The following is a 72,089-nucleotide window of genomic DNA, read 5'->3' on the forward strand; positions in this document are numbered from 1 at the left end:
CATAACTCCCTGCTCCGATGTCGGATTGACGAACGGTTTGTTGCGTTCGAAACTAGACTCGATGAACTTCATCTTAGGCCTTTGAAACACCTTAAAACTCCTCATATACTCGGAGATATACCCCTCCATATTTGACCCAAAATTCTGTCCAGAATTCTGCCAACTTTGTTTTTTTTCAAATTTTCGACAAACTTATTTTCTTCGCTTTGCTTGGTCCCGGAATCTTCTAAAACTCTTCATACATGATATTTATCATTAACCATACTTGATAATGGTCATGTCCTTTGGTTTCAAGGTTGTCTTTCCCAGTTACGACTTACGAGATCGTAATTCATCCTTTACTTTATTGTTACAAACTTCCCATGGCTTGTACCTTCCAAAACATCATGGAACGTCTCCGATACTCCATTAATATGGTGAAGTACGTGGCATGCTCATGCTCTGAGAATGCGAGGTGTAACAATTGTGAGAGGGGAGGGGAGGGTTTTTGAGTTTTTTAAGGAGGGAGTTGTATTTTTTTATGTTTGGAATGAGTGGGAAATAAGAGTATCGGCCTTTTAATTGTCTTTTCAAAATATCAGAGTAACCCGACCCGTGCGGTACTCCTGCCACACGAGGGTACAGCGGAAGGCTAGTTTTTTTACTAAAATAGAAAATTCGCGCGGCACCTCAGCCACGCATGGTGCCGCACTCATAGCCAGTTCCAGTTTAGCAATTGTTCTCATGAGCCATCAATGTGTCGTTGGGGTGGCGCCACAATGTTACCTGGACGTTTATCGACCTTTTTTAACTCGTTTGGTGTTCCTGCTCCTTTTCAAGTCCTGCAACACGAACAAACATGACATATAACAGCAAAAAAGGCCAGTTGCCTCCCAACAAGCGCCTTAGTTAAGGTCGTGGCATGACACTTTTTATTTCTTTTTCTTCTATGCTAATTCTACAAACATGGTTGCCTCTGGAGAAGAGCTTAATTTAATTTCGCGGCATGACGCAAGCTCTCAAGCCTCTTCTAGTTCAACCGAGGTCTTTTCTGGATTGATGACCTCTCCAAAATAGTGCTTGACCCTCTGGCCATTTACTTAGAATGTCCGCTCTGCATTGAGCGATTTCAGCTCAACCGCCCCATGTCCAGTTACCCGAACGACTTCAAATGGCCCAAACCACTTGCTTTTCAACTTCCCTCCGAAAACCTTCAACCTACAATTATATAACAAAACTAATTGTCCAGGCTCAACTCACGAGGTTGGATGCACTTGTCGTGGATTCTCTTTGTCCTCTCCTTGTACATCTTCGCGTTCTCATATGCTTGATAGAGAAATTCATCAAACTCATGCAATTGCAACAATCTCTTTTCTCCAGGTTGTACCATGTCTAAATTCAGCTTCTTTATCTCCCAATACGTTCTATGCTCATGCTCAACGGTATATGATATTCCTTACCAAAGATGAGCTTATAAGGAGATGTGCTAATAGGAGTTTTGTAGGGTTTTCTGTATGCCCACAGAGCATCATCGAGCTTCAGCGACCAATCTTTCCTACGTGCCCACAGTATTCTCCAAAATTCTCTTAATTTCTCGATTTGATACCTCCACTTGACCACTCGTCTGAGGATGATAAGCAATCGCTACCTTGTGTTTCACCCCATACTTGAGCAATAATTTATCAAAAAGTCGATCGCAAATGTGCATACCTTGATTACTGATGATGGCTCTCGGGGTTCCAAATCTCGTGACTCTATTCTTCTTCAGAAATCTTGCTACCACATTAGCATCATTAGTGGGGAAGTGCAACGGCTTCCACCCACTTCGAGACATAATCTACAGCAACCAATATGTGCTTATTCCCCTTGGACGGTATGAAGGGACCCATTAAGTCGATACCCTACACGTCAAATAGTTCAATCTCCAAGATGCCCTTCAAAGGCATTTCATGACGCTTGGAGATATTTCCAGTTCTCTGGCAGCTATCGCAGGTTCTCACAAATTCATGTGCATCTTTGAACAAAGTAGGCCAATAGAACCGGACTGACGTACCTTCGCAGCTGTTCTGTCACCAGCGTGATATCCACAATAGGGTGACGCATGACACTTCTCAAGAATCGCGGAGACCTCTTCCTCTGGGATACATCTTCTAATTAGCTGATATGTGCCAACCTTGTAGAGATAGAGCTCATCCCATAGATAGAAACAGCTATCATGCAAAATCCATTTCATTTTCTCGTGATTAGCACCAAGGGGATAAATATCACTCACTATAAAGTTCACCATGTTTGCATACCATGGCACCTCAGCTGACTAAAGAGCAAAGAGTTGTTCATCAGGAAAAGTCTCCCTAATCACCACTACTTCATCTATATGTCCTGATCTTCCAATCTCGATAATTGGACTGCTACTTGATTTTCTTTGCCCTTCCGATCAAGAATCTCAATGTCAAACTCTTGCAGCAAAAACAACCAACGAATAAGCCTCGGCTTTGCATGCTTCTTCACAAACAAATATCGAACTGCAGTGTGATTAGTATAGACAATTACCTTTGTGCCCACAAGATATGATCGGAAGTTGTCAAAGGCGTAGACCACTGCCAATAACTCCTTCTCTATGACAGAATAGTTCATCTGGGCTGCATCAAGAGTCTTGTTGGCATAGTATATCGAATGAAATAGCTTGTCCCTCTTCTGTCCAAGGTCAGCTCCCATAGAAAAATCACTTGCATCGCACATCAAAATAATGGGAGAGAACAATCGGGTGTGATGATAGTAGGAGCAGACACTAACCTCTTCGTCAACTCATCAAAAGTCGTCAGACATATTTCATTGAACACAAACTTCACATCTTTTCCTAACAAAATCATGGAAATAATATGTGTTGTGTGTGGGCCGTGTGGGTGTGTGTGTAGAATGGTGGCCGTGTGGTTTTGTATGGTGGAGGAAAGATGAATTAATTTTATTTAGCATGTTAGTTGTGTTGTTGTGGCCCCTATGATGCAAATGGAAGTTTAATGGTTCAAATCGGCATTGAAATTGGTTGTGGGTTGTTGTAGGAATTAATGTGATTTTAATATGGTTTTATGTAATTGTGAGAATGAAGTTGCTAAAGTATGAATTGTTGTTGTAGTTTATGAATTTGAAAGAAGAAAATGTGTTGTTGTAGCTTTTGTTGCATTTGTAGAGTTTCGGGTGGAATAGAGTTTGGTCGGATTGTTTTGAATGTTGTGCGGGTTACTAATGTTAGAATGTGTTCCAAATTGATTGTTGGTATTGCTGAAATGATGGTTGGTATGGTTGTTGATAAATTTGGCCGAGTTGAATTCTCGGGGTTGATGCATTTACAGGGAAAATGCTGCCGAAATTTCTGTGGATTAAGTATTGGTTTAGAATTGGACTCTTAAGTGTGTATGGCTAATGTTTGGTATGTATGAATATTGTTGTAGATCTTGCGAAGCCAAAGACTTAAGTTCGGACTAGCGTAGAAAGCGGGCAAGGTATGTAAGGCTTACCTTTCTTTCCTTTGGCATGATCTTTATGAAATGAACGAATGACATGTATGTATTATTTCAAAGAAAGTCCCCTTCTTAGAGCCACTAGGATGGCTAGTATCCTTAATTTCCATAAGCCGTTTCATGTGATTTTGATCCGTATCTATGACGTCCGAAGATCTATTTGATATGTTGCCCAATTAGCACTCGAGAGATAAGTGATGTGATTAAGGTTTTGATTTGCAAATAGAAGCCCGTCCGATTATTATGTTAAGTCTTGATACATTACAATATGTACATATGATTCCAAAAGTTCTATTTGATTTGATCCATAACGATATCCGATAGGTAATTGACATGATTATGGCTTTGATTTCCCAAAAATAGCTTCTGAAACGCTTATAGAACGTTCTGTACTTCAAACGCTCATAACTTTCCCGTACTAAGTCGGATTGACCCGAAACTTGTTTCTGAGCCTTCAGATGTCGGTAAGTACACTTATCCATCGAGTCTTGATCTATGTGCTTTTAGTTTCTCACTACTCTGCTTGTGCATGTGTCACTACTTCTTTCGCCGAGTCCCGGGCCGGTATGTCTCGTGCGTATGGTTCGCCGGGTCCCCCGCTTGAGGGTCGGGTGCCATATATGTATTCCGGAATTAGATGTGTTATGGTGTTATGATGTATTTATGGTTCGCCGAACCATATATGATGTGATATTATGATGTGTGACGGAGACTACGGGGCAAATCTTTTGGAGTATGATGTGTGTGGCGCCACGTTCCCCAGGTCCCGCAAGGGACCGGATACCGTTCTTGGCATGCATGGTTTGTGTTTCCAGTAAGTCGTTTTTATAAATTTGCATATCGTGCTTACTTTCTGTACTAATCTTCTGCACTATTTATTCCGCTTGTGATTCTGTTCATATAATTCCATGCTTTACATGCTCAGTACATATTTCGTACTGACCCCCTTTTCTTCGGGGGCTGCGTTTCATGCCCGCAAGTACAGACGTTCGTGTGAGTGACCCGACAGCTTAGGCTATCTATTCTGCTGCTTTGGAGTGCTCCCTTGTTCTGGAGCCCATATTTTGGTACAGACTCTTCCGTTGTATATCCTTATGTATATATTCAGGGGTACGGCGGGGCCCTGTCCCGTCATATGATTCTGTTATCTTTGTTAGAGGCCTGTAGACATGTATGTGGGTCATGGGTCGTTATTGTTCAGCTATGTCTGTGTGATTTGCGTCTTAAGCGGTTCCATTTGCTATGACGGCCAAAACGGCCTATATGTCTGTGTACACATATGTGTATATCTTTGGGCGATGTGTTTGATGACAGCCTTACCGGCTTTTGTGCGATACATTTGCTATATGCGACCGTTTAAGACGACATCTGTTTTTCGCATTTGTATAAATCAATGTATGCTAAATATATTTGTATGCCGATTGGGTTAGCCAGTGTGTGTGAGTGTCCAACTCGGGCACTAGTTACGACCCACGGGGTTGGGTCGTGACAAAAGTGGTATCAGAGCGGTTTATCCTCGGAATGGCTACAAGCCGTGTCTAGTAGAGTCTTGTTTATCGGTGTGTGGTGCACCACATCTATAAACAGAAGGCTACAGGACATTTAGGATGCTACCCTTCCTTCCTATCTTAGATCGTGCGATAGAGCTGTATTATTAGGATGATTCTTTCCTAACGAATTGTTATGTTTTCAGCGATGCCTCCGAGAAAAGCGACAGCTGCCCAGAAGGGCAAGTCAGCGGCAGCTGGAGAGACTAGCCAGGCCCAGAGAGTTACCGGGGCCCGTATCCAGCCTGTACCGGAGGATGTGCCCCCGTCAGCCGGTTCCGTTACACCGCCAGTACCAGAGGAGATTGGAGCAGCAGCAGCTGCCGATCAGGGGGCGGTTCCACCGCTAGCTCCCGGGGTTCCAGTACCCGAGCCTCCAGCTCCACAGCCAGGGGCGGAGGATAGGGCCATGAGAGATGCGGTCCAGTTGCTGACTAGACTAGTAGCGGGGCAAGCTCGCAGACACGGACTGGGGGGTGATGATGTGGACCGACATGACATCTTAAGGGTCCGTGATTTCTTGACTTGTAATCCCCCAGAGTTCTACGGGTCATAGCCCGAGGAGGATCCCCAGGACTTTATCCAACAGATGCAGCGTACGCTGAGATTAGTCAGGGCTTCTGAGACTGAGTCTGTCGAGCTGGCCTCATATCGGTTGCGTGATGTAGCTATAAATTGGTATGAGTCCTGCGAGCTGTCTAGGGGCGAGGATGCTCCTCCAGCAGTGTGGGCTGAGTTTACGGAGGCCTTTCTTGGCCACTTCCTGCCTCCCGAGGCACGTCGAGCTAGGGTTGACAGGTTCTTACAACTGAAACAGTGGGGCAGGAGCGTTCGGGAGTACAACTAGAGTTTAACTCTTTGGCTAGATACACACCCACTATTGTAGTCGATATGACTGACAGGATGCATCGGTACGTGATGGGGTTGGATCACTATTTGGTTGATAGCTACCTGGTAATGGCTTCCCAGACCGGGATGGACATTGCTCGTTTACAGGCATACGAGCAGGGGATGGAGGAACGACACAGGGGACACCAGCCCGATAGGGATAGTGATAGGGGCCAACCCAAGAGGGCTAGATCAGCTGGGTATTCCGGGGAGTTCCGAGGCAGACAGCCTCAGCAGCCGCATGGCAGATATCCTTCCCAGCCAGCACGGAGTATGCCTCCACAGTTCCCAACTAGGAGGTCGGATGGTGCAGGACATTCAGGAGCAGGCCAGAGCTCCCGGGTTTCAGGTTCACAAGCCAGTAGAGGTCCCGGTCAGTCGAGGCCACCTATGCCTCGGTGTTCCCACTGTGGGAAGTCCCACCCGGGGGAGTGTTATCGTGCTACAGGTGCCTGTTTTTCTTGCGGCCGTCAAGGCCATATCATGAGAGATTTCCTGTTGCTGGGTGGTTCCGGTGGTGCAGCTCAGCCCACGGGGTCGGTTGCTGGTTCATCTTCTCCTGTAGCTATGCGCCCTACGGGGCAGGGCATGCCGGCACCAGCAGGCCGCGGTAGAGGCCGCGGCGGGGTTCCAATTCTAGCGGTCCTTCGAACCGCATCTATGCCTTGGCTAGTCGACAGGACCTGAAGGCGCCACCAAACGCGGACACAGGTATATTATTGGTCTTTTTTCGAAATGTATATGCATTAACAGGTCTAGGCTCTACTTTATGGTATATTTTTCCTCTCCTAGTTACTAGTAGAGTTGGGATAAAATCCGAATTGATAGAATCGTGTGAGGTAGCTATTCATACGAATGAAAAGTGAATATTGAGAATTTAAATGGCTAACTCGGTAGTTACATAACCAGAAGAATAAAAAACCCTCTCAAGATCGGAGTGGGACCCGCTACGGAAACTTTCCGAAAATTGTTAAGACCCCGACTTGCCCTAGATTGTGTGAAAAAGGTCGTGCGGGGAAGTGGGTGCAATTATACCAGCACTACGTATCGAAATGCACTAAAGTATCTAGGTTAAGCGTGCTCGGGCCAGAGCAATTTTGGGATGGGTGACCCCCTGGGAAGTGAACAAAAATTTCCACAAATGTAGATCTAAGGGACAAATAGGAAGTTAGGGCAACCTAAAAGAAGTTGGAGTATATGGAGTAGTTAGAAATCTTAAAGGGGTCGCGTAGGCTAAGACAGACTAGGCCGGTAAAGAAGAAGAGAGCGCAACGCAGCTCTGGAATCAGAGTAAGTTTGAATAGTGTCTGGAAATATTTTGTAAGCGAAATGGTAATAAATGTATATGTATGCATATAACATCCCATTTGTGACTGTGTCGATCGATAGGTGAATCCCAGCGACTAGTAATGTACGGAAGACATTAATTGGGCGGAATTCAAGAGACAAAGCGAGAGGTATGGTACGGATGTTATGAAATAGACTGATACTGACTTCACTACAGGTTAAGATTGGAAGATTCAAATACAACGACATTTGGAAAGGAAAGAGGCAGTGAGTAAATGGATGGTAAGGAGACCAAAATGTCGGAAAAAGTGAAAGGTAAGCAACATGATTGAGCAAAACCCCAAAAGAGCCGACGGGCAAAGCATGAAATTATTTGCGTAGAAATTTGGAAGACAATTCGGTAAAAGAACTAGAGTGTGATAGTATAGGACAAAAAGAGAAACAAACGTGAGGAAGGTTAACGGTGAAAATAGGACAAGCGTATGGGAGTATGGAGGATACTTTAATAAGTTGGTAATAGCGAATCGATTAAATACGAGAATGTAGTTATCGAGGAGATAGACATGACAGACTCCGTGATGGAGAAACTTCAACTGTAGGAAGATCGCAGAAAAGCGATAGTCACTTAAAGGGCATAGGCGTATACAAACCCCCTTAATAAAGGGGGGGAGAGCATAATAGACCTAAGAGGAACCATGACAATTCAAGCCCCCGAAAAGGAGACTTATTAGCTCGGGGCCAGAGTTCGGGGTATGTTGGTACATCGTAAAGGGTACGAAAGGACGTAGAAATAAATTGACAATGAGTGTACAATGAGGTAGATATAAGGAGAAAATATGGAAGACACGTAGAGAGGATGCTTATTACTAATACAAGCCTCGCTATTCCTTGATCATGGTTTTAATTCCCCGTATCGAGCAGAACTTGTGTGGTACCTAGATATGTAAAGGTGTGCCCAAAAGGGTAGTAAAAGTGTAAGAAGAGTATACAAGCTAAATCCGCAAGGTCAATGAAGAGGGTAAAAAATCCAAAGGACGCCTTGAATGACAACGGTTAGAAGGAGGTAACAACGGTTGGTAGTTAATAACTTCTCGAAGAAAGGAAGCACGCTACTTATATGAATAGAAGATAAAAAGAGGCCACCGGGTATTAGAGAAGAGTTCATGGACCATTAATTATGCTTAACAAGAAGGTATACGCCATAGGATGGTATAATTAACGTGAAGCTATGCCCAAATATAATGATAGGAAGCCCACGCCGGAGAGCCGGTAAGGAATAACGATTGATGGAACGATCACCAATCCAAGGAAGTTACAGACAAGTATGTTGGAATCGAGGGATGTGAGGCAAGGAAACGAGGAAAAGTCGCGACAAGAACCCAAAAATGTTGCGAGTTAAGGAATTAACTGAACTTAAATCATAAGTTGTCATGAGAATAGTTGGACTGCAAAGGATGAGAAATGGCAAAGTAATATCACGCATATACGTTTCAGATATTGATAAGCTAGCTTTGGAAAGGGATATAACCATTATGCCTGTTAGCGGCAAGGTCATGATTGGATAAACACTTAGAATATAGAATTTGAAGGGAAAGCTCAATCCAAGATATCGCGGGCCTTATCAAATTGTCCGTAGTATAGGCAAAGTCACCCATGAATCAGAGGTGCCACTGAATTAGAAGCGGTACGTCCAGTCTTCCACAAAGGAAACCTCCCCGAAGTACTGTGATACACCATGAGGCCAGTTCAACATTCGAGGACGAATGTTCTAAAGGGGGGAGGATGTTATATCCCATATTTTGCACATTTGGATAAATTGAAATAATTGTGACTAGTAAGAGATAAGGTAACATTTTGATCTTATTTAATACATGAGTTGTTCATGAAAATATTGATGCGGAAATATTGAGGAAGGCTAAGGGCAAAAAATTAGAATTTTGGAAAATAGTTTCATGAATTACAAAAATTAGTTATGAAATAATTAAGCTTGAAAAAAAAAAAAAAAAGGTCCAAGGGGGCCGGCCAAAGGGGACATGGGCCAAGGCCCATGTAAGGGATAAATTGTGTAATAAAAGAGATGACCCATTATTTGGTCATCTTATTCAAGAACATTCAAGAAAAAGGAAATAGAGAGCAAGAGAGAAGAGCCTCACGGCCAAGAAAGAAAGAAGAAGAAAAATTTTGAAGCCATCCATCTTGATCCAAAAAATATATTTTTCTAGTATTTCTACTAATTCAAAGGTCCTCTTCAACGTGGTATAATTGTTGAAGCAAGAAAGCTACTCTTTGTTGCAAGTCCAAATTCTAGTCAAGTGGAAAAATTAAGGAAAAAGGTAAGAATTTCTCTCCTTTTATATGTTATGGAAGGTTTATGTATGTTGTAGTATGTAGAAATGAATGAAAATCATGGAAATAATATGTGTTGTGTGTGGGCCGTGTTGGTGTGTGTGTAGAATGGTGGTCGTGTGGTGTTGTATGGCGGAGGAAAGATGAATTAATTTTATTTAGCATGTTAGTTGTGTTGTTGTGGCCCCTATGATGCAAATGGAAGTTTAATGGTTCAAATCGGCATTGAAATTAGTTGTGGGTTGTTGTAGGAATTAATGCGATTTTAATATGGTTTTATGTAATTGTGAGAATAAAGTTGCTAAAGTATGAATTGTTGTTGTAGTTTATGAATTTGAAAGAAGAAAATTTGTTGTTGTAGCTTTTGTTGCATTTGTAGAGTTTCGGGTGGAATAGAGTTTGGTCGGATTGTTTTGAATGTTATGCGGGTTACTAATGTTAGAATGTGTTCCAAATTGATTGTTGGTATTGCTGAAATGATTGTTGGTATGGTTGTTGATAAATTTGGCCGAGTTGAATTCTCGGGGTTGATGCATTTACAGGGGAAATGCTGCCGAAATTTCTGTGGATTAAGTATTGGTTTAGAATTGGACTCTTAAGTGTGTATGGCTAATGTTTGGTATGTATGAATATTGTTGTAGATCTTGCGAAGCCAACGACTTAAGTTCGGACTAGCGTAGAAAGCGGGCAAGGTATGTAAGGCTTACCTTTCTTTCCTTTGGCATGATCTTTATGAAATGAACGAATGACATGTATGTATTATTTCAAAGAAAGTCCCCTTCTTAGAGCCACTAGGATGGCTAGTATCCTTAATTTCCATAAGCCGTTTCATGTGATTTTGATCCGTATCTATGACGTTCGAAGATCTATTTGATATGTTGCCCAATTAGCACTCGAGAGATAAGTGATGTGATTAAGGTTTTGATTTGCATAGAAGCACGTCCGATTATTCTGTTAAGTCTTGATACATTACAATATGTATATATGATTCCAAAAGTTCAATTTGATTTGATCCATAACGATATCCGATAGGTACTTGACATGATTATGGCTTGGATTTCCCAAAAATAACTTCTGAAACGCTTATAGAACGTTCTGTACTTCAAACGCTCATAACTTTCTCGTACTAAGTCGGATTGACCCGAAACTTGTTTCTGAGCCTTCAGATGTCGGTAAGTACACTTATCCATCGAGTCTTGATCTATGTGCATTTAGTTTCTCACTACTCTACTCGTGCATGTGTCACTACTTTCGCCGAGTCCCGGGCCGGTATGTCTCGTGCGTATGGTTCGCCGGGTCCCCCGCTTGAGGGCCGGGTGCCATATATGTATTCCGGAGTTAGATGTGTTATGGTGTTATGATGTGTTTATGGTTCGCCAAACCATATATGATGTGATATTATGATGTGTGACGGAGACTACGGGGCAAATCTTTTGGAGTATGATGTGTGTGGCGCCACGTTCCCCGGGTCCCGCAAGGGACCGGATACCGTTCTTGGCATGGATGGTTTGTGTTTCCAGTAAGTCATTTTTATTAATTTTCATATCGTGCTTACTTTCTTTACTAATCTTCTGCGCTATTTATTCCGCTTGTGATTCTGTTCATATAATTCCATGCTTTACATGCTCAGTACATATTTCGTACTGACCCCCTTTTCTTCGGGGGCTGCATTTCATGCCCGCAGGTACAGACGTTCGTGTGAGTGACCCGACAGCTTAGGCTATCTATTTTGCTGCTTTGGAGTGCTCCCTTGTTCTGGAGCCCACATTTTGGTACAGACTCTTCCGTTGTATATCCTTATGTATATATTCCGGGGTACGGCGGGGCCCTGTCCCGTCATATGATTCTGTTATCGTTGTTAGAGGCCTGTAGACATGTATGTGGGTCATGGGTCATTATTGTTCAGCTATGTCTGTGTGATTTGCGTCTTAAGCGGTTCCATTTGCTATGACGGCCGAAACGACCTGTATGTCTGTGTACACGTATGTGTATATCTTTGGGCGATGTGTTTGATGACAGCCTTACCGGCTTTTGTGCGATACATTTGCTATATGCGACCGCTTAAGACGACATCTGTTCTTCGCATTTGTATAAATCAATGTATGCTAAATATATGTGTATGCCGATTGGGTAAGCCAGTGTGTGTGAGTGTCCAACTCGGGCACTAGTTACAGCCCACGGGGTTGGGTCGTGACATATATATATATGTATAATGATGCTAAGTTATGATAAGGTCATAATATGTCTATGAGATGTATAATAATGTTAAGTCTATGATGTGCTCACGATGATACAATTCCACCGTGCCTAAATGGCTAGACATGTCACCGCTACAGCGGGCTGCTTGTTATTCCACCGTGCCTAAATGATCGGACATGTGTCACGACCCGACTAGGGCCATGGCAGGTACCCGGGGCTAACCACCGAGCACCACTCATTCTATTACTTGTCATCCTCACTAAGCGCACATTCATTAATATAATACTCAAATCATAGGAAAACCATTTTTCATTTGGAAACATAATTACTTTAATATACATAAGCCCTTCGGCTATTAAAAATATATATACATACGAGGAGAAACCCGTGAGACCATACTACCCACACATACGTATCTACGGGCCTCTACTACAGTACTAGACATATGGACGGGACAAGACGCCGTCGTGCCCAAAATACATACATACATACATATATATATATATATATATATATATATATATGTATGTATGTATATATATATATATATATATATATATATATATATATATATATACACACACACAAAAGAATCAACCAAATAGCACCTCCAGAATAATGGAGTGCTCCTCAAGTCAGCTAGCAGCTCCTACGAGTCTGGATCACCTCTCTGTCTACCTGTGGGCATGAACACAACATCCAAAGAAAACGGACGTCAGTACGAACATTGTACTGAGTATGTAAGACATGAATGAAATGAACATAATAGAAGAATCATAAGTCATAAGGTGAAGATACAACCTGAGTAACTTTTACGGATGGGTACATTTCATACATATATCATATACATAATCGTAGTACATAGATCATTATAGCGCGTACATCATCGTATCGTATAAATTATCATCGTTAACCCGCGTCCGGGTAACCATCATATGCCGCCCACTAGTGGTGATCGTGTCCGGCCTTCCAGGCGCGGTGGAATCATAAGTAGCCCGCCTTAGCAATGACATGTCCGGCCATTAAGGCACGGTGGAATCACAAGCAGCCCGCCTTAGCGTTGACATGTCCGGCCAACTAGGAACAGTGGACTCACAAGCAGCCCGCATTAGCAGTGACATGTCCGGCCAACTAGGCACGGTGGAATCGTATCGTCATATAATCAATCTTAAACTCATCGTTATTACACATCTCATAGGCATATCATAACTTTATCATAACTTAGCATCATCATACATTTATCATCAAAATATACATTAGAACTTGAAGGCAACTAGTGCTATATCGGGGTGACATAAGGTCGTGAACCCCCCGATTATATTATGGAGTAATCATCATCATCATCATATCTCACCTTGAAGGGACTAACATTTTAAGGTGAGTGTACACAAGGAAAATCATCAATGGAGACATACTTAGAATCATTAGCATCATGGACATCTTAGTTTACTCTAGGATTCTTTATACTTAGACTCATCATCATCATTATCTTGCTCGTTGTCATATCTCCTTTCTCCATCGTATGCGTATGTAGCTCTTTATAGTCATGAACTCATAATTTACGTTATTTAGAAAGATCATGGAAAAATAGGAGATTTATGTCGTAGGATTCATGCCATAGAAAGGAAGGATTATCCTTACACACCACTTTCGTTTAGCTATTCTATCGTTTGATCGTTCTTCTTTGTTGCTCGCGTTTCTACCTTCAAGAAAGTTCATACTCATATTAGATAATTGATAACATAAACGTGTTTGAACTAAGCTAGAGAAATTTGAGCCGCATCTCCTTTGTTTCTATTACTTTCTCCATATCTTATATCAACTCCCAAGCATCCATAACAACATTCACGATATTATAGGCAATAATCATCACTCATCTACGTTATCCACATTTCACAATTTCACTTCAATTCCTCCATAATCATGGTCGTGCTTCACTATTGCATTTTCTCACATATAATACTTACCCCATGTTCTAAATGTCATTTATAACGTGCTTATATGTTACACCTCGGAAATTTTTCCGTACTTGTGTGATGAGTAGAACAATGAAGGACTTGAGTGTATGGTGTTTTACTGAGTCGGGAATGGCAAATTTTGCATTTTTGGAAATAATAAAGTTGCAGAAAAATTTTCACCCAGTGGTCGTATATGGCACTATACGGCCCGTAAAGTGATTTACGGACCATATAGTGCAATCGTCTTTCAGTGCGTCAAAAATCTCAAGTTTCTGTTAAGTGTTGAAATGGTTAAAAACGACCCAGAATACGGCCCGTAAACTGGTTTACGGACCGTAAACCAGGTCGTAAACTGCCACGTCCATCAGCCAAACTCTCTGTTTTTGGAATGCTTAAATACGACCACAGTGGACGACCCGTAAATCAAAATACGGTCCGTAAACAGCAGTTTACGACCACTGTTCATCCGGACAAAAATTCATTAAACATCAGCTTTTGAGTTATTAAAAGGAACTTAGGCCTCATTTTATTTCATTCTTCATTCATACAACTCAAGAACACTCTAGAACTCTCCAAATACTTCCTCCATAAGAATCCAAGAAAATCAAGGGAAAGCTAAAGATCAACAACACAAAACCTATGAAATCAAGTGCAAGAACACATCAAGGGATCATCTAAGTCAAGTAATCCCCAAGAAGGTGAAACTAGGGTTTTGTCCAAAGTGAAGTATTGCAACTCAAGACTTGTTCAACCAACATCCAAGGTAATTTCAATGATATATTCATGTTGTTCAAGGCATTGAAAGGCTTAGATACTTGAAATGTAGAAGAACATAGAAATGGGTCATTCTTAAGTGAATAGTGACATGAACGAATGATAGTGGAATTGAACTACGAATATTGGAGTGTTATGAGTACAAATATGTTATAAATGATGTTTATATCATGAAACAAGCGTTAAACGCATGAAAATGCAAGGACGAGTCATAAGGCTAATTATGAGGGAAATTGGAGGAAAATGGTGGATTTTGCTAAATGTACGTAAACGACGATTGTTGATTTCGATATTGTGAGCAATGCTATGAATGTTGGGAGTTAATATAAAACATGGGAAAAATAGTATAAACAAGAGAAGCGCTGTCCGACTTCTCTTAGAATTAGCGACGCGTTCTTGTAGTTAGTATGCTAATGTTGATATCAATTCTTTATGAAGGTAACGACGCGATATTGAAGGAGAACGAGTGAGCGATATCTTAGCTAAACGACCAAGGTATGTGAGGCTAGTCCCTTCTTTCTGATGGCATGAATCTTGTAGCACGAAATTCCTATTCTCTTCATGAGTTCTTATAGTCCGAAAGGCTAAGAGTCTAACTCCTTAATGTCTATATAAGATGAGGAATACGATATGATGATGCTAGTATAATGATGATGTTAATTATCGCTTACACTCACCTTATGTACTAGTTCCTTCAAGGTGAGGCAGAGTATCAATAGTTGTTCCATAATGGAATCGGGGGATCACGACCTTACATCACCCCGATAGAGTAAAATTGATCTTGAGCCTTATGCATGTATTACAATGAGATAAGTATTTTATGATGAGTATATTATTATTATGAGCATTTTATGATAAGCATGACATGAGCATTTCACACCGTGCCTAGTTGGCCGGGTTGTCACCGCCAAGGCGGACAGCTATACGGAGACACCATGACCTTCGGGCATGGGCAGACACCACTAGTGGGCGGCATAAGATGGTACCCCGGACGCGGGAGGCCTAGACACGGGCTAATATTATTGATTATCACACCGTTCCGACATGGACGGGCAGCTTGCATATGATACATATATGTTATGTGGATGAGTATGAGTAAGATGGCACGCATGATTTCCTTTATGATTATCAGACAGATCCAGATATTCCATGTTGATGTTATCACTATATTGTTGATGTTTTCTTTCATTGTTTATGCTTCTCATACTCAGTACAACATTCGTACTGACGTCCTTTCTTCGGCCGCTGTGGTCATGCCCACAGGTAGACAGAGAGAAGAGCTTGGCCCAGATCCTCAGTAGCAATCAGCTGGTTGAAAGCACTCCATCGTCCGGAGGTGCTTAGGATTATCCTTTTGGTATATATATATATATATATATATATATATGCATATTTTGGGCACGACGGAGTCTTGTTCCGTCCATGTATATACAGTATGTTAGTAGAGGCTCGTAGATCAGTGTGGGTTAGATGGTCTCACAAGACGTTTTCATATGCGTGTATATTATTTTGATGGCCGAAAGGCAATTGTATATAAAGTATTTATGTTTGTTTAATTATGATTTTCCTACAACTGGTATGTGAATTGATAAAACAATATTAAATGAGCAAGATAAGTAGTAGAGTGAGCGGTGCTCGGTAACTAGCTCCAGGTACCCGTCGCGGCCCCTAGCTGGGTCGTGACAGAAGTGGTATCAGAGCAGTTCGTCCTAGGAAGTGTCTACGAGTCGTGTCTAGTAGAGTCTTGTTTATGGTGTGTTGCGCACCACGCTAATAAACAAGAGGCTACAGGGCATTTAGGAAAATGACCATCCTTCTTCTCATGAAATCGTGCGATAGAGCCATGCTTAGGATTATGTTATTCCTAAAAGTGCGTTATGGTTTTAGAAAATGCCGCCAAAAGGAAAAGCTACAGCTGCCCAGAAGGGCAAAGCTACGACAAAGAGGCAGGCGGAAAGAGAGCCTCCGGCAAATGTAGACGAAAGCGAATTGCAAAGTGAGGCCGCGCCCAATGTAGAAGAGCAGGGAGGAGCCTCAGCTCCGATTCCTCCACCGGGTGCTTCGGGTCAACAAGTTTCCGAGGCCATTCATTTATTGACACAATTGGTTGCCGCTCAGGCACAACGACAGGATGCGGGTCCAAGGGATCGTTCAGCTAGTACGAGAGCCTGTGACTTTATGGCCTTAACTCCTCCGGAATTCTTTGGGTCAGAACCAGATGAAGATCTGCAAAATTTTATTGATGAGATGTTGAGGACTTTAGAGATTATCCATGCTTCCGAGACCGAATCCGTGGATTTGGCTTCTTATAGACTCCGCGATGTGGCGGTGTTATGGTATAAGAATTGGGTGATAACAAGAGGAGAAAATGTTCCACCTCCCGTGTGGCAAGAGTTTGTAGATGCCTTTATTCGCCACTACTTGCCACCCGAAGTCCGCCGAGCTAGAGCGGACAAGTTCCTAAATTTAAAGCAAAGGGGTATGAGTGCCCGAGAGTATAGCATGCAATTCAACTCATTGGCCCAATATGCTCTGACTATGGTGGCCGACATGGGAGACAAAATCTATAGATTTGTGAGTGGTCTGGGGCCACATTTGTACAGAGATTGTTTGACGGCCTCCTTGCAAGACGGGATGGATATTTCCCGAATACAGGCCCATGCTCAGAATCTCGAGGAACGACAACTACAGCAAAGAAGTGATCGTGATGGTGACAGAAGACAAGGTAAGAGGGCTAGATCTTTGGGAGAGAGCAGTGAGTATAGAGAGGGACCGAGATAGACACATCCCAGGCCCTCAGGTCAGTCCGCGACTAGTGCGCCTCCCAAATTCTCAGACAGGAGGTTCGATCGCTCTTTTCAGTCAGGGCAGGGTCAGAGTTCGAGGGCCCCAAGTTCTCAGTATCAGGGAGATTTTAGTCAGAGGAGACCTCCAGTACCGCGGTGTAGCCAGTGTGGCAAATTACATTCCGGACGGTGTCGTCAAGGTTCGGATGCGTGTTATGCTTGCGGGCTAGTTGGTCACATGATGAGAGATTGCCCCTCAGCGAGAGATAGAGCTGGGACTCAGCCTACAGGTTCAGCAGCGGGTTCTTCTTCAGCACGCCCGACAGCACAGACTCCTCAGACTACAGCAGGTAGAGGCAGAGGTAGAGGGGGAGCATCTACTTCAGGTGCTGTTCAGCCCCGTGTGTATGCTTTAGCTGGGCGACAGGATCTCGAGTCTTCCCCAGATGTTGTCACAGGTACCCTGACTATATTTTCCCGTGACGTATATGCTCTGATTGATCCAGGTTCTACCTTCTCATATATTACTCTGTATATCGCTGATTGTGTTGGGGTGAGACCCGAGCCAATTAAAACTTTCGTAGTATTCACTCTGGTTGGTGATCATGTAATAGCGAGGCAAGTATATAAGAACTGTGTAGTCATTATACGTGATCGTTAGACAAAGGCTGATTTGATTGAACTTGAGATGATAGATTTTGACGTAATTATGGGTATGGACTGGTTGGCATCATGCTATGCTAATGTTTGTTGCCGGACAAAGGTAGTTCGATTCAAATTTCTGGGAGAGCCCATACTCGAGTGGAAGGGTAATACAGTTTCCCTAAAGGGTAGGTTTATTTCCTACCTTAAGGCGAGAAAGATGATAGCCAAGGGTTATATTTGTCATCTAGTTCGGGTTCATGACACGGAAGCGGACGTGCCAACTTTTCAGTCTGTCCCGGTAGTGAATGAATTCCCAGATGTGTTTCCCGACGAGTTACCAGGCCTTCCTCCAGAAAGGGAAATCGATTTTGCTATTGATGTAGTACCCAACACCGAGCCTATTTCTATTCCTCCCTATCGAATGGCTCCAGCAGAGTTGAAAGAGCTAAAGGCACAGCTGAAAGACTTACTCGAGAAGGGTTTTATTAGACCCAGTTCATCACCATGGGGAGCACCGGTCTTGTTCGTGCGAAAGAAAGATGGGTCGCTATGAATGTGTATCGATTATAGACAGTTGAACAGGGTGACTGTGAAGAACAGATATCCCCTTCCCAGAATCGACGAATTGTTCGACCAATTACAAGGTGCTAAGTGGTTTTCTAAGATAGACCTAATATCGGGTTATCATCAAGTGAGGATCAGAGAAGAAGACATTCCCAAGACAGCCTTCAGAACGAGGTACGACCATTACGAGTTCTGAGTGATGTCGTTTGGGTTGACAAACGCCCCGGCGGTGTTCATGAATTTAATGAATAATATGTTCAGGCCGTTCTTGGATCTTTTTCTGATAGTGTTTATCGACGATATCCTGGTATATTCTCGCACAGAGTCAGAATATGCAGATCATCTAAGAATTGTTCTTGGCGTTCTTCGAGATGGGGAATTGTATGCAAAGTTTTCGAAGTGCGAGTTTTGGCTAAAATCCATGGCAATTGTAGGTCATGTTATTTCATATGATGGTATCCGAGTCGACACTCAGAAAATAGAAGCTGTGAAGACTTGGCCAAGGCCTACGACACCTACGGAAGTTCGTAGTTTTCTTGGGTTAGCAGGATATTACAGGAGATTTGTAGAGGGCTTCTCATCTATTTCAGCCCCATTGACGAAGTTAACTCAGAAGTTGGCTAAATTCCAGTGGGATGATGCCTGTGAGCGTAGTTTCCAAGAGTTGAAAAACAGGTTGACCTCAGCGCCAGTGCTAACACTTCCAGAAGGGTCCGATGGCTATGTCGTATATTGTGATGCCTCCGGTGTGGGAATAGGATGCGTATTGATGCAGCATGGGAGAGTCATTGCATATGCCTCGAGACACTTGCGACGGCATGAACAGAATTATCCGACTCATGATCTCGAATTGGCCGCGGTTATCCATGCCTTAAAAATATGGAGGCACTACTTGTATGGTGTACGTGTTGACATCTATACGGACCACAAAAGCCTCCAATATATTTTCAAACAGAAGGAGTTGAACCTGCGGCAAAGGCGATGGTTAGAATTACTAAAGGATTACGATGTGAACATTCTATATCATCCAGGGAAGGCGAATGTAGTGGCAGATGCACTTAGCCGCCGATCGATGGGTAGTTTATGTGGAGTTCCTTCGGAAAAGCAGGAAATGGTTCGTGAGCTCCATCAACTAGCAAGTCTCGGCGTACGTGCGACTGATGCAGGAGATGCAAGTATTAGCATCAATGACCCCACAGTTTCATCATTGAATCTAGAGGTGAAGGAACAGCAATATGAGGATTCCCAGCTAAGCCATTATCGATATCTAGCTCACGAAAAAGAAAAGTCTCCATTCGAAGTTTCCATAGAAGGGGTCCTTAGATATCGGGGAAGGTTATGTGTACTGGATGTGGCAAACTTACGCCAACGTATTTTAGAGGAAGCACATTATTCCCGGTATTCTATTCATCTAGGTGCAACCAAGATGTACCACGACCTTAAGTTGCTATATTGGTGGGATGGCATGAAGCGAGACATAGCAGGGTTTGTAGCCCAATGTCCAAATTGTCAGCAAGTGAAAGCCGAACATCAAAAGCCAGGAGGTTTATTGCAAGCAATGGAAATTCCTACGTGGAAATGGGAAGAAATTAATATGGATTTTGTGGTAGGATTACCCCGTACGCGAGGGAAGTATGATTCTATATGGGCGATCGTGGACAGGCTCACAAAAGCAGCTCATTTTCTCCCCGTCAGGACTACATATTCAGCGGAGGATTATGCTAAATTGTATCTCAAGGAGATTGTACGACTTCATGGTATTCCTTGGGCCATTATCACAGATAGAGGGGCGCAGTTCACAGCCAAGTTCTGGAAGTCCTTTCAAGAAGGTTTAGGTACTCAAGTTAAGGTCAGCACGGCGTTCCACCCACAGACCGACGGGCAAGCCGAGCGCACTATTCATACCTTAGAAGATATGCTACGAGCATGTGTGCTGGACTTCGGTGGTAGTTGGGATGAGCATTTGCCTCTTATTGAATTTGCCTATAATAATAGCTATCATTCCAGTATCCAAATGGCTCCGTATGAAGCCTTATACGGAAGAAAATGCAGATCTCCAATTGGATGGTTTGAAACCGGAGAAGTACAATTGATAGGCCCCGACTTGGTCCAACAAGCAGTTGAAAAGGTTAAAGTGATTCAAGACCGACTGTTAACAGCTCAAAGTCGCCAAAAGTCTTATGCGGACAACCACCGACGGGATTTAGAATTTCAAGCTAATGATTGGGTATTCTTGAAAGTCTCGCCAATGAAGGGAGTAATGAGGTTCGGCAAAAAGGGGAAATTGAGTCCAAGATACATTTGACCTTATCGAATCATCCGCAAGGTGGGTAGAGTAGCCTATGAATTGGACTTGCCTTCAGAGCTCGAATCTGTACACCCAGTATTCCATGTTTCGATGCTCCGCAAGTGTATTGGAGACCCCACGAGGATTGTTCCGATTGATGATGTACAAGTGACAGAGAAGTTGACATACGAAGAAGTGCCCATTGCTATTTTGGATAGACAAGTGCGGAGGCTTCGGAATAAAAAGGTTGCTTCAGTCAAAGTGCTATGGCGGAACAATAATCGGGAAGAAATGACTTGGGAAGCGGAGGAAAAGATGAAATCTATGTACCCCCATTTGTTCCAATCCCCAGAAGAGATTCAAGATGAGACGTCGACGATATGAGGTATGAATGTTTTAGTTTTATGTTTTTGGTCGTGTGTGGCCATAAATATGCTGATATTGTGATATAGCCCTGTGAGGCGATGATATTATGGGTCGTTGTGGTAAATTGGTAGTGCCAAATTACAAAGGGAACTCTGGCAAAAAATTTCTAGAATCCCCGAATGTCGAACATTCGAGGACGAATGTTCCAAAAGGGGGGAAGAATGTTACACCTCGGAAATTTTTCCGTACTTGTGTGATGAGTAGAACAATGAAGGACTTGAGTGTATGGTGTTTTACTGAGTCGGGAATGGCTAATTTTGCATTTTTGGAAATAATAAAGTTGCAGAAAAATTTTCACCCAGTGGTCGTATATGGCACTATACGGCCCGTAAAGTGATTTACGGACCGTATAGTGCAATCGTCTTTCATTGCGTCAAAAATCTCAAGTTTCTGTTAAGTGTTGAAATGGTTAAAAACGACCCAGAATACGGCCCGTAAACTGGTTTACGGACCGTAAACCAGGTCGTAAACTGCCATGCCCACCAGCCAAACTCTCTGTTTTTGGAATGCTTAAATACGACCATAGTGGACGACCCGTAAATCAAAATACGGTCCGTAAACTGCAGTTTACAACCACTGTTCATCCCGACAAAAATTCATTAAACATCAGCTTTTGAGTTATTAAAAGGAACTTAGGCCTCATTTTATTTCATTCTTCATTCATACAACTCAAGAACACTCTAGAACTCTCCAAATACTTCCTCCATAAGAATCCAAGAAAATCAAAGGAAAGCTAAAGATCAACAACACAAAACCTATGAAATCAAGTGCAAGAACACATCAAGGGATCATCTAAGTCAAGTAATCCCCAAGAAGGTGAAACTAGGGTTTTGTCCAAAGTGAAGTATTGCAACTCAAGACTTGTTCAACCAACATCCAAGGTAAGTTCCATGATATATTCATGTTGTTCAAGGCATTGAAAGGCTTAGACACTTGAAATGTAGAAGAACATAGAAATGGGTCATTCTTAAGTGAATAGTGACATGAACGAATGATAGTGGAATTGAACTACGAATATTGGAGTGTTGTGAGTACAAATACATTATAAATGATGTTTATATCATGAAACAAGCGTTAAACGCATGAAAATGCAAGGACGAGTCATAAGGCTAATTATGAGGGAAATTGGAGGAAAATGGTGGATTTTGCTAAATGTACGTAAACGACGATTGTTGATTTTGATATTGTGAGTAATGCTATGAATGTTGGGAGTTAATATAAAACATGGGAAAAATAGTATAAACAAGAGAAGCGCTGTCCGACTTCTCTTAGAATTAGCGACGCGTTCTTGTTGTGAGGACCCACAGCTGGGCGCTGACCATGCTGTGAACCTCTGGGTATCTGACCCCATAACTGACTGCTGTGGCATCTGCGCCCTGCTGACTAGTCATGGCATACTCAGGTATTGTATGAGCAAGAGACACAGACAATTCGATATACGCTGCAGCTCAACTGGTAAGAGTCGTCTCCTTCGGGAGAACAAAAGGCCTGAGGTCACGGGTTCGAAGCGCTGCAGCGTGTGCGAATTGTCTGTGATTTCTTGCCATACAATACCTCCAGTAGTCATGACTAGTCAGCAGGGCGCAGATGCCACAGCAGTCAGTTATGGGGTCAGATACCCAGAGGTTCACAGCATGGTCAGCGCCCAGCTGTGGGTCCTCACAAAAAAAAAAGGCGACTTTTTGTCGAGGATCCACAGTGATCTGCACTGCAGGTTGCCCCCTCTACTGACTGTTGTGGGTATCTGAACCTGCTGACTAGCTGACATGCATCTGCGCATGGACTACTGAGCTATTGTGGCGGTGAAATCACAGACAATTCGAGAATACACGCTGCAGCGCCTCGAACCCGTGACCTCAAGCCTTTTGTCCTCCCGAAGGAGACGCCTCTTACCAGTTGAGCTGCAGCTCAATTGGTAAGAGTCGTCTCCTTCAGGAGAACAAAAGGCCTGAGGTCACGGGTTCGAAGCGCTGCAGCGTGTGCGAATTGTCTGTGATTTCTTGCCATACAATACCTCCAGTAGTCATGACTAGTCAGCAGGGCGCAGATGCCACAGCAGTCAGTTATGGGGTCAGATACCCAGAGGTTCACAGCATGGTCAGCGCCCAGCTGTGGGTCCTCACACTTGTAGTTAGTATTCTAATGTTGATATCAATTCTTGATGAAGGTAACGACGCGATATTGAAGGAGAACGAGTGAGCGATATCTTACCTAAACGACCAAGGTATGTGAGGCTAGTCCCTTCTTTCTGATGGCATGAATCTTGTAGCACGAAATTCCTATTCTCTTCATGAGTTCTTATAGTCCGAAAGGCTAAGAGTCTAACTCCTTAATGTCTATATAAGATGAGGAATACGTTATGATGATGCTAGTATAATGATGATGTTAATTATCGCTTACACTCACCTTATGTACTAGTTCCTTCAAGGTGAGGCAGAGTATCAATAGTTGTTCCATAATGGAATCGGGGATCACGACCTTACGTCACCCCGATAGAGTAAAGTTGATCTTGAGCCTTATGCATGTATTACAATGAGATAAGTATTTTATGATGAGTATATTATTATTATGAGCATTTTATGATAAGCATGACATGAGCATTTCACACCGTGCCTAGTTGGCCGGGCAGTCACCGCCAAGGCGGGCAGCTATATGGATACACCATGACCTTCGGGCATGGGCAGACACCACTAGTGGGCGGCATAAGATGGTACCCCGGACGCGGGAGGCCTGGACGCGGGCTAATATTATTGATTATCACACCGTTCCGACATGGACGGGCAGCTTGCATATGATACATATATGTTATGAGGATGTGTATGAGTAAGATGGCACGCATGATTTCCTTTATGATTATCAGACAGATCCAGATATTCCATGTTGATGTTATCACTATATTGTTGATGTTTTCTTTCATTGTTTATGCTTCTCATACTCAGTACAACTTTCGTACTGACGTCCTTTCTTCGGACGCTGTGTTCATGCCCACAGGTAGACAGAGAGAAGAGCTTGGCCCAGATCCTCAGTAGCAGTCAGCTGGTTGAAAGCACTCCATCGTCCGGAGGTGCTTAGGATTATCCTTTTGGTATATATATATATATATATATATATATATATATATATGCATATTTTGGGCACGACGGAGTCTTGTTCCGTCCATGTATATACAGTATGTTAGTAGAGGCTCGTAGATCAGTGTGGGTTAGATGGTCTCACAAGACGTTTTCATATGCGTGTATATTATTTTGATGGCCAAAAGGCAATAAAGTATTTATGTTTGTTTAATTATGATTTTCCTACAACTGGTATGTAAATTGATAAAACAATATTAAATGAGCAAGATAAGTAGTAGAGTGAGCGGTGCTCGGTAACTAGCTCCGGGTACCCGTCGCGGCCCCTAGCTGGGTCGTGACATTATAATCACCACATATCAATATTCATGATTCACTCCAAACTACTACTCAAAATGGCACTATTCCCTTATTCATGACCCATTTTCTATATCCTTTTATAATCCAAGTGTTTCAACTTTTCAATACCTTAAACAACATGAAAATACCATGAAACTTACCTTAGATGGTGTAGAATAAGCTTTGAGTGGAAATACTTCACTTGAGCCAAAACCCTAGCTTCACTCCCAAGAGAATTTTTGACTTTGAGAAACCCTAGTGAGCGTCTTGCACTTGATTCACTTGAATTCTTAATATTGATATTTGCTTTCCTTTGTATTCTTGTATATGAAGTGTGTGGAACCCTCTAGAAGCTTGGAGAGAAGTGGAGAAGTGGAAAGAATGAGAAAATAAAGTGGGAACATGTATTTATAGTTGCAACTTAATCAGTCCGTCGGGACTTATACGGTCCGTATAAAATTCCACGGTCCGTATAAGTGATCATGGTTCACCGTCAGGAAAAATACCACTTCTGTTGGGTGTTATACGGACCCTTATATGGTCCGTATAAAGTTCCACGGTCCGTACAAGGTGGTCGTGTAACCTACAGTTTTTCCGAAGTTGTCCTCATCGTTTAGTTTGATCTCCAATCCTTACACAACCTTCTTAACACTTTTTGACACCTCATTAACAATCTAAGGGACGTTATATCTCTTCTCCACACTAAGTCATCCTTAATTCTTTACTCATTAATCCTTTCCGATACATAACGTATACCTTGCCTTTCTTGGCAAACTTTCTTCTATTACCTCAAATGCCTTCGAAATCTCAATTAGGACCATCCAATGCATTTCTTACTTATTGAAACATCATATACTTTGTTCCCCTCGTTAGTCTATCCACTGTTCATCAATGAAATGTTTTTCGAGGTGTAACATTCTTCCCCCCTTTTGGATCATTCGTCCTCGAATGTTAAGCACTCGGGAATTCTATGAAAATTTCGCCAGAGTTTCCCCTGTAATATGGCATTACCATCCTGTCACAACATCCCACAATAATATTACCTCACAGAGCCACAACATAATAGCAATATAAATTGGCCACACACAACCCATATGCATAAAAAGAAATCACACATACCTCATAATCTTGATGTTTCGTCTTGAATGTCTTGCGGGGCTGAAATATGTGCGGACACTTGGATTTCATATTTTCATCTGGTTCCCGAGTCATTCTTCTCGGTTTTTATTTTGCCATAAGACCTTAACTGAGGCCACTTCTTTATTTCGAAGTCTCCGTACTTGCCTATCTAATATGGCAATAGGTACCTCTTCATAAATCAACTTTTCTGTCACTTGAACATCATTTACTGGCACGATCCTAGTAGGATTTCCAACATATTTAGGAAGCATCGAGACATGGAAAACTGGGTGAACTGACTCTAAATCAGAAGGCAGATCTAATTCATAAGTCACTTTGCCTATTTTGCGCACAATCTCATAAGGCCTAATGTATCGGGGAGTAAGCTCCCCCTTCATTCAGTGAGCTTATTGCATTCGTAAACTGTCACACCCCAGGGCTACCGTAGGAAGCGTATAGCATGTACTTATGTCATATTCCAAGTAATTGTCCTATTTATCCCTAACGATAATCCCAACTCAACATTTCAACTCAATTCACCATATATTTTCCTTTAACTAGCCCGAAGTATCATGACTACATTATCCTTGTTTACCTCCTACTCCTCTTTTTAAGTACCCACTTGGTTTCATTGATGACGTATAAGTACTTGTAAGTTACATAATCATTTTTGCGTAATTCGTGTACATACATATCTATACATATACATGTATCCATATCCGTATCCGTATTCATAACCGTACTCATTTACATATCTTATCCATAGTCATATTCATATACATATCATTTACATAGCCCATCCGACCATGAAGGTTCGGTGTTTCGCGTACCCGACCATGGCTAGCCTCGGTGATTATATATACCTAAACTCTTTTGTCTATCTGTAGTAATTCATCTCGTCATGCTCTCTTCCTTTCTTTATTTTTCCCTTCATTATCATATCTTATGTTCTACTATAGAAAACCTTAGGTCCCTTTCTTAATTGTCGCTTATAAATCGCAATATCATTAACAACGACTTTACCGTTAGTGCCTTTGCCTCTATTCTAATATAGCATCGCTATATTTTACCATATCCCTTGAGTTATCTGCTCTCCATGTCACATGGTTCAAGGTTTTCACGAATTATTTCCAGTACAGTCTCAGATGCCCGCTCAATTCGTGTTCGTTTATTTACTAGTCAGTAGACTCATTTCTGCATAACTCTCACTCTTTGTTTTAGAGTCTATATCTGTCACATCTTAAGGTCCATTGTTCCAATCTCTACACTTGCATTCCCTTTACTTGCTTTCCCCCCTTTAAGGGTTTACTTGTACCATTCTCAAATTCGTTGCCTTACCTTCAAATCTTGAATTCACATATCCCTTACTATACTACATCTTATTCATGCAATTTCCCATAATCTATAGCTACGATAATTCATGTGTGAAGTCTTAACATACTCATCCTGCAGGTTTGTAACCAAGTAACGTAACCGAAATAGCAACCCGAACAAGGATGTATTTTACTTAGCTCGTCTGGTAGTTATGAGTCAATGTCTAAATCCGCTCCAATTAACAACTTTTGTCCCATAGGGATGCTCACAATAGTAGTATGTCTAATTATCCATACCATCCATGCAATGTCACTTGCCCTCTTCTTCGGTGCTCAAAGTTCACTTGTAACGTCATCTTTGTTTTCCAAGGCCTAAGTCTCATGCGCAACTAATACCCCTTATGCCTCATGCTATTTTACTCTTGTGTTGCACTCAATGTTGATTTCAAAACCAATCATAATCGCATTGTATTTGTAGTTAATGATAGCTTTACTCTCTCGCTTTATCGTCGCACGGTAAACTCATAACCCATGGCCACTTTTTTCCTTTCAACTCATCACTGCATATGCTTTACTCGTTCTAACTTGGTATAGAATATTCGTAGGAGATGATCTTCCTTTAATGTATCGGTGACCCTTCCAAAATATTTCCCATGGAAGATATCCAGGTGACAGAGGAACTGTCCTACGAAGAACAGCCGATAGCTATCCTTGATCGTCAGGTGAAGAGGCTGCGTAATAAAGATGTGGCTTCCGTTAAGGTACTGTGGCGTAACAATAACAGGGAGGAGATGACTTGGGAAGCTGAAGAAGAGATGAAAAAGAAGTATCCTCACTTGTTTTTTATGCCTACAGGTAATCTAAATTCCTTAATTGGTTACATTGGTTGGTGAATGAATTATATGGGTTGTCCATAAAAAGAAACTCCCCCGAAATACTTGTAAGACCCTATAAGACTAGTTTAACATTCGAGGACGAATGTTCTAAAGGGGGGGAGGATGTTATACCCCGTATTTTTCACATTCGGATATTTTAAGAAAATTGCGACAAATTAAGGACAAGGCTATAATTTTTATCTTGTTTAATATATAAGTTGTTTATGAAAATCTTGATGTGGAAATATTAAGAAAGGCTAAGGGCAAATTTGGAAATTGGAAAATAATTTTTCATGCAACAAAAGAAGGGGAGATTGGTCTTGAAGAAATGGGCTTGGAAAAAAAAAACAGAGAAAGAAGCCCAAGTGTGGCCGGCCAAGGGATGGGCCAAGGCCCACTTGGGGATTTAATCCTAGTAAATAAAAAGGATGACTACCACCATTTGTCATCTTATTTCAAGAACCTTCAAGAAAGAAAAACCTTGAGAGCAAAAAATAAAGGCCATTCGGCCAAGAGAAAAGAAAAGAAAATTTTTTTGAAGCCTTCAATCTTGATCCAAAAAATATATTCTTCTAGTATTCCTACTAATTCAAATGTCCTCTTTAACGTGGTATAATTGTTGGAGAAAGAATACTACTCTTTGTTGCAAGTTCAAAATTCTAGTCTAGTGGGAAATTAAGGAAAAAGGTAAGAATTGATCTTCTTTTATATATTAATGGAAAGTTGGGATTAATTTACCATGATTAGATTATTAAGTGGGGATTAAGATTTAATTTTTCATTAAACAAGTCACTAGTGCACTAAGTGGGCCCCACCAAGACATGTGGCCAAATTTAATTGATTCAACCTTGAGTGGGACACTTGTCACTCCTAGGGGCTGTACATATAGTGAAAAATCTGTGCCCTAGAGCTCATTTCATCTTCAACAACAAGCTAGAGAGAGAGAGAGCATAAGCCATGGCATTCAGCCATGGCTAGCAAAATTGGAGCTCAAATTTGTTGATCCAAAAATCAGATTTTCTAGGTATTTCAGCCCTTAGGAAGGTGATAATAATGTGGAGAAGTCATTTGGAGCAACAAGAACAAGTATTAGTTCATTTCACAAATTCTAGCCAAGTGAAGAAGCCAACTTGTTAAGGTAAGAGTTAATCATTTTTCTATGTGTTTGATGATGAAGTTGGACTTGTGGGGAATATGCAAATGTAAATTTTATGTGTGTTGATGTTGAAGCATGGTTGGAGCCATGAAATTATGTGTGTTGATGTTGGGGTATTGTTGTAACTTGGTAAACATGAATTGAGTCTATGAAATTATGTATGTTAATGATGGAATGTCGTTGAAGCCGCAGGGGCTGTTTTGTTTGAAAATGGTGGACTGATTTGAATCAATATTTTGGTTGTTGATATCATGGATTATGTGATGAGAATGAAGGAATTTAATAGTTAGAGTTGGAGTTAAATTTGTTGTGGGTTGTTGTGAGGATTATTGTGGTAATAATGTAGCTTACCTACATATGAATAGATGATGTGGTGTCGTGTGGTTGTTGTTGTATTTCCCTGAAATTTGCTGAAAAGATTGCATGAAATAAGGTATAGGAAGTGTATATGGGCTGCTTGGTGTATTGTAAGTGTTCGTTAGAATTTCGGGCATCGTTATGTTATAGTTGGGGGGCTGTTTTGATATGTTGTTGTTCTTGTTGAAATAAAAGAATTGAAGATATGGTTGTGTCCATATGTTATTGTAGGTATTTCTGTGTCAACAGGAGAGCAATTGAAAATTCGGATAGGCGAATATATAGGGGAAATGCTGCCGAAATTTCTGTAGACAAGTACTAGCTTAGGATTGAATTCCTAAGTACTTGTAGCTAACGTTTGGTATTTAATAACGTTATTGTAGATCTTGGAGAGCCCGAGACTTTAGTTGGGATTAGCTTAGGGAGCGATCGAGGTATGTAAAGCCCAACCTTTCTTTCTCTTGGCATGACCTTTATGAAAGAACCAATGACATACATGTATGATTTTAAAGAAAATCCTATTCTTAGAGCTACTAGGATAACTAATATCCTTGACTTCTATAAGATACTCCATATGGTTTGACGCGTATTTATGATATTCGAAGTTCTAGTTGATATGTTTCTGAATGTTGTATGAAAGAGGATTGCTATGATTAAAGTCTTTGATACACATTTTGATACGTACACGTGATTCTAAAAGCTCTATTTAGTTTGATCCATGACGACATTCAAAAGGTACATAATATGATGGTCACTTGATTTTTAAAATTGGCTTATGAAACGCTTTTAGAGAGTTCTGTACTTCAAAAGTTCATAACTTTCGTATACTAATTCCGATTGACCCGAAACTTGTTTCTGAGCCTTCAAATGTCAGTAAATATTTTTGTTCATCGAGTCTTGGAATTTATTTATTTATTTACTTATATGCATATGGTTTCTCACTACTCTGCTCGTGCCTACTACCATGATATTGTTCGCCGAGTCCCGGGCCGGTTTTGTCATCGTGCGCACTATGTTATATTCGACAGTATGATGTGTTACGATTCCCGAGACCCTCGATATAGGGCCGGGTACCGCTCATATACGGAGTTATGATGTGTCATGGCATATGATGTGTTATGATGTTGTGATATGTTATGATGATACGATGTGTTCGGGATTGTACGGAGATTTGAAACCTTCTGGAGTATGATGTGTTGTGGCACCAGCGTCGGAGTGGCGACCACGTTCTTGAGCCCTACGCATGATTTTTATTTGCATGATTTATGTTTTCAGAAAAGGTTTTGATATACTAACTCTGTATCCATTTTCCATACTCCTTATTTCAGTTATGATTTGGATTACTGTATTTCATGCTTTACATACTCAGTACATATTTCGTACTGACCCCCTTTCTTCGGGGGCTACGTTTCATGCCCGCAGGTGCAGACGTTCGTTCTGGTGACCCGCCAGTATAGGATACATATTCTGCTACTTTGGAGTGCTCCCTTTGATCCGGAGCCCATATTTTTGGTACATATCTTTTGTTGTACATGTTTCTGTATATTTGACTATCTGGGTTACGACGGGGCCCAGTCCCGTCATATGTTTCTGTTATGGTTTGTAGAGGCCTGTAGACATATATGTGGGTCATGGGTCATTATTGTTTGTTTATGTCTGTGATCGGTGTCTTAAGCGGTTCGTTTGTTGTGATGGCCGAAACGGCCCATGTGTGTGTGTCTGGATGTATATATATGTTTGGGCGATGTGCTTTTCGCCAGCCTCGTCGGCTTCTGTATGGTATTTTGCTATATATATATGACCGCTTAAGACGACACCTGATTTCAGTATTTGTATAACTTAATGTATGCTAAATACGAATAAGTCTTTGATATACCGATTGGTTAAGTGAGTGTGTATGGGTGTCCAGCTAGGGCACCAGTCACGGCCCACGCGGTTGGGTAGTGACAGAAAGTGGTATCAGAGCGGTTTGTCCTCGGAATGTCTACAGGCCGTGTCTAGTAGAGTCTTGTTTATCGGCGTGTTGTGCACCAGATCTATAAACAGGAGGCTACAGGACATTTAGGGTGTTACCTTTCTTTCAATCTTAGATCGTGCGATAGAGCCGTATTATCAGGATGGTTCCTCTTTAATGAATTGCTGTGTTTACAACGATGTCCCAAAGAGAGCGATAGTGTCAGTATCTAGGGAGATCGCTTCTTATTCCATTTCCTGCAGGTGATTGTAGATTGACGAAAGATGAAAAGGTCAGCTCCAGATAGTGGGGGTGCTAAGAAGGCCCCTAGAGTATCTCCGGGACCGAGTAAGAGGAGCCTCAGCTATTCTATTGAGACTGATCCTTCGGAAGATCCGGCGACGATTCCTCTAGAGTTTGACTCCTAGGGAGGAGGACCCCGCAGAGGGCAGTTACGATACAGATCTATCCGAGCATTTCTCTGGGACACCGGAGGAGGAGATTTCTGGGGCCATGCCAGCTGCTCCTGTGGTGGAGCACTACGTTAGACAGGCCTCTCCGGTGAGTGTTACGGACTACTCCAGTCCCCTATCCTGGCCGTCAGTAAACCGGGGGATTGCCCGATTATCTATACTCCTCAGATTCAGATACGAGTGATGATGAGAGTCAGACGAGCAGATGGAGGATAGATGATGATGAGGAGCATACTTCACACGGCAGCCCATCAGGTCAGATTAGAGACAGGTCGACTACAGGTATATGAGTTCTTTATGGAACTTTCTATGTAGATGTAACTTCTGTAGAGTATTATTTAATAGTGGTGAGCTGAAACCCAAAGAGGCCGATGACTCAGTATTTATAAGTAACGGTGACTAAGGTGTTCCCGCCGCCAGTGGGAATCTGGAATCTTCGGACGAGAGGTAGTCATACGTACAGATGAAAAGTTAATATTGAGGATTTAACAGGCTAACACTGTAATTGTATAGTCAGAAAAGTAAAAAGGGACCCTCTCTAGATCGGAGGGAGACACGTTACGAAAATGTTTTGGAAGTTGTTTAGATACCGACTTGCTCTAGAGTATGTGATAAAGGTCGTGTAGGGAAGTGGATGCAATTATACTAGCATTAACGCACCAAAATTTATCGGGGTTCCGAGGTTAAGCGTGCTAGGGCGAGAGAAATTCTAGGATGGGTGACCCCCTGGGAAGTGCACTAAAGGTTCCACAAATGTAGATATAAGAGACAAATGGGAAATTAGGGTAACCTAAAGGAAATTAGAATATGCGGAGTGGTTGGAAACCTTAAAGAGGTCGCGTAGGCTAAGGCGGACTAGACCGGTACTGTTCGTGAGGAAGAAAGATTGGTCGCTACGGATGTGCATTGATTACAGACAGCTGAATAAGGTGACCATAAAGAATAAATATCCCCTCCCCCGGATTGATGATCTATTTGACCAATTGCAAGGTGCTAAGTATTTCTCGAAGATAGATTTGCGCTCGGGCTATCATCAGGTGCGGGTAAGAGAGGCAGATATTCCAAAGACTGCGTTCAGGACCCGATATGGGCACTATGAGTTCAGGGTAATGTCCTTCGGGCTGACCAATGCCCCAGCAGTGTTTATGGATTTGATGAATCGGATATTCAGGCCGTTCCTAGACATGTTCGTGATTGTATTTATTGACGATATTCTGGTTTATTCACGATCAGGAGAAGAGCATTCGGATCATCTGAGGACAGTACTCGGCACACTCCGGTAACAGAAATTATATGCTAAGTTCTCCAAGTGTGAATTCTGGTTGACTTCAGTGGCATTTTTGGGGCACATCGTCGGAACAGATGGTATTCGGGTTGATACACAGAAGATCGAGGCCGTAAAGAATTGGCCTAGGACTACGACACCGATCGAGGTACGTAGTTTTCTGGGATTAGCAGGGTATTACAGAAGGTTTGTAGAGAATTTTGCTTCGATTGCAGCACCTTTAACGAAGCTAACGCAGAAGGCAGCAAAATTCCAGTGGACCGATGCTTGTGAACGCAGCTTCCAGTTGCTAAAGGAAAAGTTGATTACAGCTCCGGTTCTAACTCTTCCCGAGGGGCCAGACGGGTATATTATTTATTGTGATGCTTCAGGCGTGGGAATAGGTTGTGTACTAATGCAGCATGGTCGCGTTATAGCCTATGCTTCCCAGCAGCTCAGACCGCACGAGAGAAATTATCCTACTCATGATCTGGAACTAGCCGCGGTAATTCATGCTTTGAAGATATGGCGGCATTACTTATATGGGGTTCATGTTGATATTTATACGGATCACAAAAGCCTTCAGTATATTTTTAAGAAAACGGAGCTGAATTTGCGGCAGAGGAGATGGCTCGAGTTGTTGAAAGATTATGATGTTGACATTTTGTATCATCCTGGAAAAGCCAACGTTGTAGCCGATGCACTTAGCCGCAAGTCCATGGGCAGTTTGACCGACGTGCATCCAGAAAGGAAAGAATTAGTTCGTGAAATTCATCAGCTAGCCAGTCTTGGAGTCCGTTTGGCCGATTCTGGAAATATTGGGGTTTCTGTCCGAGAAGTTGTTGAATCGTCTATTATGGAAGAAGTAAAACTACGACAGTACGAGGATCCTATTCTGGTACAGTACAGAGATGCGGCCCTTGATAAGGAGAAGACCCAGTTCGAGATTTCACCTGACAGAGCATTATTATATAGAGGCAGGTTATGTGTACCTGACGTTGCAGGGCTGCGGCGACAGATTATGGGAGAGGCACATTATGCACGGTGTTCTGTTCATCCCGGATCCACAAAAATGTACCATGACCTCAGATGTTTATATTGGTGGGATGGTATGAAAAGAGACATCGCAGAGTTCATTGCTCAGTGCCCAAAATGCCAACAGGTTAAGATCGAGCATCAGAAGCCCGGTGGATTGTTACAGGAAATGGACATTCCAGCTTGGAAATGGGAAATAATTAATATGGATTTCATTACAGGTTTACTGCGCACTCCACGAAGATATGATTCTATATAGGTTATTGTTGATAGGCTGACAAAATCAGCCCATTTTCTTCCGGTCAGGACCACCTATTCGGCTGAGGATTATGCCCGGTTGTATATTAAAGAGATAGTAAGGCTTCACGAAGTTCCTATATCTATTATATCCTACAGAGGTGCTCAGTTACAGCTAATTTCTGGAGGTCATTTCAGGAAGGATTGGGGACTCAGGTAAGTCTTAGCACCGCATTCCATCCTCAGTCTGACGGACAGGCCGAGCGTACTATTCAGACGCTGGAAGATATGCTACGGGCCTATGTTATTGATTTCAGAGGTAGCTGGGATGATTATTTGCCGCTTATTGAATTCTCTTATAATAATAGCTACCATTCCAGCATCCAGATGGCGCCGTATGAGCCTCTGTATGGTAGGAGGTGTCGGTCACCGATTGGCTGGTTCGATGTTGGCGAGACTAAGTTAACTGGCCCAGACATGATTCAGCAAGCAGTCGATAAAGTGAAGCTCATTCGGGAACGGTTATTAGCAGCCCAAAGTCGACAGAAATCATATGCAGATAATCGACGTCGACATTTGGAATTCCAGATGGGCGATTGGGTATTTCTGAGAGTGTCACCCATGAAAGGTGTAATGAGATTCGGCAAGAAAGGTAAGCTCAGTTCGAGGTATATTGGACCTTATCAGATTGTTCGAAAGATAGGCAAGGTCGCCTACGAGTTAGACTTACCCTCCGATCTGGAAGCAGTACATCCGGTATTTCATGTATCAATGCTCCGCAAATGTATCGGTGACCCTTCCAGAATATTTCCCATGGAAGATATCCAGGTGACAGAGGAACTGTCCTACGAAGAACAGCCGATAGATATCCTGGATCGTCAGGTGAGGAGACTGCGTAATAAAGATGTGGCTTCCGTTAAGGTACTGTGGCGTAACAATAACAGGGAGGAGATGACTTGGGAAGCTGAAGAAGAGATGAAAAAGAAGTATCCTCACTTCTTTCTTATGCCTGTTGACACCCAATTTTGGCCCTCCTTTTTCGTTTAATTAATTTCACTATGCTTCTCAGTCCTGAAAATACCCCAAAATGAGTTTGGAATATTTTCTTTCATTATTACACTAATTTTCGAGATGTTATTTCTCTAATTTAAGATCATTTTTATTGTTTCTTAAAAATGACCAAACATCATATTTTATAATTTAAAAGGACTAAACATCATTCTTTACAATTAAATCAGTCAAAAAATAGTGTTGATATTCCTATATCAATATTGGCGTTGGCATTTTTTCTTTAATCCTATTTATTACTATGTTGATCATCGTTTATTCTATTTTTAACTAAATACGTATATTAAATTACTTGTATTATAATTTTCATATGTACACAATTTTTGAGAATTAATTAGGACAAGGAAGCATATTTTAATTAGTTCAAAATGAAAAGGAATTAGGATGATTAATTCATCTACATAATATTGGGCCAATTCCCTTCTCCCTTTAACAAAAATCAGCAGCCCATAACCCCTCAGCCCAACATCCACCTACCCGGCCCAACACCTAAATTAAAACCCCTAACTCTTTCTACTCTAATCAAAACCTAACAGCCCTAACCAAATCCCTACACTCCTCTTCAAACGAACAGCCCTAACCAAACGACGCCATCTCCCATCACCGCCGGTTCCATCGACGGACCAGCGTACAAAAGCCATCCTTGACGCCACCACCATCACGTCTCTTCAGTCCCCTCACCCTCTCTACGAGATTATAGAGCCATTAATACTCTGCAAACTAGCTTGTTCAACTTCCAAAAAGGGCAAATGTGAGAATCTTGTGAATACAAGGATGATTCGATGGATAACAGCCTCACCCCATCTTCAGAGTTCGGTTTGCTGAGAAAACTTTCGGATTTTTGGCCCCAACAGCTCTTTCCTTTCACTTCACCTCTGAAAAAGGTGAGAATCCGTCACTTTTCTTCATCATTTCATCTTTTTGAAATATCAGAATTTCCCTCCCTTTAATTTGAAATTCAAAGGCCAAAAGCTTCTTGAAGAAGCTGTTGAAACGTTCCCCTTTTTCAGCTATAAATACAACCCTCTATGGGCTGTTAAAGGGCAGAGATCAATTGATGAAAAAGGGGGAAGAACCACAAAAAGATCCCTGTTATTTTTTTCAAGTTTTCCATCATAAAATTCCCTCGGCTAAAAACTTGGTTTTCTCAGAAAAAAAAAACTTATTTTTTACCCTAAGTTTCGATTGTCGCTCTAAGTTTTGGTTGTCGAAATCCCCTCCTTCGGTTCTCGACTGAGCAAGGACCACTCTGAGCGGATTTGGAGACTCGATGACGATAATAGCTTCAGTTCGCTGTCACAAAGAAGGTAATCTCATTCGTCCTACCTTCGTCTTTAATTTCTTAGAAGTAAAATTTAGTCGTTGAGTGGTTTTGTCGTTTGCATCGTCTCGACCTATTTAAATCTGTTTGTTGCTCTGTATACTCTGAGTATACGACGAAATGGTTAATACAGGCTATTATTGTCACACCCCGACTTTACTAGGGTGTGATGGACACCCGACCCCATATCTGGAGCCGAGCGAACCCGCTGACTCTTGTTACATATAGAAACTCTTGAATCAATTAAGAAAGAAATACATAGCAAGCTCTCCCATATATTTTTTTTTTCATAAGTAAAATCTGATATCATATAAGACTCGTGACATGAAACATAATAACATATCGGCTGCTGGAGCCGCTTACAGACTGACAACCCAATACCTACGACTCTGTCTGCAAAGTCTCTAACATCAAACAAACATCATAGCTCAGATACTCTGACTCGGCAACACTCCAGAACAAGTGGAGCCTGCCAACTCCGCTGGATCATCTTCTATGATAGCTGTGGCTCGTCTGGTGTACCTGCGCGGCATGAACGCAGCCCCCGAAGAAGAGGGGTCAGTACGAGTAATGTACTGAGTATGTAAGGCATGAATAGTAACATAATAAAGGAATATACAGTATGAATAATAACGGAATAGACATATGGAGATTATCCTGGGACAGATGTAACCTGTACATATGAATGCCTTTCTGCGGATGCCATGGATGCTTAGTTTCTTATTCAGAAAAACGGTGCTTCTTCTTTACATATACAGAAAACATAACATTTCAGAAAACGGTGTTCTTTATTTACATTCACAGACGCCGAGTACATCGGCTCTCCCACCCCCCTCCCCAACAGTGTCCCAACATATTATATATATATATCATATATACAGACGCCGTATCCGGCTCTCCCATATCCCGCGTCCGGGCATCCCGCGTCCGGGACGAAATCCAGCTAAATCAGGTGGTGATATAACAGTGGCCCTTCCCCTTTCCCCATATACATATACATATACATATTCACATTCATATACATGTGTCATACAATTGGCATGCATGAGAGCCCAAAGAAAGTCATGTGTCCATCGGAGTGACATAAGGTCGGTGACCTCCGATTACATTATGGAATAATCATGGGCGCTTTGTCTCACCTTGAAGGAACGAGTATTTTAAGGTGAGGCTACCAACGGAAAATAGCCTTAAGAGAGAGCATAGAATGAAATCAATGGCATTATAACCGCCAATTCATATGCTTTGAAGTCTTTTAGAAATTAGTGTCATAGCTAAGGAATAGAATTGAGGTTCAAGAACTAGTATAACACTTTCACATTCTCATTAGATTCTTAGCTCAAGACTCTTAGTCTTGGAATCATTCTTATCGTAATTATCATAGGCATATTCTATTTCTTAACATCATCATTATCATTGTCATCATAGGAGTATCCTTGTTAGCATAGTTACAGTACTTGTCATTCGATGAACGGAATAAGGATCAAAAGTTTTCTTTGGATTCTGCTACAAAATAGATTAAACGGAACAATAAGGAAAATCCGGGGACAATGGGCCCACCTCGGGTCAAATGAGGCGGCGTACCAAATTTATGTACATTACACTTCATGACGTCACTTGTGAGGGTTTTAGGGTAGTCGGATCTCATTGGTGCAATTTCTAGCTGTTTAGGTAGTTTCTCAACATTTGGTAACATTTTGAATTCAATCTTACTGAATGAAAAAGAGCCAAATTCAATTTTGGATTCCTAGGGATAGGATCGTCCCCGAGGCCCGTATCCAATCCTATTACATCTAAGACATGGCAAAGAAGGAAGGGTAAACCTTACATACCTTTTCTGCTTCTTATGCGACTCCAAATTCACGTTCCAAATCCGCCAAAATCTACAAATTGGTCATGTTTACCAAAACTTGATTAGAGCCTTTAGAAGTTGATTCTTTAAAGTAACACTTTGTCTGCCGAAATTTCGGCAGCATTTCCCCTGTAAATGTACCAACCCCGAGAGTACGGCTCGGCCCCAAATCGATGACAACAATCCGGGAATTTGACCCGGCCAAACCAACAACAATACTAGCTATTATTCCAGCAACAATTCAATCAAATTCACTTCCATTCAATTCAATTCAATTCAATTCTCATAATCTTCCAACAACTTAATCAACATATATAATCAATCCAAAACCATACAAACATGATTCCATAACATTTCCAACAATCCACAAAATTTTCCAACACAACCCGAAACCTTCCAAGTCCAAGGAAAGATCACAACACATTTCTTTCTTCAAAATTCACAAACTACACCAACAAACCACACTTTAACAACATTATTATCATAATTACAAGAAACTACATTTGATTCAAATTGGCTTACAAAAAACAGCCCAACAACTACGACACCAACTTGGATCATTAAACTCTCATTTACATCACATAATCCACAACACAACAACCCAAACATACTAAATAAAATTAGTCCATTCTTTGACATGCAAAACAGTCCATTTTCGGCCACAACAACTACACCCCTATTTTCATGAATTTCCATCCTTTTCCATACATTGCAACAACAACTAACATACTACATAGAATTAATCCATTCTCTTCCAAATCACACTATGACCACACGGCCACAACTACATATACACGGACAACTATTCAACATCCATATTTTCATAATTTTCATGAGTTTCATTCGCTCCTACACACCACAACATACACAACCATACATAACATATAAAAGAAGATTAAGTTCTTACCCTTTTTCTTCAATTTCCCACTTGGCTAGAATGTTGATCTTGCAACAATAAATGTTCTACTTGTTCCAATGACCTCTTCTCCTTGCTAGGGACCTTCCAATTAGTAGAGAGTAATTTTTGAGAAATTTTTCCAAGGTTCTTGTTTCCTCCAAGCTTGGCCGAAATTGGCCCTTTATTTTTCTTCCAAAGTGTTCTTTTTTTTTTCTTTGTTTCTCTTGAAATTTCTAGAGTTGTAAATGATAAATTGTCTTGTTTTTTCAAGACTCATACATATATATATATATATATAGTTATAGTGGCATGTGAGGGGCACATGCCTCTCTCTAGATTTTTCTCTTCTTTGTTTTTTTCCATTTTTCCTTTTCTAGAGTTTTCTTGAAAAAGATGACTTGGTTGGCTTCTCTTGCAAGATTTGTCCATACATGTACATAATTAACCCCCATTAAATAAAAATGTGGACATATAGGGGCATGCCACACGGCCAAGGGCCCTTCAAGAACATTTTTGATATTTTTTTTTTGTGAAATTCCCATTTTGCCCCTATTTTTTCCGCAATATTACCATGAACCCTTTTGCGAATTTTCCTTCTTACCCTTGGCCTTTCTCAACATTTCCATTCTAGTAATGTCCATGATTGATATTTATAACCAACTTGTACATTAACATAATTTTTGAAAATAGCCTTACCCTTAACTTGCCACGACTACCTTGGAATATCCGAACGTTTAAAATACGGGATATAACAATTATACTTAGGAAGAATGATAAGTTAGCTTGAAGAACATGCGAACAGTGACGTCGTCTTGCTTTAAATTAGTTGTCTTTAATCTTGAAGGGCTGTTTCGGGGCTGTTTTAGTGTGCTTATACAGCGTAGCTAAGGTTTTTTCTGGTGACTTGAATAAGAATAAGAATGCATTTTTTTTGTCTTGTTCATATTATGTATTGTTCTAGCATACATTGTGAATCTTCGCTTGTTAACATTTAGTCCCCATTTCCTCGCTGGTTCGACATGCAAGATGGAACTGTTTTGAGTTAAATTCTATTTTGAAAACCTTTTTTTATGGCATTCTTTCGTGTAGTTTCTGGTTTGGTATACTTGAGCTTTAGGTATAAAACTTTTCTTCCTTTAAGATCTATAATGATCAAGTCTGAGATTTTATAACATGAAAACATAATTGAAATTATAAGGTAGAGTAGGCTGTCCTAGTTGTCTTAGGTCTGTCATGTTAGTCCAGGAAATGGCCTATACAAATTTAGAGGTGACTTTATTTTGTTTCTCTTAAAGAAGGATCTGGACACAAATGTACGTTTAAATCTCATGGTTGTGTGATTTTATTTCTCTGCCTCTGTTTTGAGATTAAGTCATCAGGAACCTGTTTTATGGCATGTTGAATAATTATATAAGAACATCTTGTCGATTCTATTGTTAGGATGGCCTGTGTGTTAGTTGTACTCGACGGCTCGTAACTTGACTAACCTTAGTGAAGACGGACAGCGGTCCTAATTTATGGGCACGTTTATTAGATTTCATGTTAAGAAATAATCCAAGAATCACCCCTTATGTTAAAGTCTTCTTTCTTTGAATGAATGTTAGAATCCAGACATTAGTGAAAAGTTCCTTGTTATTTTTTTGTCCTGCACTTACTATATGTTTACTCAGAATTAAAAGGCCTTAGAGTAGTTGAGTTAGTATAAAAAATCAGAATTTGCTTGAAGTTGTTGTATCCTGTATCACAGGTGACATCTCCTAATGCCTCATGTCGGTATAAAACCAACTCAAATCTACCTCTCGTTTTCCATGGTTGTTTGATCCCTACATTTTCACTTTCTCATGTCTTTGGAATTAAGTAAAATGGGCAAATACATAAACTGATCCTTCTTATATAGAATAATTGCTGCAATTTAGACCAAGTGTTGCTGCATTTTAGGCCATTTTTTACTGTGTTTTAGGCCATTTTTACCACATTTTAGGACTGATTTACTGAGTGTATTTTGGCCAACTGATTGCTATGTTTTTTAGGGTGAAAATGCCACATTTTTAAACATTTTTGGGGTTGCCTGTTGGCTGCATTTGGAGCAGATTGTCGCTGCACTTTTAAGCCAAATTATTGTTGCATTTTGAAAAAAAAAATAGCATATCTTAAGGCAGTTTGAAGCCCAACAGTGGCTGCATTTTAAAGAGCAGCTTGCTAGCACTTTTGGTATCTTGCTGGAAAAAAAAAATTGAACAAACTGTTTTAGAACAGCTTGCTAGTACTGTCGTCTTGATTCTTTTATCTAGCTCTCATTAATTTAAGTTATATAGATTCCTTTTTCCTTGTTGAGAATTGTTTCTAATCCTTATCTTTATCTTTTTTTTTTTTTCATGAGGAACCTTGGGAGCATTTGGAGTTATGGCAACTCCGGATTCTGCCCATATCAGAGAACCGCAGTTGCAGGATTTAATTGCTCGTGTCTAGCGTCTCCGTCTCCCTTCCTCTCTTTAAATTTCGTGTCTTCGTGCTATCATGTATATACATGTTTATATTCTTGACTAACACTTTTTATGGATTGTATTTGTAGCACATTCGTTTCTCGCTTACGTAGGAACTTATGGAAAATAGTTAGTATGATGGTAAATTTAGTCACTACTTTTCCTCTCCCCTTGAATAATTAATCTTGGCTTACACGTGTTAGAAATAATAATTGCCCATGTTTTTTTTTTTTTCTCATCTTTTGTGTGCCAGGTTAAAGTGATTTCCGACTAAAGGAAATTGACCGAAAAAATAAAAATCTTTTAAATACCTTTAATCATTTTCTCATCACATGCATACGTATGTACATTATATTATAAATACTTATCTTTAGTATACATTGTATACGACAGTCACATTATACCTCATCTTCCAAAACATACATACATAACTCTTTTGAAAACGATATATATTCCTAATACATATAATTTTACATCTTGTATTAATTATGGGTATACCAACATACTATTTTCATATACGCATACCATATCTGTACTATCTTATTTTTTATTTTTTATTTAATTCCCTTGGTCGTATTTTCATTATATGTATACCTATTGTATTATCGTGTCATCATAATTATTTTTTAGTATTCACCTAGGATATACTATCACGTATGTAGATTATTTTCTTGTTTAAAAAAAATATACATCTCCTTATTCTATATGACACTTACTATTCTCATATAAATTAAATGTCATACATACTTTCCTCATGCACACATTAGCATTAACTACTTCCTTTATCTATGCATTTACTCACATAGCTACAATTACGTTAAAAACGTTTTTTTTTTATACAAATAGCTTTGAGAGAGTAGTTTTCTTTTTCCGCAATTCTTTAAATAGGTGATAATAAATAATTAAATAATTCCCCTCTAGTGTTAATTAGACTAAGTTTAAAGACTGTCTTCGGATAGGCTCTGAGGGATGCCTAATACCTTCCCCTCGGGGTAAATAAAACCCTTACCTAGAATCTCACAGGTTTCAAAGACTAAAAAATGGAGTTTACATTTTCCACAAATGGTTTCCTAATATTCCCTAAAATTAGGTGGCGACTCTGAAATTTACAAAACCAGAGGAAACATAGTCATAAGTTGTGAACTAGTTTTAACCCGTTAAAAATAGGGCATGACAGAATGGCGACTTTGCTGGGGACATACCTTAGGTTTTGACTTTAGTAGACTTAGTTTAAGAAGTAGATACTCGAAGGATGTTTGTTTATTTATTTTATCGCCTATTATTTATGAGTTTCTACATTGCTATATTTGAAAGGACGCAAGCCAAAGCCAAACTTGTGCTCCTTATTTGTTTGAGAAAACACTATTTGTTTACCGCTTTCCTTACAATGTCATTGCACTTTCTATCGAGTCTTTGGCCGTACACTTACACACACTGTGGTTCACGCGAGGTGTTGTCTGACACACCTCCACCCCTTCTTTGGATTCTCTAGTTTCAGAGTCGGTGCGGTAGTTTACTACTTACCTTCTCGCAGACATTCAGTCCCACTCTGAACTTTTTAGGAAAAAATCTTATTCTAGAAAAAATAAGTCATGCTGCATACACCTTAGGCAGGACAATCCAAGGTATTGTCCCTGCAAATTAGGAATCCACCCTTTTGTCAAAAGGTTCGAAACCTGAATGACATAACCCTTTATGTGAATTGATGAAATGATCCTTAAAAGACACAAGATGATTTTTTTTAACAAACAATACTTATCATAACCTTTACCCTTCTTTTTTAGATGGAAATCAACCAAAACCTACCAAACATTCAAATGATAGTCTCACCTCCTCACGACCTGCAAACTTGGTGGAGGAACATAAGAGTGGCACACGGGGAGGAAGTCAAGCAACACCTGGGGTCGTTGATGTCGCTAATAGGTATCCAAGCCAACAAAACTCTCACCAAGCTGCTGATAGAATTTTGGGATCCCGCCAGTGTAACCTTCAATTTTTTAGATTTCGGGATGACCCCTACTCTAGAGGAAATCTGTGGATTCACCGACTTGCCATTTGAGGGGAGAATGCCGGTGCTACCATCCTTCATATCAGGAGAGAAATTCTTGCACATTTTGGGATTTAATGTCTACCCAGTCCAGAGGAACGTGGAAAATGATAGAGTGAAGTTCGACTTTCTGTTTCAGAGATTTGGGCGTCGAGAAAGCTTTGAGCGACATCAAGGTGAGTTCGCATGCGACCGCGGAAGGTGGGAGAAAATGCGGCCACGAGTCTTCGCCATAGCCTTGTTGGGAATCTTGGTCTTCCCGAAGAGAGCCTACCGAATCAATATCAACCTTTTGCCACCTGTTATGAATATCTTCTCGGGACCGGATGAATTGACATTGGTCCCTATGATTCTCGCGGAAATGCTTCGAGCTCTATCGGCCCGTTCAAGAGGGCATAACTTTTTGAGGGTTGTAATCTCTTGCTGCAGTTATGGGCTGTGGAACACTTCTATACTCGCCCCCCTATCATGGATTATTGCATAGATGCTCGTAGCAGAATTCAGAGCCATACGGAAAGAATGAGGTACTGGCCTGAACCTACAGGTGCAGAAGAGTGGTGCACATTCTTGGTACCGCTCACGGGAGATGTTGTTCAGTGGAAATACCCCTGGCTGTCAGGGAGACCTTTGGTGAGAACTGCAAATCTATATTTCATCGAGCTAATCGGGTTGGACGGGATTCAGCCTTACGCGCCCCTCAGAGCCTTGAGACAGTTTGGAGTCACACAGGATGTCCCAGTCTGGTCCGCATGGCATTGCATGAAGGTAACTATGATAGGTTGGTTCCCATGGCACGAGTAAGAAACCTACAAAGAGAATGGTTGAACATGATCACGATTGGTATGGGAAACGAGAGTTGGTGCACACCCGAGTATTATGCCTGGTATAATGTGGGAGGCCTGGCACTTCTACCGACCGAAGACGGATTCGACGGGTTCACAGACTATGATGTAGCCGACTGGCTTACAGTTGAGGTACTGCCCCTCATGAACGTCAACAATGACATGTACAGGCAGGTAGTTCCGGGTTCAGTAAACCATTTGATACAGTTGGTAGAAGAGAAGGACCCGGCGGAGTCAGACGAACCAATGGAGGAGGATCCGGAGGAAGATCCAGAGTGGGAAGCAGAACGTGACCTTGCAATAGAGATAGAGCCTGAGAAATCACCCGAGTATACTCCGGCCGGACCTTCCAAGGAGGATATGGAAGTGCAGTCCGAGCACAGACCTACAGTACATGGTATAGAGGAAGGACCTGAGTATGATCCAGAGGCAGGTTGGACAGACACAGTGGAAGAACCTGAGTACGACCCAGGGCCTGATTATGATCCAGCATATGAAAGGGATGACAATGACGGACCGACATGGCCCTAGACTATTTTTCTTTCCCCCTTTTTTTTGTTTTATTTACATCCCAAAAGAGTGTCGTATGGCCTAATCCCTTTGTACGCCCTTGTGGCCGCCCTTTCATTTTTTAATTTCCATCGACCCATTCCTCTTGTATGCCTTTATGGCCACCCCCTTTTGTGTTCCCTCATTTCAAGCTGCCATAGGCCTATCCTTGTAAGCACTTGAGCTACCTTTTGTTGGAATGGAAGTTATGTTTGTTCTAAAAAATCACAAAATGTGTCGAAAAGGATCATCATCATCAACTTGTGTGTAACGTAGGCTTACCTCTGGCAAAAAGAGGCTCCACAATTAGGACACGCTTGTTTGCACGTCGACTTGGCATAATTATGTGATCAAATGTGTTACTCTACTCTTTCTAAAAGCCTCCCGGACTAACTTTTGTTTTCCAAATTGTCTTCATTTTACTTTTATCCCCCAACAGAGGTTGATTTGTGTCGATCTTCAAACTGGCCGAGTCACACTACAATTTGAGATCTAAGGGAAAAATGACTATCACCAACGAAGTCAACCCAACTGCTAATCTTAACATAACAAGTGAAAACCCAGAAAGCTCAAGAGAGAGGATCAATCTGAACGATGAAGAAGAGATCGCCTTGCTAAAGCTACAACTTGACGAACTAAGAGGAGAGCTCCGCCAAGTTCGGGACCTGACCCATCTCACTGTGACTGCTTTCCCAAACCCACCTCACTTTTCGTCTTTGGATTCGCCGGTTCCTGAACACTTTCCTCCATCTACACGCCCACCTCCGATACCCCTTTCTTTTTCTAACCTACCTCCAGTCACTCCAGCAAATGTACCAAATTTGCCTAAACAAACCCCTTACGTCCCTGACTACACCCATACTCCACAAAACCCACTATCAACCCAAACTGCTACTGCACCTACTTACCCCACCGTACAGCACATACCAACGGCACACGTTGACACTTCTTACGAGCAACATGTGCCACCGGTATATGCAGTCGGGGCTCCAACCTTTACCGCTCCTGTCACAGTCAGGGTCCCGATCGAGGTGGATCAATATGCAGAAATGGAAAGAAATGCCAAAATAGGAGAAGACGAATCAATCATGAACCAGCTGCACAATCTAAGGAAAGAAATGGGGAACATGCGAGTCACCCGGGGATGTGAGAGTTTGGATTATGATGATCTGTGCATACACCCGGATATTGGCATGCCAGTAGGTTACAAACCCCCTAAGTTTGATAATTTTGACGGGACAGGTGATCCTCATGCACATTTAAGGGCCTACTGCGACAAGTTAGTTGGGGTGGGAAGGAACGAGAAATTGAGGATGAAATTGTTTATTAGAAGCTTGTCAGGAGAGGCGCTCACTTGGTATACTCGCCAAGATCCTCGCAAATGGAGCGACTGGCAAGATATGGCTGGGGATTTCATGAATCGCTTCGGATTTAACACTGAGATCACACCGGACAGATTTTCTCTGAGCAACATACAGAAGAAGGCGACCAAATCATTCCAGGATTACGCAAGACGTTGGAGAATTGAGGCTGCCCGAGTTATGCCCCCATTGGACGAAAGCGAGCTCAGCAAGTATTTCATTCGAGCTCAGGAAAGCATCTACTTTGAAAAGATGATGGGATCAATGGGCCAAAAGTTCGCAGATTTGGTCAAAATGGGAGACTTTTTGGAGGAAGGAATCAAGTCTGGAAAGATTCAATCAATGGTCGCGCTACAAGCCGCAAGCAAAGTCGTACAGTCAGGTTCCATTAGCGGAATTAAGAAAAAGAAGGAGGACATATCCAATATCACGCCTTACTACCGGCGAGGAGAGTCATCTCGCCCATACCCCACAAACCCCCAAATCTTTGCTCATGCCCCTTATGTCTCATACCCAGCTTATAACGCCCAACCACATTACAACCCACCACGAGCCCCCACTTACCCAAATCTTCCAAGACCTTACACCCCTATCCAAGCACCCATCCACCAAAATAGACCACCATATGCCCCAAGACCTCGCCCAACTCCCGAAGTCAGAAATACCCGAACCTACACCCCTATAGCCGAACCTTTAGCCCGGTTATTTGAAAGATTGATAACAGCAGGATTGTTGCAACCAATCGAAAGAAGAATTCCGGACCCAATTCCTCGAAACTTTGATGGGAACAAACGTTGCGCATATCACTCGGGAATTCAAGGACATGACACCGAGGAATGCTTTGGTTTGAAAAATCAGGTCGAAGCTTTGATCAGGAGTGGAGCAATTCAATGCACAATAGCACCCCCGAATGTGAACAACAACCCACTACCAAATCATGGAAACCAGGCAGTTAATATGATATCATTTGATGAGGAATATGACTTGGAGGGAACCATTGTGCCCGTTGGAAACACAGAGTCATTTGTCGTAACATCGCCAACTGCTCCCATCATCACAGTACAATTGAGGGCACCAGTAGTTGTCCAGACATACCAACCAAAATCCGTGGTGACCACTGTTGTAGCAAGTAAGCACGATTATGATTCCAGGGCAGTCCCATGGGACTATCAATCGAAAGGGAAGGCTAAGATGATGGAAACTGCAGTCGCCCATGGAATGACAAGGTCAGGGAGATGTTATGTCCCGGAGGATTTAAACAAAGGAAGTTCAGGCAAAGAGCACCATCAAAGGAGAAACATTACTGATACCGAGGCAGCATAATTCTGGAAGAAGATGCAGACCAAAGGTTATTCAGTTGGGGAACAGTTGAAGAAGACACTTGCCCAAATATCGATTATGTCTTTGTTGATGAGTTCTGAAGCCCACAGGGACGCTTTAGTTAAGGTATTGAGTGGAGTCAGCATATCGAATGAGACGACGAGTGAAACTCTGGCCGCAGCGATCGGGCAGATAGTCGAAGTAAGCAAGATTTCTTTCCGCGATGATGAGCTTCCACCAGAAGGAACAGAACACAACAAGGCACTTCACATCACCGTGAGGTGCAGAGATAAGTTTGTATCTAGGGTACTTGTCGATGGAGGTTCAGGGTGTAACATTTTCCCTCTCAACACCCTGAGAAGTTTGAAGATGGACACGAGAGAAATGAAAGAAAGTCGTATGAAGGTCCGAGCCTTTGACGGGACACAAAGGGGTGTCATTGGAGAAATCTGTCTACAGTTGCAGGTCGGGCCCGTGGAATTCCAGATCCTTTTTCAAGTGATGGACATATCATCAACTTACAATTTGTTGTTAGGAAGGCCATGGGTCCATATGGCTGGAGCCGTTCCTTCCACTTTGCATCAGTGTTTGAAATTCGAATGGGGCTGGGAGAAAATCGTAGTTCAGGGGGAACTTAGTCACCCCGTTTATTCCGAACGCTCTATTCCGGTTATTGAAGAAATGGGAGAATTAGATGGAGCCACCTTTCATGCTGTAGAAATCATGCAAGCTGTGAAAATAGGGGAAATAGTGGGATCTGATGAAATAAAGATGCCAAGCATAGCAAAGATGGTAGCGTCAGAGATGTTGAAGTACGGTTACCAGCCAAAGTCTGGGTTAGGCCCGAAATCTGATGGCATAATTGAACCAATACAACTGAAGAAACAGAAGGGTACTTTTGGGCTCGGGTATGATCCTATGTTTGGAGAAACTAGCGGCACCAAGAGGGTCTTTGTGCCAGAACAAGTTCCTGTCCAGGGTCAGATGATTGTGCCAGAGGTCGATGAAGATATCGTAGAAGGAATGGGGAACCTGTTCGTGAGAATGGTTGAGGAGTATTGCGGGGAAACTGAAGCAGATGTCGAGACACCGACCATTCGTGATGCCGAACCAGGAGAGATCTTGCAGAATTGGACTGTCAGCCCATCCTTGGTTCGCCGGGAGTCTTGTTAGTGTGGAATTGTAGTTTGTTTGCAAAATAGCATGATCAATTGAGGCTTGAATCATGCCTGTGCTCTTTTGTCATCTGCCTTTTTCTTTAAAAGCCTTGAATGCTTCTTTAATGAAAATGCATTTTTATTTTTCTATTAAAATAGCATATCTTACTTATACTTGCCTTTCTTTAATAAAAATGCATTTTTTATTTTTTCTGTTAAAATAGCATATCTTACTTATATTCGCCTTTCTTTTTCAGCACTCAAACTAGTAAAAATATTCGTTCTATGACTATGACATGTAACGAAACCATTGAGCAAAGTACAAGCGACGAACAAGATTATGAGGAATACAACGAAAACATGATGCCTGAGAATCTTATGCAAGAGATCGAGCAACTCGAGAATCAAAAGAAGCCGAACTTGGATGAAACTGAGATAGTTAACTTGGGAGATGACGAAACAGTGAAGGAAACTCGGATCAGCATACACTTAGAAGCCGAACGGAAGCAGGAACTGTTGGAATTGCTTAAGCGGTATGTTGACGTATTTGCTTGGTCCTACGACGACATGCCCGGGCTGAGCACCGACATCGTCTCTCATAGACTACCAACTGATCCCACCTGCCCGCCGATCAAGCAAAAGCCAAGAAAGTTCAAGCCCGATTTGAGTTTGACGATCAAAGAGGAAGTCACCAAGCAGATTGAAGCAAATATTGTGAGGGTTACAACCTATCCTTCCTGGTTGCCCAACATTATGCCCGTCCCAAAGAAGGACGGAAAAATCAGGATATGTGTGGATTATCGGGATCTCAACAAAGCTAGTCCTAAGGATGATTTCCCTCTTCCGAACATCCACATACTCATCGATAACTGTGCAAAACATGAGTTGCAATCATTTGTCGATTTCTTTGCAGGATATCATCAGATTTTGATGCATGAGTATGATGCAGAGAAAATGGCGTTTACCACTCCATGGGGAGTGTATTGCTACCGAGTAATGCCATTTGGCCTCAAGAATGCTGGTGCGACCTACATGAGGGCCATGACTACTTTGTTCCATGATATGATTCATAAGGAGATCGAAGTCTACGTGGACGATGTCATTATCAAATCTCGGAGGAGTTCAGATCATTTTACTGACCTAAGGAAGTTCTTTGAACGATTGCGGAGGTATGACTTGATGTTGAATCCAGCAAAATGCGCGTTTGGAGTTCCTGCTGGAAAATTATTGGGATTCATTGTTAGTAGAAAAGGTATAGAGTTGGATCCTTCAAAAATTAAGGCAATCCAAGACTTGCCTCCCCCGAAGAGCAAGAAAGAGGTAATGAGTTTCCTCGGAAGGCTCAATTACATTAGTCGATTCATCGCACAGTCAACGGTGATTTGTGAACCCATATTTAAGCTGCTGAAGAAAGATGCTGCTACAAAATGGACAGAAGAGTGTCAGAAGGCCTTCGACAGAATCAAGGAGTACTTGTCCAATCCACCCGTATTGGTCCCGCCCGAACCAGGAAAACCTCTATTGTTGTACTTATCCGTACTAGATGGCGCGTTCGGATGTGTGTTAGGACAACACGATGAGACAGGGAAAAGGGAGCAGGCCATTTACTACCTAAGCAAGAAATTCACACCGTACGAGGCGAGGTACACTTTGTTGGAACTCACGTGCTGCGCTTTGACTTGGATCGCACAAAAGTTGAGGCACTACCTATCTGCGTACACCACGTACTTGATCTCAAGGATGGATCCACTCAAGTACATCTTCCAGAAGCCGATGCCCACCGGGAAATTAGCGAAATGGCAGATCTTGTTAAGTGAATTTGATATCATGTACGTAACTCAGAAAGCCGTCAAGGGACAAGCATTGGCGGATCACCTTGCAGAGAATCTGGTAGACAATGAATACAAGCCGCTTACAACCTATTTTCCGGATGAGGAAGTACTGTTCGCAGGGGAAGATATTTCAGAGCCTTATTCAGGATGGAGGATGTTCTTTGACGGAGCGTCAAATTTCAAAGGAGTCGAAATAGGAGCAGTTTTGGTTTCCAAGACGGGTCAGCACTACCCTATCTCGGCAAAGATCAGATTTCCCTGCACGAACAATATGGCGGAATACGAAGCTTGCGTCCTCGGGCTTAGGATGGCAATTGATATGAACATCAAAGAACTTTTGGTGATAGGCGATTCTGACCTATTGGTTCGTCAGGTACTAGGAGAATGGACCACCAAGAATGTCAAAATTCTTCCATACTTACATTGCGTGAAGGGGTTGTGCAAGCAGTTCAGAGAGATTGACTTCAAGCATGTCCCTCGAATCCAAAATGAGTTTGCGGATGCCCTTGCGACATTGCCATCAATGATCCAACATCCAGACAAGAATTACATCGACCCTATCAAGGTAGGAATGCACGATCAGCCAGCATATTGCTTTCATGTCGATGAGGAATTGGATGGCCACCCATGGTACTACGACATTAAGAAGTTGCTCGAGATGAGAGAATATCCGGAAAATGCAACTAACAAACAGAAGCGGACCTTGAGGAGAATGGCAAATCACTTCTTCCTTAATGGAGAAATCCTATATAGGAGGACTTCAGATCTGGGATTGCTAAGATGTGTGGATGCCACAAAGGCGAAGAGGTTGCTAGAAGAAGTACACGCAGGAACATGTGGACCTCACATGAACGGATTCACTTTGGCAAAGAAGATTCTACGAGCGGGATACTTTTGGATGACCATGGAAAGAGACAGCATTCGCTATGTGCAAAAGTGTCATCAATGTCAAGTTCACGGAGATTTCATTCGAGTTCCCCCAAATGAGCTCAATGTAATGGGCTCCCCTTGGCCGTTCGCCGCTTGGGGCATGGATGTGATTGGACCTATTGAACCCCCTGCATCAAATGGGCATCGCTTCATCTTGGTGGCCATCGATTATTTCACTAAATGGGTCGAAGCTTCGACATACAAGGCAGTAACAAAGAAGGTGGTAGCAGGTTTTGTTCGCAACAATATAGTTTGCCGATTTGGGATTCCAGAGTCAATTATCACAGATAATGCTGCCAACCTCAACAGCGATCTTATGTGAGAAACTTGTGAAAAGTTTAAGATTGCCCACCGAAATTCTACAGCTTATCAACCACAGATGAATGGAGCAGTCGAGGCGGCAAATAAGAACATCAAGAAGATCCTAAGGAAGATAACAGACAGTCATAGGCAGTGGCATGAAAAGTTGCCATATGCTTTGCTTGGTTACCACACCACCGCTAGAACATCCACAGGAGCAACTCCCTATATGCTGGTCTATGGTTCCGAAGCTGTGATACCCGCAGAAGTAGAGATACCTTCTCTTAGGATTATCCAAGATGTTGGTTTGGAAGATGCAGAATGGGTACGTAGCAGACACGAACAGCTGATGCTCATTGATGAGAAAAGGATGGACGCTGTCTGTCACGGTCAGCTTTATCAAAACAGGATGTCCAAGGCATTTAACAAGAGAGTAAGGCCTAGGAAATTCGAACCAGGGCAGTTGGTTTTAAAGCGAATATTTCCTCATCAGGACGAAGCTAAAGGGAAATTCGCACCAAATTGGCAAGGTCCATACGTGGTTCATCGAGTGCTTTCAGGAGGAGCATTGATTTTGGCAGAAATGGATGGTAAGGTAAGCACGAAGCCCATCAACTCAGACTCGATCAAGAAGTACTACATCTGAAGACATCCAAGCTAGCTTTTCATTTCCGTTGTAATTTACATTATCTTCTGACTTCCCATGGTGGGATACGTAGGCAACCCAGATCGGGTCCGGTCTCTTGTAATAGAAAATCCCAATAACATTATCTTCATGTAACTTGGAACTACGATTCGACCTGATTTCCCTTGGTGGGATACGTAGGCAATCCCCACCGGATTCGGTCCCTTTACTAATATTCTTTTCTATTGTAATTGAACTACGTCATGACCTGATTCCGTTTGGATACGTAGGCAGCCTGAGTCAGGCTCGGTCATTGCATTATTTTACCTTTTTATTGTAATTGAACTACGTTACGACCTGATTCCATTTGGATACGTAGGCATCCTGAGTCAGGCTCGGTCACATCACATTACATATCATTCTCTTGTACCCCCGAACTACGTACAGACTTGATTCCTATTTGGGATACGTAGGCAACCTAAAGGGTTCGGTCATACCACTTGGGAAACCTTTTATTTGTAATGTAACTATAGATTAGGATTGGTCTCATCGTCAAAGACATCGCAACACATTTGAATGGGAAGAAGCGTCATCAGAGGAACAGACTATGTGAAGACACCGTTTGGATGCAGGCATCAGAGTGGAGAAGCTCAATGCGTTTCGGAACATGTCATAATAGAGTTTTATTGCATTTATACGTAGTATACATACATGCATATCCGGTTTCCAAAAAACCATTTTTTTTTCTTTCTTTCAAAATACATTTATGTACATTTCCACCTACCAAGTCTCTCGACAGAGATCTCCGCAACCAAAGAAGCTCAAAGGATTCAAGTGACAAGGCTAGGGCCACGATCGACACAAATCAACACCCCCTCCCAAACTAAGAATTTTTCTTTGAATACAGGATTGATACGAATTAGGGCAAGATGACATCGAAGCGAGCTTCCGGGGGAGGCGCCACAAGATCCATCACTACACCATGAGCCAAAATAACCTTCTCCTATTTTGTTTTGTTAGCTTGACTTATTCATCTCTAAACGTTCCATTTAAATTTTGCAGGTGTCTCCAGAAGCAGGGTCAAGGTCGATTATTCGAGAGATAGGGGGCCCCCGTAGCAGCCTTATGCCTTAATAATAACTCCGCCAATCGGAGATTTACCTTCTAACTGCGACTAACTCCACCAATCTGAGATTTACCTTCTAACTGTGTTGAATAACTCCGCCAATCGGAGATTTACCTTCTAACTGCGACTAACTCCGCCAATCGGAGATTTACCTTCTAACTGCGACTAACTCCGCCAATCGGAGATTTACCTTCTAACTGCGTTAAATAACTCCACTAATCGGAGATACAATCTAACTGCGACTAACTTCACTAATCGGAGATACAATCTAACTGCGACTAACTCCGCCGGTTGAAGATACAATCTAACTGCGACTAACTTCGCTGGTCAGCGATACCATCTAATTGCGTCGTCTAACAACTCCAATTACCCCACCAATCGGGGACCGCTGTCCAACTTTGTCAACTACTCCGCCAATCATAGGTTTTCTTTACATTACAGTTGCTCCGCCAATCGGAGATTTTTAATTTTACATTACAGTTGCTCCGCCAGCCGAGAGCCTTTACATTACAGTTGCTCCGCCAGTCGAGAGCCTTTACATTACAGTTGCTCCGCCAGTCGAGAGCCTTTACATTACAGTTGCTCCGCCAGTCGAGAGCCTTTTACATTACAGTTGCTCCGCCAGCCGAGAGCCTTTACATTACAGTTGCTCCGCCAGTCGGAAGCTTTACATTTCAGTTGCTCCGCAAATCGGAGCTTTCAATTCTAGTTTGTCTACAATCCCTTCCTTTATTTCCTTATGTTATTATTACATTATAACTTTGAACTGCACATGTATCTTTATATTTTTTACAGATGAACACGATACAGCGTGGAACTAACTCTGCCACAGCGAACTGAGGCGCCCCGCTTGATGAGGACATCAAACTCACAAGCTAGAGTCAATGAATCCGCTCTCTGCTTTAGCTCGCCAATCAGTTTCTTTCAATTATTTAAGAAGTCACTTCTTTTGAGGATCTACATTCTAGAAACCGGTCAAATTCTTCCGCATCCTAAGGTCGTCATAATACGATACTGGGACAATTCTGAGGGCCAGTCCCCTACGACGAGCTGATATGATCCTATGACAGCACATAGATGCATTCGTGTAGAGTCTCGCTTATGAGTGTGTTGCGGCCGCCACATTTATAATCAAGAAGCTGCAAAGGTACATCCCGTCATTAGAAAGACCTTTTTCATCAGCAATCTTTCCCAAAATTTGACCACATATTCTTAACAACATCTGGTGTCACCATAATTCGACACTGGGACAAAATTTTGAGGATCCCCCAAAATTTTCTATCTTCTTGTTCTCTTTTGACTGAATTAATTCTCATCTTCTTCAACAATAGGGAACTCCGAGTCAAGCCAGTCATATTCCATGTTAGCTATTTTCGCTCGTGCTGAAACAACAATCCTTTCCATCTCCAGAACCTCGTGTTACCATAACTACAACACTGGGACAGATTTTTGAGGATCATTCAAAAATTTTCAACCACTCAACCTTCCAAATCCCCAATAAAACTATTATCCCTTGTCCGTAACAAGAGAGCCAGTGTCCTCATAATTCAGATACTGTGACAAATTTTGAGGACCTCTCAAAATTTTATCGTCTCTTTGTTTGAACTACATTGACCTGATTCTCTTATGACCCGAGATATGTAGGCTACTCAGGAACCAGAGTTCGGTCGAATTCATAAACTCACCTCTCGATTCCCAAAAAATTAATCTTTTTCAGTTGTACTCTTTCCAAACCAAATCTAATTTACTCGTCGGGACAAAATCGTGTTTACGTCAACGTCTTCGTCCAAAGACTCTTTCATCATCCCTGGTCGAAGAGGGACAAGCTGTTGACACCCAATTTTGGCCCTCCTTTTTCGTTTAATTAATTTCACTATGCTTCTCAGTCCTGAAAATACCCCAAAATGAGTTTGGAATATTTTCTTTCATTATTACACTAATTTTCGAGATGTTATTTCTCTAATTTAAGATCATTTTTATTGTTTCTTAAAAATGACCAAGCATCATATTTTATAATTTAAAAGGACTAAACATCATTCTTTACAATTAAATCAGTCAAAAAATAGTGTTGATATTCCTATATCAATATTGGCGTTGGCATTTTTTCTTTAATCCTATTTATTACTATGTTGATCATCGTTTATTCTATTTTTAACTAAATACGTATATTAAATTACTTGTATTATAATTTTCATATGTACACAATTTTTGAGAATTAATTAGGACAAGGAAGCATATTTTAATTAGTTCAAAATGAAAAGGAATTAGGATGATTAATTAATCTACATAATATTGGGCCAATTCCCTTCTCCCTTTAACAAAAATCAACAGCCCATAACCCCTCAGCCCAACATCCACCTACCCAGCCCAACACCTAAATTAAAACCCCTAACTCTTTCTACTCTAATCAAAACCTACCAGCCCTAACCAAATCCCTACACTCCTCTTCAAACGAACAGCCCTAACCAAACGACGCCATCTCCCATCACCGCCGGTTCCATCGACGGACCAGCGTACAAAAGCCATCCTTGACGCCACCACCATCACGTCTCTTCAGTCCCCTCACCCTCTCTACGAGATTATAGAGCCATTAATACTCTGCAAACTAGCTTGTTCAACTTCCAAAAAGGGCAAATGTGAGAATCTTGTGAATACAAGGATGATTCGATGGATAACAGCCTCACCCCATCTTCAGAGTTCGGTTTGCTGAGAAAACTTTCGGATTTTTGGCCCCAACAGCTCTTTCCTTTCACTTCACCTCTGAAAAAGGTGAGAATCCGTCACTTTTCTTCATCATTTCATCTTTTTGAAATATCAGAATTTCCCTCCCTTTAATTTGAAATTCAAAGGCCAAAAGCTTCTTGAAGAAGCTGTTGAAACGTTCCCCTTTTTCAGCTATAAATACAACCCTCTATGGGTTGTTAAAGGGCAGAGATCAATTGATGAAAAAGGGGGAAGAACCACAAAAATATCCCTGTTATTTTTTTCAAGTTTTCCATCATAAAATTCCCTCGGCTAAAAACTTGGTTTTCTCAGAAAAAAAAAACTTATTTTTTACCCTAAGTTTCGATTGTCGCTCTAAGTTTTGGTTGTCGAAATCCCCTCCTTCGGTTCTCGACTGAGCAAGGGCCACTCTGAGCGGATTTGGAGACTCGACGACGATAATAGCTTCAGTTCGCTGTCACAAAGAAGGTAATCTCATTCGTCCTACCTTCGTCTTTAATTTCTTAGAAGTAAAATGTAGTCGTTGAGTGGTTTTGTCGTTTGCATCGTCTCGACCTATTTAAATCTGTTTGTTGCTCTGTATACTCTGAGTATGCGACGAAATGGTTAATACAGGCTATTATACTTAGGAAGAATGATAAGTTAGCTTGAAGAACATGCGAACAGTGACGTCGTCTTGCTTTAAATTAGTTGTCTTTAATCTTGAAGGGTTGTTTCGGGGCTGTTTTAGTGTGCTTATACAGCGTAGCTAAGGTTTTTTCTGGTGACTTGAATAAGAATAAGAATGCATTTTTTTGGTCTTGTTCATATTATGTATTGGTCTAGCATACATTGTGAATCTTCGCTTGTTAACATTTAGTCCCCATTTCCTCGCTGGTTCGACATGGAAGATGGAACTGTTTTGAGTTAAATTCTATTTTGAAAACCTTTTTTTTATGGCATTCTTTCGTATAGTTTCTGGTTTGGTATACTTGAGCTTTAGGTATAAAACTTTGCTTCCTTTAAGATCTATAATGATCAAGTTTGAGATTTTATAACATTAAAACATAATTGAAGTTATAAGGTAGAGTAGGCTGTCCTAGTTGTCTTAGGTCTGTCATGTTAGTCCAGGAAATGGCCTATACAAATTTAGAGGTGACTTTATTTTGTTTCTCTTAAAGAAGGATCTGGACACAAATGTACGTTTAAATCTCATGGTTGTGTGATTTTATTTCTCTGCCTCTGTTTTGAGATTAAGTCATCAGGAACCTGTTTTATGGCATGTTGAATAATTATATAAGAACATCTTGTCGATTCTATTGTTAGGATGGCCTGTGTGTTAGTTGTACTCGACGGCTCGTAACTTGACTAACCTTAGTGAAGACGGACAGCGGTCCTAATTTATGGGCACATTTATTAGATTTCATGTAAAGAAATAATCCAAGAATCACCCCTTATGTTAAAGTCTTCTTTCTTTGAATGAATGTTAGAATCCAGACATTAGTGAAAAGTTCCTTGTTATTTTTTTGTCCTGCACTTACTATATTTTTACTCAGAATTAAAAGGCCTTAGAGTAGTTGAGTTAGTATAAAAAATCAGAATTTGCTTGAAGTTGTTGTATCCTGTATCACATGTGACATCTCCTAATGCCTCATGTCGGTATAAAACCAACTCAAATCTACCTCTTGTTTTCCATGATTGTTTGATCCCTACATTTTCACTTTGTCATGTCTTTGGAATTAAGTAAAATGGGCAAATACATAAACTGATCCTTCTTATATAGAATAATTGCTGCAATTTAGACCAAGTGTTGCTGCATTTTAGGCCATTTTCTACTGTGTTTTAGGCCATTTTTACCACATTTTAGGACTGATTTACTGAGTGCATTTTGGCCAACTGATTGCTATGTTTTTTAGGGTGAAAATGCCACATTTTTAAACATTTTTGGGGTTGCCTGTTGGCTGCATTTGGAGCAGATTGTCGCTGCACTTTTAAGCCAAATTATTGTTGCATTTTGAAAAAAAAAATAGCATATCTTAAGGCAGTTTGAAGCCCAACAGTGGCTGCATTTTAAAGAGCAGCTTGCTAGCACTTTTGGTATCTTGCTGGAAAAAAAAAATTTGAACAAACTGTTTTAGAACAGCTTGCTAGTATTGTCGTCTTGATTATTTTATCTAGCTCTCATTAATTTAAGTTATATAGATTCCTTTTTCCTTGTTGAGAATTGTTTCTAATCCTTATCTTTATCTTTTCTTTTTTTTCATGAGGAACCTTGGGAGCATTTGGAGTTATGGCAACTCCGGATTCTGCCCATGTCAGAGAACCGCAGTTGCAGGATTTAATTGCTCGTGTCTAGCTTCTCCGTCTCCCTTCCTCTCTTTAAATTTCGTGTCTTCGTGCTATCATGTATATACATGTTTATATTCTTGACTAACACTTTTTATGGATTGTATTTGTAGCACATTCGTTTCTCGCTTACGTAGGAACTTATGGAAAATAGTTAGTATGATGGTAAATTTAGTCACTACTTTTCCTCTCCCCTTGAATAATTAATCTTGGCTTACGCGTGTTAGAAATAATAATTGCCCATGTTTTTTTTTTTTTTCTCATCTTTTGTGTGCCAGGTTAAAGTGATTTCCGACTAAAGGAAGTTGACCGAAAAAATAAAAATCTTTTAAATACCTTTAATCATTTTCTCATCACATGCATACGTATGTACATTATATTATAAATACTTATCTTTAGTATACATTGTATACGACAGTCACATTATACCTCATCTTCCAAAACATACATACATAACTCTTTTGAAAACGATATATATTCCTAATACATATAATTTTACATCTTGTATTAATTATGGGTATACCAACATACTATTTTTATATACGCATACCATATCTGTACTATCTTATTTTTTATTTTTTATTTAATTCCCTTGGTCGTATTTTCATTATATGTATACCTATAGTATTATCGTGTCATCATAATTATTTTTTAGTATTCACCTAGGATATACTATCACGTATGTAGATTATTTTCTTGTTTAAAAAAAATATACATCTCCTTATTCTATATGACACTTACTATTCTCATATAAATTAAATGTCATACATACTTTCCTCATGCACACATTAGCATTAACTACTTCCTTTATCTATGCATTTACTCACATAGCTACAATTACGTTAAAAACTTTTTTTTTATACAAATAGCTTTGAGAGAGTAGTTTTCTTTTTCCACAATTCTTTAAATAGGTGATAATAAATAATTAAATAATTCCCCTCTAGTGTTAATTAGACTAAGTTTAAAGACTGTCTTCGGATAGGCTCTGAGGGATGCCTAATACCTTCCCCTCGGGGTAAATGAAACCCTTACCTAGAATCTCACAGGTTTCAAAGACTAAAAAATGGAGTTTACATTTTCCACAAATGGTTTCCTAATATTCCCTAAAATTAGGTGGCGACTCTGAAATTTACAAAACCAGAGGAAACATAGTCATAAGTTGTGAACTAGTTTTAACCCGTTAAAAATAGGGCATGACAATGCCTACAGGTAATCTAAATTCCTTAATTGGTTATATTGGTTGGTGAATGAATTATATGGGTTGTCCATAAAAAGAAACTCCCCCGAAATACTTGTAAGACCCTATAAGACTAGTTTAACATTCGAGGACGAATGTTCTAAAGGGGGGGAAGATGTTATACCCCGTATTTTTCACATTCGGATATTTTAAGAAAATTGCGACAAGTTAAGGACAAGGCTATAATTTTTATCTTGTTTAATATATAGGTTGTTTATGAAAATCTTGATGTGGAAATATTAAGAAAGGCTAAGGGCAAATTTGGAAATTGAAAAATAATTTTTCATGCAACAAAAGAAGGGGAGATTGGTCTTGAAGAAATAGGCTTGGAAAAAAAAACATAGAAAGAAGCCCAAGTGTGGCCGGCCAAGGGATGGGCCAAGGCCCACTTGGGGATTTAATCCAAGTAAATAAAAAAGGATGACTACCACCATTTGTCATCTTATTTCAAGAACCTTCAAGAAAGAAAAACCTTGAGAGCAAAAAATAAAGGTCATTCGACCAAGAGAAAAGAAAAGAAAAATATTTTGAAGCCTTCAATCTTGATCCAAAAAATATATTCTTCTAGTATTCCTACTAATTCAAAGGTCCTCTTTAACGTGATATAATTGTTGGAGCAAGAAAACTACTCTTTGTTGCAAGTTCAAAATTCTAGTCAAGTGGGAAATTAAGGAAAAATGTAAGAATTGATCTTCTTTTATATATTAATAGAAAGTTGGGATTAATTTACCATGATTAGATTATTAAGTGGGGATTAAGATTTAATTTTTCATTAAACAAGTCACTAGTGCACTAAGTGGGCCCCACCAAGACATGTGGCCAAATTTAATTGGCTCAACCTCGAGTGGGACACTTGTCACTCCTAGGGGCTATACATATAGTGAAAAATCTGTGCCCTAGAGCTCATTTCATCTTCAACAACAAGCTAGAGAGAGAGAGAGCATAAGCCATGGCATTCGGCCATGGCTAGCAAAATTGGAGCTCAAATTTGTTGATCCAAAAATCAGATTTTCTAGGTATTTCAGCCCTTAGGAAGGTGATAATAACGTGGAGGAGTCATTTGGAGCAACAAGAACAAGTATTAGTTCATTTCACAAATTCTAGCCAAGTGAAGAAGCCAACTTGTTAAGGTAAGAGTTAATCATTTTTCTATGTGTTTGATGATGAAGTTGGACATGTGGGGAATATGCAAATGTAAATTTTATGTGTGTTGATGTTGAAGCATGGTTGGAGCCATGAAATTATGTGTGTTGATGTTGGGGTATTGTTGTAACTTGGTAAACATGAATTGAGTCTATGAAATTATGTATGTTAATGATGGAATGTCGTTGAAGCCGCAGGGGCTGTTTTGTTTGAAAATGGTGGACTGATTTGAATCAATATTTTGGTTGTTGATATCATGGATTATGTGATGAGAATGAAGGAATTTAATAGTTAGAGTTGGAGTTAAATTTGTTGTGGGTTGTTGTGAGGATTATTGTGGTAATAATGTAGCTTACCTACATATGAATAGATGATGTGGTGTCGTGTGGTTGTTGTTGTATTTCCCTGAAATTTGCTGAAAAGATTGCATGAAATAAGGTATAAGAAGTGTATATGGGCTGCTTGGTGTATTGTAAGTGTTCGTTAGAATTTCGGGCATCGTTATGTTATAGTTGGGGGGCTGTTTTGATATGTTGTTGTTCTTGGTTAAATAAAAGAATTGAAGATATGGTTGTGTCCATATGTTATTGTAGGTATTTCTATGTCAACAGGAGAGCAATTGGAAATTCGGATAGGCGAATATATAGGGGAAATGCTGCCGAAATTTCTGTAGACAAGTACTAGCTTAGGATTGAATTCCTAAGTACTTGTAGCTAAAGTTTGGTATTTAATAACGTTATTGTAGATCTTGGAGAGCCCGAGACTTGAGTTGGGATTAGCTTAGGGAGCGATCGAGGTATGTAAAGCCCAACCTTTCTTTCTCTTGGCATGACCTTTATGAAAGAACCAATGACATACATGTATGATTTTAAAGAAAATCCTATTCTTAGAGCTACTAGGATAACTAATATCCTTGACTTCTATAAGATACTCCATATGGTTTGAAGCGTATTTATGATATTCGAAGTTCTAGTTGATATGTTTCCGAATGTTGTATGAAAGAGGATTGCTATGATTAAAGTCTTTGATACACATTTTGATACGTACACGTGATTCTAAAAGCTCTATTTAGTTTGATCATGACGACATTCGAAAGGTACATAATATGATGGTCACTTGATTTTTAAAATTGGCTTATGAAACGCTTTTAGAGAGTTCTGTACTTCAAAAGTTCGTAACTTTCGTATACCAATTCCGATTGACCCGAAACTTGTTTCTGAGCCTTCGAATGTCAGTAAATATTTTTGTTCATCGAGTCTTGGAATTTATTTATTTATTTACTTATATGCATATGGTTTCTCACTACTCTGTTCGTGCCTACTACTATGATATCGTTCGTCGAGTCCCGGGCCGGTTTTGTCAACTTGCGCACTATGTTATATTCGACAGTATGATGTGTTACGGTTCCCGAGACCCTCGCCATAGGGCCGGGTACCGCTCATATACGGAGTTATGATGTGTTATGGCATATGATGTGTTATGATGTTGTGATATGTTATGATGATACGATGTGTTCGGGATTGTACGGAAATTTGAAACCTTCTGGAGTATGATGTGTTGTGGCGCCAGCGTCGGAGTGGCGACCACATTCTTGAGCCCTACGCATGATTTTTATTTGCATGATTTATGTTTTTAGAAAAGGTTTTGATATACTAACTCTGTATCCATTTTCCATACTCCTTATTTCAGTTATGATTTGGATTACTGTATTTCATGCTTTATATACTTAGTACATATTTCATACTGACCCCCTTTCTTCGGGGGCTGCGTTTCATGCCCGCAGGTGCAGACGTTCGTTCTGGTGACCCGCCAGTGTAGGATACATATTCTGCTACTTTGGAGTGCTCCCTTTCATCCGGAGCCCATATTTTTGGTACATATCTTTTGTTGTACATGTTTCTGTATATTTGACTATCTGGGGTACGGCGGGGCCCTGTCCCGTCATATGTTTCTGTTATGGTTTGTAGAGGCCTGTAGACATATATGTGGGTCATGGGTCATTATTGTTTGTTTATGTCTGTGATCGGTGTCTTAAGCGGTCCGTTTGTTGTGATGGCCGAAACGGCCCATGTGTGTGTGTCTGGACGTATATATATGTTTGGGCGATGTGCTTTCCGCCAGCCTCGTCGGCTTCTGTATGGTATTTTGCTATATATATATGACCGCTTAAGACGACACCTGATTTCAGTATTTGTATAACTTAATGTATGCTAAATACGAATAAGTCTTTGATATACCGATTGGGTAAGTGAGTGTGTATGGGTGTCCATCTAGGGCACCAGTCACGGCCCACGCGGTTGGGTCGTGACAACGAGCCTTGAGTAGCAATACTCTTCTATACCAAAACCCTATTTCACTTCCTTTGCAATTTCTTGGTGTAGATGAACTTTGATGAGTTTCACACTCTTGATTTCATGGATTTGGTGTTGTTGATCTTGATCTTCCTTTGATTCTCTTGTGGATGAAGAGTAGAGAGAGTTCTAGATTTTTCTTGACTTGTGGAGAGTGGAAATAAAATGAAAATGAATGAGAAAGGGTCCCTTATATTAATCACAAAATCTGATTTTTATGAACAGTAGTCGGAGTGCACAGTGGCCATAAACCCAGTTTACGGGCCGTATTCTGGTTTACGGTCCGTCCTTCACGACTGTATTTAAGCATAACAGAACCAGAAAGGTATATTGGAGTTGTGGTGGTTTACGGTTGCAGTTTACTGGTCGTATTTCAATTTACGGTCCGTATTCTGAGTCGTATTTAACCATTTAGACATTTGACAGAAAGTTGAAATTTTGGAAGTTTGAGGGACGATGGCAGTTTACGGTCCGTAAACCACTTTACGGGCCGTATTCTATTTTACGACCAACTGGGCCAAAGTGCAAATCTGCAACTTTCACATTTTCAAAGCCTATAAATAGTCATTCCCTTCTTAGTAAAACATTGTACCCTCATATTCTTCGTTGGTCTATTCGTTATACGTTCACGGGAAACTTTCCGAGGTGTAACAACGAGTACCAAAGCTCATGATTCTCGATAATTTCACGATACTAGTACTTCCTTTATATGGTAGTTGATCCTATAAGGATAGATGTAACAAAAACGATGATGGCAATGATGTTGATGATACTTATGGACTTTTATGTATGCGTGTCTAAGTATATATGACTATTATGTAACACCGAGCTTATATGGCCGGGTATGATATCTATTGCGCACACACCACTGCAGTTGAGTACGGATAACACTGAGCCTTGGTAGGGCCAGGTATGTACCACGCCGAGCCTTGTCATAGTCGGGTATCTGAAACCACCGAACCTTCATGGTCGGGTATGCTATGGATGCGAATATGTATATAAATACGGATACAAATATGGATACGGATATGGATATTTGTATATGTATATGTATATATGTATGTACACAAGCACGCACTAGAAATGGAAGGTCCCTATGAAAGACAAGTAAGTAATTACGATGATGGCTACTATCTCTTGATTCTCCCATCTTATGCTATTTCTTATGCTATCTCTTATGCTTCTATTATGATGTTGATTATGCTTTACATACTCAGTACATTATTCGTACTTACGTCCTTTTGTTTGTGGACGCTGTCATGCCCGCAATTGGACAAGGAGACAGGCTTGATCAATAGATATCTTATTCAGGGACTGCATAGAGGAGCTCCATTTCATCCGGAGCTACAGCTTTTGGTATTATTCTTTTGTGTACATACCTATGGGCATGGCGGGGTCCTGTCCCACCTATATGATGTGACATACTCTACTCTTCTTAGAGGCTCGTAGACAGTTGTATATGATTAGATGTCCTTAGCCTCGTCTGCTCATATTTTGTATATCATTTTGATAGCCTCGTCGGCTTGTGTATATGGATATGGGCATTGTTATTGATGATGATATAGATGTGTTGTTGCCCAACAAGATTAGCACTGTTGATGCATATAAATTATGAGTAAGCCATGTGGCTCACCTAGATGTGAATATGAGAGTACGATAAGAGGTACCCAGGTGGGTTAGCACCGGGTGCCGGTCATGGCCCTCCGGTTGGGTCGTGACATAATTCCTACATAAATCCCCAAGTATCGTTACCTGGGGAATTTCCTACGAATACACAAAAAAAATGAAATTTTCACATTTTTATCGATTAGCTGTGGAATTACCTACGAAACTCATACCTAGGGATTATGTTCCTCAAATAAATCCCTAGTTAAATTTTTGGCGCTAAATTGCACCAAAATTACCTGTCGATTTACCTGAGGAAATCATATCCGTATGTAAATATTCTACAATTTAGGAATTTTTAATTTTTCGCATGAAAATCCGTAGGAATTACCTGCGAAAAAAATCCCCAGGTGAAATCCCCATGTAATTCAAATTTTTCTAGTAGTGATTTTTCTTAATCATCGTTAGGAAGGCCTCTGCCAAGTTAGCAGTAGTGAGGGATGGAAAAGAGAACACATCATAACATGGAACTTTGAAGATTTCATACTAGTTAGAAACAACAAAAAAAGAAAAGGCCAACATTTCTTTCCTATTTTATTTTCTTTATATCAAATTCACACATAATGATTTATGACATTAAGATTCAATTATATCTTAAATTTTATTAACAACCGCACGAAGCGCAGATCATTACACTAGTTATATATATTACCAGGACCTTATATATTTTAGAGGTGTGTTATATAATAACTTAATTAAGCTCTCTTTCTCGTAACTCAAGTCTAGAATTTCATATATAATTTTGCTTAGGCTGGAAGTAAAGCAAGGAAATTAACCTACACCTAGTAAATTTTGAAGGCCAAAATCCTACTCGAAAACAATGCTCTGGAACTATAAATTTATCCATTGATCATCAACTAGATATTCCACAAACTCTACAACTTTTTTATTAACCCCTTTGCCGAATCATATTCTTCTTAATTTTCTTGCAATTTCCTTTCTTCTTCTTCTTTTATAGTTTGTGACTTTAATTGTTCAGGAAGGGCAATAAAATATCCATGGTGCATCCTTTACGCTTTTTAGAAGGTTATAGTATAGGATTGAACTATCAAAGGTTGAAGAATAAATTGCCTAGGGTTTCAAGTGGAAATAAATCGACAAATTTTTCCAAGAAGGTAAGGACCATCAAATGGTACTACACAAGGAGAAGCTTCAAGTCTAAAACTTGCCTTGCTGAAGATTCCGTTCTAAATAAATCTCGGGATGAAACATAACTTAAAAGTTGATGATGTATCGTGTGCTTTTTAGGGTTAATATGAAAGAAAGTTCTCATGCAAAAGATGCCATAGATAATCATGACGATGATTATTATCAAGAAGGTCAAGAAGCTGATCTATTGAAAAAAGGGAAAGAAGGGAACTCAATGATTTATAATGGACACGTTGATCATGCAATAAAAAGTCTTTTTGAGGATGGTCAAGAGTTTGAAAGATTTATCAATGTTTTGATGGAAGAAGCTGAAAGAGTTCTAAAGGAGAATAATTTACGTGATCATCGAAAGCATGAAGAATGGTTCATCAGAAAATCTGATAAAGAACTTTACAGGTACATTAGTAATTAATTAGATACTGCAGCCATTCATGTGTTTCACCTTGACTGATCGACGCATAAATTTAAGATTGTAAAAAAGAATTTTGAATATTGTGAAAAGTAATTAAGACACATGAATTATAACGGAGAAGTAATAAAGAAGCAAAAGTCGGAGGAAAGCTCTGAGCAAGCAATAAACGAATTGGAATAGCTAATTAGTTAGATGTCATTTGCTTACATTGTAGTAATTCATTAAAAGTAGTGTAATATTTTTTTCTGAAGGTATAGGAAGAATTATATTGCCTGGATCTTGCTTTAGTTGCCATTCTTTTGACTTTGAAATACTTAAGTTGATCCATATCGATGCAACTAATTCTTTTGTATGCCATTTTTTCTGATTACTATAAATTGCATTTATGAATATAGATACAGGATGTCGCCCGTGTTACGCACGGGCCCAATGTGTTAGTCTGTAACAAATTCAAAAAAGAAGAATACGGTTATACCTAAGCTATAGTTACATAATGGTTAAAAAAAAGTATTGCAAACTATATGAAGTAGTATAAGAAATCAAGTATAATTAATATTTAGTCTGTTTGAAAAAATCTAGGTGGATCGACTCATCAAGTTCTCCCATTGAAATAGGATCCATACAAGGAAAAGTACTTGCCATTCGTTGGTTATTAACGGCATCCCGAAAACGTCCGGGTCAATATGACTTTCAAATTAAGTTCTGCATTAGTAGATGCTGCCAAAGGGAATCTCTTGCAAATTTAGAAGTATTTTATATTCTTTTCGTATTTTCTTAGGGGTGAGAATCTAAACCTTATTTAATGTTACTCCATAGATTTCTTACATTATTTAGAGTTGATTTCGTGATTGGGTTTTGGAAAATTGGGGAGGTATTACCCTAAGTTGGATTTTCGGGAAAAATAAAAAATTGAATATCAAGATGGAGTCTTTTGGTGGAGCTCAATGTTATGCATTTCCGGGTAGACCCGAGGCAGAGACCTTAAATCCTGTGATCACATGTAATATTTCCGCTTGTTATGCTTGTGATTTTATTAATGGTAAATTCAAAAACGATAATATATTTGTTTTGAAGTTTTTATTGCCTGCACAAAAAAATGTTCTTAAATAAATAGTACTTTATAAAATGATCCTCAATAAATCTACAGACTCACTATTACATGAGCGTAATAATTTTTGAGATAATTATAGATAAGTATTGCAACTATATGACGCAGTCTGATAATTTATTATAGAAATTTAAAGTGTTTTGCTTATATTTTACCATGCACACAACTTATACTGGGTTAGTTAAGATAGACCATCTATTATTGGAATAACGGGTCCAGAACTTTTCTAACCCAAAAACAGAAAAAATTGGAACCAAACTAACTCGTTAAAAAAAAAAAAAAAACAAAGTAGGCTTCACACACAGAATCTGTGCGTGAAACTTGTTTCCCCCCAACCCCAACCTTTATTCTTTGGAAATCAAACTCAAAATTAAGTTTTTTTCCGTACTTTGACCGAAGATTAGTCACGTTTCAAAACATCGGAATATAAATATTTTATATAGAACTTAATATTTTTTTTAGTGTACAATAATATTGGCTCATTCCATCAAGTATACATATACATTTGGATCGTCGTTTTAGGGGTTGTAAAGTGCTCCGAAGTAAGTTTGAAATCTTGTTATATTTAGGTTTATATTAGGTTGTTTTTTTCTTTTATGTCTTTTTTAGTTTGTTATTGTATTGTGTAATCCACACCTTTTGAATGTGCAAAAATAAATATAATATTTAAAAATAATTCATCCAATACGAGAGGTTCATAATAATTGAAAAATATTTTATTCCATTAGCAACGAAATACATCATTAAATTACAATAGACTTTAAAAAAAAAAAAAAAAAACAAGTTCTAGACACTCTTCTACTTCCAGATATGCTGCCACCACGGGAGTTTTGCCCACATGAATGCTTATCATGCCCAAATTTCTTACATTTCGATCACTTGCGAGAGTAAGTCTTTTCTCTAACATCCATTTGATTGTGATAACGGGTTAGCTTGTTTTTTCCCAATTTACGGATATGACTCTTGTTCGCAACTATAGAAAACGGCGCGACTGGCCAATAAACTTGATTACCAAGGGGATGGAAGTGGCCGGAATATGCTCTAAGGTATTTTACGACCTTATATTCCTCCGCCACATAATCAGTTACATTTCTGGCCATTCTCTCAAAGCACTTGACTGCATGAGAACATGACATGTGGTATGTTTGCCACTTACCACAAGTGCATGATTTTGTACGCTCAGTAACGATATGTTTGTTTCCTTCTTTACCGTCGTAATAACCCATTCTAACTTCATACACTCGTTCAACGACGTCATACTCGGTAATTTGGTGACCCTCTGCCTTTCTCCTATGGTACTCCATCTTTTTGTAGGGCTTTGGCATCCATGTTCCGTCCTCGGCTAATATGGCTCTGGCCTGCCTTGTCTTATGCGCAAATCGCTCCACAACCTGCTTGAAAGTCAGTCTTACCATTGCGGTGACAAGTAGTCCTCGAGCAGATTTGAGGAGTCCATTGAAAAACTCTGAGTTGTTCGTTGTGAGCATGCCCCATCTCCTTCCTCCATCAGCATAAAGCGTCCATTTTTCAACTTCTAATTTCATCAACCAAACATATGCCTCTTCACTTAGTTCCCTTAGCAGCTCCATTTTGCAGCCCATTTTCTTTGTTGATGCTGCACCACAGCCCCCACATCAATTTGTTTACAGTGCCATTTCCAAACTTTGTTTGCAAATTAGCCTTTAAGTGCCTTAAACAATATCGATGGTAAGCATGTGGAGGCTACCACCCTTCTATAGTACGCATATTGTGCAATATGCCTTTATGACGATCCGATAGGACACATATGCCCTGACGACCCTTAATAACATGAGTTTTCAGATGAGTCAAGAACATCCCCCACGTCTCGTTGCTCTCGTTGGCGGCAATTGCGAAAGCAAGAGGGAATATTGACCCATTGGCATCCATACCTATTGCAAATAGGAGCTTAATGTCATATCGGCCATATACATGCATCCCATCTATTTATATCACATTCTGACAGTAAGAAAAACTATCAATACTTGGTTTGAATGCCCAAAAGACGAAGTCAAAAATTATGTCCTCTAAAAGACGCCACTGTACAATAGTGCCAGGATTAGCATGTTGTAGAGCCGCCATACACCCCGGCAACGCCCGAAAAAAGGATTCCCAAGTTCCAAAGATCATCTCAAAAGCACTTCTACGCCCGAGAAATCCTTTTCTCTTGCTTATGATTTTACCATATTTGGAGTGGACCATGCTAATACAAGTTTTGAGGGGCATCCTTCATAAGTTTAAACAAACAACATTTAGAAATGATATTTTAATTGCTATAAGATATATAATGTACTAGGTCAGATAAGTTACCTTGGAGTTTCCTCAGTGTCTTTAAGTAACACATGAGCAATCATGTTTATATCTAAATTAAAATGATCCGTTCGATTTTGTCCCATATCACAAGTGTGCTTTGGATGGAATTTTGTGATTTCCCACAGACCATCAGGCTTAACAATTCCACGAAGCAACCACTAACAGCCTTAAGTGTATCGCTTACAAACCAGCCTCCATACCGATTTGGTTGAGTCATCAACCTTAAACTCCCTCATATCCTTTATACAATACATTTTGACAGCCCGTTGCAATGCCTTTTTTGATGAGAACATCATTCCCTTTGCAAGGACGCATTCATCAGTCATGAGATTTTTCGGTTCAATCCACGTTTTTTGGCGACTTATATCATCATCTCTTATGAAGACAAATGCATCCTCACGACCTTGTAGACTATCAAGATATGGAATATAGTCAGAATGCCACTGCATTGGGCTGTCAGGAATTGGGTTTTCCGCTATCGGAGGTGGTACGTGGTGGTGAGTTGGTTTTGGGGACTAAAATGCGTATCGTCTTCATCCCCTTCACTCTCTTCATGGGTTACCTCTGCATTATTAGCTGGTTCTTCACCATCACTCTCTGATGTATCCACATAACTTGGAAAATCAGCGCCATCTAAGAAAAGCCTCCTCCTACACGATAAAAAGCATATGTTAAATTCCAAATTCGGTGATGAACCTACACATATTGAGAATGAGCATGGTGTGGAGAATGATCAACTCCACCAAACTGAGAGGATTGCCCAACATCCACAGTTGGTACCACTGGCGAGTTTTGATAATATTCAGCTGCACCGAACTGAGAATTATTATAATAATCAGCTCCACTGAACGGAGTGTTTTGATAATAATGAGCTACTCCACTAAACTGAGGTGATTGCCCAATATTACTCGTGTCAGGTCTATAACCCCTACAAAGATTTAAAAATGGTTATTTACCAATACATACAATAAACACGGGCTACTGCACAAAATAATAATATAAGAATGCATATTTACCAAGTTTGATTAAATTGTTGGGTAAGATTTTCCAGCGGCACCTGGCCACTCAAAATGTCCCCATAAGAACTATATCTCCATATGTGTTAACTTGACTGGGTTGTTTTTGCGGGACCTCTCGGGGTATCATTTCAACATACATCTCAAGAACATTAAGGGCGACTAAATGTTTTAATTCTTCTGGCGCATTCAAATAATCCCTCAAAGAATCATCATCATTGATATAATGCCTACCATACAGCACTATACCATAGGAAATTGATTGTGGATATCTGCCTGTTATAGAGATTCCATACTCATCTGGACTAACCTTCATTTTTTCATATATGTAAGTGACTAGTGATTCATAAGACATTTCAAGTGGACATTTAACATGAACATTTGGTCTTTTATTGTAACGAACTATACTATTGTCATCAAGGATAATACCATTCCAATGTATTGAAACCATAACTGGTGGAATATCTTGAGCCATTTTTTGTAGGAAGTTTGATTATTATTTTTTTTGAATGACTTAAGAAAG

At 40.5% G+C, this 72,089-nt stretch overlaps 2 protein-coding genes and 2 long non-coding RNA genes across 4 annotated transcripts; 3 read left to right on the top strand and 1 right to left on the bottom strand.

The window, feature by feature from the left end:
* Positions 1–37,053: 37,053 nt before the first annotated feature.
* Positions 37,054–39,990, bottom strand: LOC132615543 (uncharacterized). The gene is made up of 3 exons (XR_009572741.1): positions 39,543–39,990; positions 38,616–38,666; positions 37,054–37,308 (listed from the first exon to the last, which is right to left on the bottom strand). It is a non-coding gene; the product is annotated as an uncharacterized LOC132615543 (long non-coding RNA).
* Positions 39,991–45,957: 5,967 nt separating this feature from the next.
* Positions 45,958–48,138, top strand: LOC132613031 (uncharacterized). The gene has a single exon (XM_060327092.1). It carries the CDS (start codon positions 45,958–45,960, stop codon positions 48,136–48,138), a length of 2,181 nt encoding a protein of 726 aa, XP_060183075.1.
* Positions 48,139–52,433: 4,295 nt separating this feature from the next.
* Positions 52,434–54,113, top strand: LOC132613032 (uncharacterized). The gene is made up of 2 exons (XM_060327093.1): positions 52,434–52,949; positions 54,042–54,113. The coding sequence occupies exons 1-2, from the start codon at positions 52,434–52,436 to the stop codon at positions 54,111–54,113; spliced, it is 588 nt and encodes a 195-aa protein (XP_060183076.1).
* A 2,405-nt stretch (positions 54,114–56,518) lies between these two features.
* On the top strand, positions 56,519–59,415 carry LOC132614129 (uncharacterized). The gene is made up of 2 exons (XR_009572187.1): positions 56,519–57,297; positions 59,076–59,415. It is a non-coding gene; the product is annotated as an uncharacterized LOC132614129 (long non-coding RNA).
* Positions 59,416–72,089: the final 12,674 nt, after the last annotated feature.

Source organism: Lycium barbarum, chromosome 10 (genome assembly GCF_019175385.1).
Source record: "Lycium barbarum isolate Lr01 chromosome 10, ASM1917538v2, whole genome shotgun sequence".
NCBI lineage: Eukaryota > Viridiplantae > Streptophyta > Magnoliopsida > Solanales > Solanaceae > Lycium > Lycium barbarum.

Excerpts from the sequence above, each read along its gene's own strand:
- LOC132613031 (XM_060327092.1), top strand. The coding sequence starts at position 45,958 with ATGACTATCACCAACGAAGTCAACCCAACTGCTAATCTTAACATAACA.
- LOC132613032 (XM_060327093.1), top strand. The coding sequence starts at position 52,434 with ATGAATGGAGCAGTCGAGGCGGCAAATAAGAACATCAAGAAGATCCTA. Across the intron at positions 52,950-54,041 it reads TGGCAGAAATGGATGGTAAG|GTGTCTCCAGAAGCAGGGTC; the intron begins GTAAGCACGAAG and ends TAAATTTTGCAG.